This window comes from Ursus maritimus, unplaced genomic scaffold (genome assembly GCF_017311325.1).
Source record: "Ursus maritimus isolate PB19 unplaced genomic scaffold, ASM1731132v1 scaffold_6, whole genome shotgun sequence".
NCBI lineage: Eukaryota > Metazoa > Chordata > Mammalia > Carnivora > Ursidae > Ursus > Ursus maritimus.
Genome location: NW_024426774.1, coordinates 15,478,835 through 15,541,744, shown reverse-complemented (window position 1 = coordinate 15,541,744; position 62,910 = coordinate 15,478,835). Strand labels below are relative to the sequence as shown.

At 54.9% G+C, this 62,910-nt stretch overlaps 1 protein-coding gene across 1 annotated transcript; it reads left to right on the top strand.

Moving 5' to 3' along the window:
- The first annotated feature begins 10,557 nt into the window (after positions 1-10,557).
- On the top strand, positions 10,558-39,810 carry HS1BP3 (HCLS1 binding protein 3). The gene is made up of 7 exons (XM_040622933.1): positions 10,558-10,639; positions 15,284-15,449; positions 18,856-19,063; positions 21,085-21,304; positions 32,711-32,871; positions 33,710-33,824; positions 37,620-39,810. Exons 1-7 carry the CDS (start codon positions 10,608-10,610, stop codon positions 37,879-37,881), a joined length of 1,164 nt encoding a protein of 387 aa, XP_040478867.1. The 5' UTR covers positions 10,558-10,607; the 3' UTR covers positions 37,882-39,810.
- The last annotated feature ends 23,100 nt before the right edge of the window (positions 39,811-62,910 follow it).

Sequence of the window (62,910 nt, the reverse complement as noted above, 5' to 3'; positions counted from 1 at the left end):
CCCCCCCCCCCCCCCCCCCCGCTTGCTTGGGGCCTCCTCTTGGGGGCTGCGGGGAGCCTTTGGTAGGTGGGCCAGGCAGGAGGGAGCTACCACTCCCGGCCTGAGGACCTGGAAGTCGTGTTCTTCATGATGCTTTTCGAGGGAGTTTCATCTGTCCTCTGCGTTGCCCCAGAAGTCCCCGGGAAGCTGTGGATGAGGCCCTGAGGCCCGTGCAGGAAGTTCAGAGAGGGCTGCAGAAAACCGGGGACTTCTCACTTCCGTTCTTCATCAGTCTGTTGACCGCTCCCCAAGCCCCAGAACTCCAGACTCCAGCTGTTTCCATCTCCGAGAGAAGAGGTGAGACTGGCTGCAAGGGGGCAAGAGGGGTAAAAGCAGCCTGGGGGTGGGGTGGGTGTTCACTGACCGGGCTGGGCAGGAAGGGTCCCCACATTCTCACCTCCACACCCTTCCCGTGGAGAGCACCTTGCTGCTCCTCTGTTCCTTGCAGAAGCTGTCTGCTTTCTCAGAGCCCCAGGACTCTGGTTCAGGTCATAGAAACCCAGAACCTAAAGGAAGATCTTGAGTTATTTGGGCCAACGTTCCGAGCCATACCTGAATCGTGACAAGTTGGCCCCCAGGCTGTGCTTGTGGCCATCACAGGTGCAGTGTGAAGAACTTACAGAACTTGCTCCCGCTCAGAGCTCTCGGAAGGCTTTGTGACATAGGGGACAGGGGGCGTCCCAGCGCTATGGGCGTACCTGGACAACCTCTCTCGGAAGCACCTTTACCGACGGAGGTCATGTGTCACCTGGAGCACCAGCCTGCCATGCTGGGTTGATGCCTCGTAGGAAGTTACATTTGACCCTCGAACAAGGCAGGGGTTAGGCACCACCACCGCCACCCCCCCTGCCCCCGCGCAGTCAAAAGTCAAAAAATTCTGACTCCCTCACAACTTAACTACTAATAGCATGCTACGGACCAGGAGCCTTGCTGATAACATAAACAGTCGGGTTTTGTTATCACACACATTTTGTATTTTACGTGTTTTATGTACTGTATTCTAACAATAAACTAGAAAAAGCAAATGTTATTGAGCAAATCATAAGGAAGAGAAAACCCATTTACAGTATTGTCCTGTGTTTATTGAAGTAAATCCATGTATAAGTGGACCCGTGCAGTTCAAACCCTTGTGACTCAAGGGTCAGCTGTTGTCCGGGATTCCGCCAGCTAGAGCCACCTCGTAGTGACCTTCAAGCCCCAGGAATTGCACCGGCCCCAGCTGCAGCCCGCTCAGCCTCCAACGAGGTCTCCTGCCACACCAGACAGCCTGGGCCTCCCTGTCTGATGACAGGAGCGCGGGAGGTCCCTTAGAGATGGCCTGCTCCACGGCTTCTGCTGTCCACAAGGAAGCCAAGTCTCTGGGAAGGGAAGCGGTCCGCGCTCTGTTCCTTGGCCTTGAACCATCTGGGATGGTGGGTCCCTTCTGTGATCCTGTGCTGTTGCTGTCCATGCAGCTCGGCTGGTCTCATCCCAGCTGTGCCTCAGACGCCGTGGAGATGAGGCAGCTGAAGGCTCAGCCTCTGCCCTAGCCACCAGGCAAGCCAAGCAGTATTCTGGAAGGGTTCTGGGTCCCTGCAGCCAAGCAGTATTTTGGAAGATAAAATAGATGCCCCCTGGCTATGACTGGTTGATGCTTTTGAGAGTCTAGAGACAAGAATCCAAATCCAGCCCCCAACCTTGGGCTGCATGTCCCTCAGGCCTTCCTGGCAAATGCACAGTGAGGTTGACAATCAAATGGCCACCATGGGTCCAGCTGTGAGAGGCAGAGGGCATGTGAGGGTGGGGCCCACTGCCAGGGACCCAGCCAGGGGCCTTCCTCAGTCTGGACCCACCGTGGCCTCTAGCCTTTGCAGCTCAGAGCTGGAGAGAGGGTTAGGGGTGAGGAGGCAGGACCGGGGGTAAGCCTGGGGTTCTTCCCCTGAAGACAGTCTCCCTGGGATGGTGTGAAAGGAAGATGGTGACCAAGGCCCGAAGAGGGAGCCACCTACCATTGCATCCTGGGCTGCTGGCTCTGCAGCCGTCCTCTCCCCCAGAAAGACCTGGGCTGGGGCTGCCTGGGCTGCAGGTGGGGAAGATTCCAGCAAGGCTCTGGCCCAGCCCCATGTCTGATGCCCCAGCCTTCGTCAGGCTCCCAGGAATTTCCCATACTCAACCCAGGGCTGCTTCTCCGAAGGTTACCGGGCAACAGCTCTGGCATCCACACCAGATCGGCTGCAGCCTGTCCTAGGGACCACCTGCTCGACCTGCCCCCTGGCCCCCAGGCTGCTGAGTGGGGGAGGGGAGGGGACAGAGAAGAAAGGAGTGGGTGGCTTCTTTCCTGGAAGTTCCACAGGGGACCTCTCAGAGCCCTTCTTTCCCTTTGGGACAAGTGATGAAGGGCTGGTGGACACTGCCATCTGCTGGTCACTGGGTATAACAGCATCACAGTGTGGCAGAACTCCCGCCCACTCAGATTTGCAAAGACCAGGATGGCCCTGCCAGTCTGGGGAACCTGTAGTTGAACCAGGTTACCTGGAGCTGTAAGGCATCCTGGGAGATGAGGGGCAAGCACCACAGGCCTCCACGGAGGTCAGGAAAGAAACTACAGTATGGAGTCATGATAAAGACCTGGCTTGCAAACCACCTTTGCAGGGCACTGGCTTTATGACCTTGGTTAAGTTAGTTAACCTGTAGTTCTCCATCTGCTCATCTTTCAGTGGAGATCGGGATTCCCACCTGTCAGGGTGTGCCAAAGCGTAAAGGGCAGAAAGTAGGGACAGTCCTTACCACAGTGCCTGGCTCAATACAATAAATGGTGGCTTTTATTGTTTTCTGGGCAAGTCTCAGTTTAACCAGTTGGAAAGCTAGTCACTCTTACCTGTACATCCAGCATCCTCCGTATGGCCACTGTCTTTGAGACATTTCCCTTCTGTCAGCTTGCTATCTTATGAATATCAGTAGTCTGAGTGTTCTGGAGATTTTCTTGGAGACCTTTGTAGACACATAAGATTACAAAAAATAAAACTCCTTTTGGAATAAAAAACAGGTACTCTTAGAATAGTCAATGATTTTGAATGCCCAGTCCTTTAATCTTGGTCAAAGAGGAGCCCTGGCCTGGGTCAGGAGCAGAGTTGGAAGATCCATTTGTGTCCCCCAGTCTGGGATGGGAGACCTTGCACCTGCCCCCGAGGGTGAGAACATTGGGACCAAAAAGTGTCATGGTTCCCACAGCAGAGTGTCCCGTGGGAGCATCCTGGGGCTGACCTGGGAACCCAGGATCGTCAAGTTGGGTGGCCTCTCTCAGGTCTTCTGGCCCCATGTGGCAAAGGCATCTGTGAGATCTGTGTCTGCAAGGGGCAGTCTTGGAGGCTGCCCTCTTCAGGAAGGAGCTGGCTACAAAACTTGGAACGTGACCCCAGGCCATGGCCACCCCCCACCCCGTGCTCCCCACTTCCCCAGATAGCTTAAATAATACCTTAATAATACCTTAAATAATACCTTAATTTAGGGCAACACCCCAGCTGGGGTGCTGGGGAAGTCCTCCCAGACTTCCTTCCCGGTTGGATAAAGAGTTGGAGGGCTCTAATGAAAATGCTTATCTTGTTTGCTGGGGACACAAATCGGAGAGAGTTAGGAAAACACTGGGTGACAGAATCAAAATCCCAGAAGCCACCAGCCAATCATGGCAAATTAGAAGAACAGTGAGATGCCATTTTTTCTTTATCTCCCAGGTGAGTAAAGCCACAGAAGATAAAACCCATTATTGGTGAGCAGTGGACAAGCAGACATTCTGCAGATCCTTGGCAGGAATGAAAGTTCATAGATTTTCCAAGACAGCAGCAACATTTGAAAGAAAGAAGTGCTTTGACTTAGCACTCTTGTAGGAATTTGACTTATTATGGGGACACTCACGGAAGTAAAGATAAATATACAAGCATTTTTAAAACCGAGGAAATCATGAAAACTATAAGTTACCAAAATGGCTTTTGATAGGGTCATAATAAAGTAAGTTATGATACACCCTCACGTGGCTGGCTCTTGCCCTGTTATAAGACTGAGTTAGATTTCGGTGTGTGGCATGGGAAGATGCCTGCGATATATGGTACTGAAATGCCAGGTGGACAGAATAGAGGAAGAGGAAGGAGTTTCCAACCACACCAAAGGTTCAGGCTGGATGGATGTGTGTCTGCCCAACTGTCACATGTGGGTCACTGTCCCACCCACGCTCTGTACCCCAGCCCTCGTCTCTCCTCGGGGATCTCTCTCACTTCTTTCTCCTCCATCTAAAAACAGATGCACATTGTTTAGACCATAAAACAATCAATCTGCCTCGGAGAGCTTCATTATTAGGTATCAGTGTAAAGGAATTCCCGCGTAGCACTCGCAGCTGAATTGACCCATCAAGACATCAGAATAGCGAGTCCAGATCACAATGTCTGCAAATAATAGTGTCTGTGAGTATTTAGAACACAACGTGGTGACGATTCCAGTGGAAGAAAGGACAAATTGTTCAAAAAAACTTACCAATGAATGGTACTGGATACCTACCTAAGTATTTAGGGGGGAAAATGACCCTTATCTCATGCCATAAACCAAATTAATTCCCAGTGAATCAAAGAATTGGTTGTAGAAAATATATCTGAAGAAAATTTGTGACTGTTTATACAGTCTGGGGTAAGGAATACTTCTCTAAGTATCATTTCATTGCAAAAACCACCCAGAGGAATATCCGGGGTTGGGACTACATAAAAATCTTAAAACCTGCATGTAAAAAGTTCAAAAAACAGAACTGACCTTAGGAAAATGATCCAGCTCAACATCACCAATCATGGGAGACAATGGCATCACATGGCCCCTGATTGATCACCTGCGTCGAACCCCGAGAATTCAGTAGACAAATACCAGCCGAGGAGCGACGTGCAGAACTGGTGTGGACCCCTCGAAGATGTCAGCGTCACGGAGGACGGAAAAGCCTGGGCACCGTAGAATGAAGGGGACTAAATGCACAGGACAGTTAAATACAATGCATGACCCTCAATTCGATTCTTGACTGGGAGGAGAGGGGAGCAGTTGTACATAAAAACCATTATTGGTCAAGTGAACATGCTGGACTATGATCGTATGTTAGGTGAGAGTGAGGTGTCCGTGTCCCATTTCCTGAGTATGACCACTGCATTGTGGTGAAGAAGGACAAGGCTTCTAAGAAAGCGCACCCCAAAGTATTTGGAGTGAAGTGTCATGGCGTCTGCCAGGAACGCGTCAGTGTGTCAGGAAAAACGCAGAGAAAGAAAGGAGAAGGCAAATGGCAGTGTTAACAACTGTCCAGCTTCTTTGCCCCGTACGCTCTCCCTCTCTGGGGCTGAACGGCTCACCCCCTCGCTGCTGGGAGGATGGAGTCGCTGCTCAGTCCTCCCTGGGACTTGTGGTGACTGGAGAGAGCAGCCTCACCCAGGTCAGACCCCTCCTGCGGTGGCCCACAACCGGAGGCTGGTCTGGTCAACGGGAGGGTATCAAGTCCTGCCTCCTCCTCTCAATTCAGGGGGCCTCCAGAGGGTTATGTGAGCTCCCCCTGCCCAGATTGGGCCTCTGCTCTGACCCAGGCCCTCAGCCCCCGCTGTCCAGCCCTGCCTCCTCCCCTGGTCGTCTGTGGGTTCCATCTCGAAAACCCAGTGTGAGTCCAGGTGAAGGACGCACACCGGTGGTATGAACCGACCACTTCTCTGTGAGTTTGAAACTTTCTCAAAATAAAAACTTAGGGGAAAAAAGAAGTTAAAGACGAACGGGATAATACGTATCAGAAAAGGTTAGGATCTTTCGTTTATAAAGCATTCTTACCAATCAGTAAGAAAAACACGAACAGCCCAATTTTTAACACACGCAAAGGAAATAAACAGGAGCGTTAGAAAGAAACATTCTGAGACCAACACACTGGTGAAAATATGTTTAACCTCACTAGGAATCAAATACATGTCCTTCTAAAACAAGAAATACCACTTTTCCCTTAACAAATTCGAGAGGATTTAAGGAAATGAATCCAGGGCTGGAGCGGGTTTGGGGAGGAGCTCTGTGCCCAGCCTCCTGGGGAATGTCTGGTGGTGGTTATCAAAGCCACTGAAAATTTCGTGTCCCTGTGCGTGCACCCAAGTTCTCCAGACTTCGGCAGTCCCTTTCCTTTAGCATCCAAACAGCAAGGCTGGTTTTGCTGTGCCCCAGGCAGTGGGGAGTGTCCTGGAAGAGCATCACAGAGCGGAACGGATTCGCGGCTGCCCCGGAATGCCACCATCCCAGCAGCGTCCTTCTCCACCTGGCTGGGGTGCCCCCCGTCTCTCCCAGAGCTCAGAAGTTGCCGACAAGCAACTCCCCAAAATGTCCATTACTTTTTAATGCAAAAAGGTTAAGCTCTTGGTCTTACTGCTCTTCTCCCCATCTCCTGAGACCTTCCTTGACTCAACAAAGGACACAAAGACTCACCAAAGTGGTTTTTGACACATTAGCACTTTTCTCCCACACGGCCTCCTGGTGTATCTAGCACAAACAGCTAGGTAGCCTTGAAAAGATCACCCCTCACTCTCCAGCCACACACCCCACCTTTCCATCATGCATCCGTAGCTTAAGGCCTGGACAGGTAAGTTATCCTAGATCGGCACCTGGCGTCCTAAGTAAAGATTGAAAATGATGGTTCGGGAAGTAATTTAACATGGAAAAATGCTTACAGGGTGATACAGGAAAAAGCAAGTTACAAAACAGTACATCCAGTAAGATTTTGTATCGTTTAAAATAAATATATGGGTATAGAACAAATGTCAAGAGGGAGGAACAACAAAATGTTCACAGTTGTTGCGTCTGGTGTAGAACGAGTGGTGGATTCCATGTCATTTTTGTACTATCCACATTGTCTGTATTTGTTCTGCAGTGAGGGTTCTAGGGGATCCCCCACTTGCCTCCTCTCCTTCAGAATCTCGCTTCTGGTGAAGCACGCCTCACTCACAGCCCCACCTTGTCCGTTCCAGACTGAGGCCCACGCTGACTCCGGCCTCGGCTTCCTAGGACAGTATTGGTCATCACACCGCCGTCCCCATCCTGAAATACTCTTCCCTTTGTTCATTCTGGGAGCGCACTCACTTCTTCTTCAGGGTAAGTATAAACTCCTGGGTGTGGCACACAAGGCCCCACGTGGTGCCTGCAGCCTCCTGACCTAGCTACCCTTGGCACCCGTCCTCCAGAGCCCCGAGGACACTGTGCTGTCTGGAGGCACGCAGGCGTTGCACTGCTGGCTAGGATGCACTTTATGTCTTCTCTCCCCCCTCCTCCTCCGCCTCAAGCTCCCCTACCCCCTACTAATGGTTTTTAGTTCCAGCCTTATAAGTGCTTTACAGCGGTACCAACACGGAAGCCGTTGCAGAAAACCCCACTTAGAGTGGTCTAAGCACTTGTGCAAGAAGTCTTGACACATCTCAAGAAAGAGTCTAGGGCTTGTATGATAGTTCATGAGCCATCAGGCCCCCAGCCTCTTCCATCTTTAATGAGTGGGCCCCAAATTCATGCTGTGCTTCATAGCCACAAGATGGCTGCTGCCTCTCCAGCATCCCATCTCCTTTCCAGGCAGAAGACAGGCAAGAAACGAAGAGTTTTCTTCTAATGAGGTAAATCATCCTCAGGAACTTCTGGATGTGTGGCCGGAATTGTCACACGCGCCCTCCTAACTGCAAGGGAGGCTGGGGGGTGGGGGAGTGCTTTATCTTTCCAGCCTCCGTGGCAGTGAACGTTAAAGAGGCAGAGCTGTGAATGGCTCTGGGGTAGCTAACCTACGGTGCTTACCACACATTTCCTCTCATCCCAGTCATCTTTAATCTTAAGCAATGCTGTGAATTATGTGCATTTCATCAGTAAGAAAACCCGAAGCTCAGAGATAACATTCATGTCTTTCATGACCCAGGTCTGGCACCACCTCCTCCGGGAAGAGTTCCTTGTATGCCCCAGCCCCAGGAGGAGTTAGTTGTATGCCCTTCCCTGTGCATCTCGGGCCTGCATCTGTGTTGACAGATCTCCAGCCGTTCCTGATGATGTGTGAGCCCCACCGAGGAAGCCTGTGTCTGCTGCATCCTCACAGCCTGGCAGCGTCACAGGCTCAGAGCTGTGGCTGGGAGCGTTTGCTGAGTAACCGGGGAGGTGGCGGCCCTGCTCCACTTGGGATGCCTAGACCCTGAGAGTGCTGAAGCATCACTTCAGAGGACAGGGACAAATCAGCAGATCCCCGGGAGACCCACCCCACCAGGAACAAGGGCTGTTAGTGCACGATGCCGCCAGAGCTCAGATCGGATTCCCGGGCTGCGGGCTGCGCAGCCCTGGGGCCCAGTGACTTCCCCGGAGTAGGGGGAAACTGACGCCTGGAGCATTCCTCCAGGGTGCTGCGAAGGGAAATTATGAGCTCCTCCGCAATGTGGTTTCCATTACTGTCGCTTCAGCCATGGCAGGGGCTCCCTGAGTCAGGCAGGAAGCAGAAAATATCAGATTTAGATCCCACATTCCGTGCATTGTATACAATTATCCACTGGAGCCACGGAGGGGCAAGCAGGACCCACAGAGGCAGAAAATGGGATTGCTCTCAGGGATGGGGTGGCTCTGTCATGGGGAGCCAGTCGTGTTCTTGGCAGGCACCGGGAGCCCCAAGTGCCCTAGCACTTGCACTCAGGAGCCCTGGGGCCAGGGGTGAGTTTCACCTGCCTGCAAGGCATGGGTGACAGGCAAGCTACCAGTTGCGGCAACAAGGGGGAGTCCCGTTCTTCACAACCCCCCACCTGTGCTCTGGGGATATAAGTGCTTCCCTAGATCCTCCTGGGCTGTGTCCATGGGCTCAATGGAGGCTCGGCCCCAGGCGGCTTCAGCAGCTTCCAACCCAGGATCCTGACATCAGGGGCTCCAGGCCCACAGGGCTGAGTGTCCTGTTCACCGGGTAGCGTGAGCCGCCACAGGGCCCGGAACAAAGCCCCAGCTCAGTAGATATTATTGAATGAATGAATGAGTACATGCATGAATGCGTGAAAAGGCCATGAGAGAAAGCAGGGAGCAGCTTTGTGATGGAGTCTGACTAGCGGCAGAAGCCAAGCAGAATCTGTCTTTTTAGTTGCTAAACATTAGGGCAGACATATTAACTAAATGTCACTCTCTGCCTGCCCTGACCCAGCCTACAGGTGGTCACAGCTGGAGAGTTTGTTGAGAAGGACTGGGCGGTGGGGGTGGGGGAGGGAGGCTGGTTCTTTGGAAAATGCAGGGGAGCAGAAGCCTTGCCTCCTCTTCCCAGAGGGCGGGGAGCAGCGTGGGAGAGGGGTGTCATTAGGAAGGAACGGTACCTGGAGAGAGGGGTCTGCACACCGAGAAAGAGGGACAGTGTTAGCAGCTCTGTGAGAGGGAAACTTTGGGGCAACAAAGACTCTCTCCTTGACCAAACTTTAGGCTCCTCTGATCCTTCTTCTCCAATCAGCCTTGACCTTGACCCGACTCTCCCTCTGCAGCCTGCAGGGATGCCCCAGTCTTAGCAAGAATCCCATTAAGTCAGCTGAGAGACAATTGCCCCCCACTATCCCCCCCCCACCCCCAGGGGGAATCTGATCACCTTCCACATCTGATCAAGTTCTCCACCTGCACCTTTGATATCTAAGCCCTGGCCTCCTTCAGCAAGAATCCCGCTAGGTCGTTTGAGCAAGAACCCTCCCTCTGCTGTCTCCTCCAGACCCTTGGGCATCGATCCCCATGTGCCCTTGCTCTACTGAGCTGGGCCTGAGGCCCCTGCTGTGAGAGTCCGGGGTGGATTGCAGGAGTCTCAGGAAGTCTTCGTGGGGTTTTAAAAAGAGAACAATATCTCTTTAGCAGGGGAGAGGAAAGAACCTTTCAGAAGCTTTTGTTGAGAAGGCCCAGTTGGCCTCTTTCAGGAGAGCCACTAGAAGGCCCTGGAGTCGTCAGCTGCTGCTTCTTTGGACAACGCCCCACAAACGGGTCTAATTGATCTTGTTTGCTGGGTCATAGGTTACCTCATTTGACCCTCCTCTGAGCATCCCCAGGGCCATGACCACTGGCTGCCTTGTTTCCCAACACTCTCCCCAAGGCAGGGGAGCCAAGTAATTTACCGTCTGAACCGGGACACTGGGCACTCTCCTAAGAGGGAACCGGGCGCTGTCGCTGCCAGGACAACTGGCGCACACCAGGCCTTGCGGTTACCAGCAAGCCTCTTCCGTTTATCCTTGCGTGCCTCTGGCCGCTGGGTTGGCTCAGGACACTGGTCTGGGCCTGCGGCGGGGGGGCGGGGGGCGGCGGGCAGGCAGGGGGCAGGGGGCGTGGCCTAGCTGGACCCGGGCCTCCGACAGTGGAGCCGGCGCAGGGCAGTCGGTGCGTGGTCAGTGCGCAAAGTCCCAGAAAGGCCGGAAATTCACAGCGGCCGCTGGCTGAGGTCGGTGGCCACCAGGGGGCGGGCGGGGGCCGGGGCCGGAGCCGGAGCCGGAGCCGGGGCGGGCCGAGCGCGCGGGGCGGGGACGCGACGACGCCAGCGCCAGCGGGTCCCGTGACCGTGCGCCCCGCCCGGAGCCGCCGCAGTCATGCAGTCCCCGGCGGTGCTCGTCACCTCCAGGTGAGCCAGACCCCCGTGCCCGGCGCCGCGTTTCGGGCAGCGTAGACTCCGGGTGCGCGCGAACAAGCGGGATGCGCCCCAGTCGGAGGAGCAGGCGGAGGCGTCCGGCCTGGTGGGCCCGCGGCCCGGCCTCGCCACCGCCCTGGCGGGTTGTCTGGGGTCGGCCCGTCTACCGTCCTGCAGGAGAGGTGGGCGCACTGAGTGTCCCCGTTTTACAGATGGGGAAAACTGAGGCCCTTGAAAGGGTAACGAACTCGTCGCGTACCCAGTGGAAGCCGGGATTGGCTGGTCCCGCAGGCGGGCGGAGGGAGGGGGGTCTCCTCTCCCCTTTGCCGACGTGCGTTCATTTCTTCTTAGCCCGAAAATACAGTTTATGCCTCCTTTCAGTGCTCACTGTGTACCAGGCCCGGTGCATGGCACTGGGGACGGGGGTGAATCAGAAAAGGCTCAGCCCTGCAGGGCACACGGAATGAACACAGACCTGCGGGGGCCAGATCTTGGGGCAGGGGGCGGGTAGTAGGTTCAGGTTGCCATGGGAGCACAGTGCAACGGCGGAACCCGGCTTCTAGGAGTGGGCGAATGAGGCCGCGTCCCTCAGGAAGAGTAGGCGGGAGCCAGGTGAAGGGAGAGAAGAGGTGGAGCCGCTCACGGAGGTCGCGCATGGGCAGGACAAGTTACAGCAGAGGCCTGGGCGGCCGAAGGTGCAGTGTGAGCGCACCCTGACCCACTCCTGGAGGACCCAGGGCACATGGATCCTGGGAAGGATGGGAGGCACATGCTTTGACTCTTTCTAGAGTGACTCACTTAAGGTATTTTCACAGACACCACCCTCATTCCCCCTGCACAGAATCTTGGTCTAAGACGCCGGTTTATTGCATAAATGAACGCATATTTCCCAGCCCAGCTGTTTTGCCAGCTATAACCTGAACTCCCCTGTGACCTCACGTCTAGAAAAATGTGATATTGTAAGGAAACCCTGATGCCACAACCTACGTGCTATCCTCTGCATGACACAGTGAGGTCACAGGCTGTGTCTTCATGGGCACAAGAGGTGTACCTGGTGCTCCCCAAGTCACCCCTCCCTGAGCCTGTTTCCTGCTGTGCAGAAAGGTTTGAGGTTGGCAGGTATGAATAGCGCCAGCGGCAGACACCCCTCTCAGCCACAAGCAGATGGGCTGTGACTTTGGTGCCGGGTGTTTGGGAAGGGGTCGGTGGCTTCCCTCCCTGCCCCAGCCCGGCAGGGCCTGCTCGCAGTCCTGGGTGCTGGTGATGAAGGCCCGGTGGGTGGTGCTCGCCCCTTCCTGCTGGCAGGCACCGGCGAACCCAAGCAGCTGCCCACAGGGGGGGTCCCAGTGCTTGAGACCAGCCACGAGGGCAGGCTGTTCACAGTCGGGCCCCGTTCGGCTTTCCAGCTCAGCCGCCACCGCCTGTCACCGCATGCGTTCCTGCAGCAGCTACTGACCGGGAGCCTGCTCTGTGCCGAGGACCGGTTCAGAGTCTAGGGCACAGCAGTGAACAAAATGAAGGCCATGTCCTGGAGCTTTAGTGGGGACAGCTGGACAGTAGGGAAAGGGATGGTGTGTCAGGGATGGTAAACGGTGTGAAGGAAAATAAAACGGTAGGAGAAAAACAGATAGGAAGAGTGAGTGCTGTTTTGTCCAGGAGTGTCGTTCTGATAGAGTGGCAGTTGAGCAGATTCTGACAAGCTCCCTGAGGGAGAGAGCCGTGAGGATATCTTGAACAAGACCATACGAAGCAGAGAGGACAGCAGAGCCAATGTCCTGGGGCAGGGGCGGGGGTGGATGGTGCTTGGGTGCCAGCAAGGAGGCCAGCATGGCTGGAGTGGAGTGGGCCTGGGGGAGTGTTGGGGGAGGCAGTAAAGAGCTGTGGGTTTGGGAGCAGGGGGACAGTGGGAGGGTGAGGGCGGGGGAAGACTTGCAAAAGCATGCCTGAGGAGATGGCCACAAGTAGGAGCCAACCAGCATGTCCCCAGTGGTGGGGGAGGCTCAGGGGTTTCTCTGATTGCTGCCCTTCTCAGTGAAAAAAGAAACAGGGCTGTCGGGGAAGAACAGGCATTGGGGGTTTCTCGGGGGTTGTTGAGAGAGGCGGTGTTGACTCCGTGTCCTGCTGCTCAGCGGATGGTCCCAGGAGCCCCAGGGTGGCATCAGCATCACCTGGGAGCTGGCTGGAAATGCAGACTCTCAGGCCCCGCCCCGACCTGTGGAACCCACATCTGCATATTGACAGCTTGCTCAGGTGACTCGGGTGCACCTGAGGTTCGAGAAGCTTGGTGGAAGGCATAGCTGGCCAGACCAAGCTCGTGAGCCAAATCGTGCCCACTTCTTGCTTTTGTAAATAAGAGTTTACGTATCATCTATGGCCGCTGTCCTGCCGCATGGCTGAGTTGAGTCGTTGTGGCAGAGAGCGTATGTCCTGCAAAGCCTAAAATGTTTATTATCTGGCCTTTCGTGGCAGAAGTTTACGTGGGGTCCAGGGGCGTGGGAGAGTGAGTGAGTCAGGCTCAGGTGCTCAAGTGCATTGGTCAGCTGGAGGAGTTGTCAACATGAAGATAGTGGGGTACCCCCCACCCAGGGCTTCTGATTCAGTGGCCTGAATTTCCCAGGTGACACCAATGCGGCAGGGACCATACTTGGAGAGCCCGGGTCTAGACCAGGGGAGGGGTGCCAGGCCCCGGCTGCAGCTGGCAGGTTGTGGCCGTGAATTTCAGGCTGGCCCGGGGGCATGTCCGAGCGTTTGTCCCCATCCCAGGCAGCTGCTGGGCGCCGGTACAAAGGAGGCAGAGAACTGGAGGATTTGGGAGGGGGCGGGAGATCTGGGCCTGAAGCAGTGATTGCAGCAGTGGCACCCCAGGGCCTCCCAGCTGACGAGGCGTGACAGGAGGGACAGCGGAAGGCATTGGGATGGTGGACTGCAGGTCTCAGGTGGTCAGTGCGGGGTACTAAGGGAGAGGTGAGCCCAGCCATAGGAGGTGCCTGCCAGCGGGGAGGCCAGGGGCTCCTTCACACCTGCTTTTCGCGGCCAAGAGACCCCCTCCTCTGCACTTCTGCCCTCCTGTGCTGCATTGCCAGAATGATCCCAATCCCTACCTCCCTGCACCCTGGAAGAGGCAGCGCGGGCTCTGGGGCAACGGCCTGGGTGTGAACCCTCCGGCTCCAGCTCTGACCTGCGGAGACCCAGGCAGGTGACTCCCTTGTGCCTCTGTCCCTCTCTTTAAATGGGTCTCAGCCGTTGTGTCCCTCGTAGGACCGCGAGAGCCCGAGTGACTCAGGTGAGGTGCCGAGAGCCTGCAGCAGTGCCGGCCGCTGCCAGGCTGACCTTTAGTGGGCTCCGCGCTCCCGCGCTCGGCACAGAACACGCGCGCACTGTGCGCCAAGCCGGGAGCGGCACCAGCTCGCTCAGCATGAGGCCAAGCATGCTCATTCGGTTACTGGCCCAAGGAAGGGAGGGCTGATAGGTTAGTTGCGTCTTTCCATCTCACAGAGGTACATTCGGTGTCGCCTGGGCTTCCCTCAGTCATCGGTCCTTCTGACGGTGTGCCCTGCGTCCCATGAGGATGTCTGCGCGTGCGGAGGTCCGTAGGGCCAGTGCATGTGTGCACACTTGTCATGCAGGTGTATGGCTCTTGTCCCTGGTGGGTGACAGACGGCATCACCATGCGGACCATGTCGCATGCCTGGTATGGAGGTGGGAGAAATCCACGTGGAAGGAGTCCTGGTGGACGGCATGTCTTTGAGGGATTGGGACATGCGTCCAGAGAGGTTTCCAGGCCCTGCCCTGGTTCAGTTTTAGCCCAGAAGTGCCCTTCTCCTCAGAGCACCCCTTTGCCTGTGTTCTGGAAGTCCTGCCCAGCCTGTACCAGGTCTCGACCTTGGTGATGCGGGGTCCTGTGCTAGGTCTGTGTGACGTGTACTTGTACGCACGGGTCTGCATGGCCTCCTTACAGAGGATGAGGATGCAGTTACAATTTTTTTTATCACTTCAGAAAATACGTTTCATGACTTGTTTGCCCCCCATGCAATTCAGTATATTTGTGTAGCGTTGACAGATTTCCAAGAGCTGTGCTGTTTTGCTGAGCACCCTCTCAAAGCGTCATGCAGCAGCCTTGTCAGTGCCTTGTGGGGCCCTGAGGCTAATGAGGACCCTGCATCCAGGGCCCTTCCCATCCTACCCGCCCTGGGCAGGTTCCGTTGTAGCTCTGCTGCCCTCCGGTTCACTGAAGAGCTGAGTCTCCATCCAGGTTCCTGGCAACGTGTCACAGACTGCTTGTGCGCAAAGAGCCAGGCACTTTCCTTGGTGGGAATAGAGCTCCCAGATGCCATCCCTCTGAATCCTGCGGGGGCTCGAGTGTGGAACACACCTCTTTGTTAGGGATCTTCCACGAGCCCCGTCTCTTCTGTGCCCACTTGTTTTCCTGCTGGGGACGGCCCTTTGGGAGCAGCCCAGGGGCTGCTGTGTGGTGGGGCAGGTGGCCTGAAGCAGTGACCTCTGAGGACAGCCCGCAGAGTAGCCCCCCACCCAGACCTGCAGGGCCCCCCTGCCCCCCACTGAGGTCCTGTCTGCGTGTCGCTCGAAAAGCCTGCTGACTGGAACCTGAGCTTCCTTTGCCTTCTCTCCCTTTGGCAGGCGAGTTCAGAATGTCCACACGGGCCTCGACCTGACCGTGCCCCAGCACCAGGAGGTGCGGGGCAAGATGATGTCAGGCCACGTGGAGTACCAGATCCTGGTGGTTACCCGGCTGGCTGCATTCAAGTCGGCTAAGCACAGGCCCGAGGATGTCGTCCAGTTCTTGGTGAGCTGGGGGCTCTGTCAGGATGCTCCTGAGGGGGCCCAGGGACCAGAGGGCCAGGCTCACAGACACACCCGCCACTGGGGTATGAGCAGCACCAGGGAGCGGGCGCTTCTCTAGCCAGCACTCACTCAGGGCCTGAGAGTGCCAGAAGGTGTCGGAAGGGCACAAGGGTATCCCAGGCAGAGGGCACAGCCGAAGTGGAGGCTAGCCACGGGGTTGTGTGTGGGGAGCTGCGTGCAGTGGAGTATTACCCTGGAGGAGGCGGGAGACGAGGGGCAGAGTCCAGGTCGTGGGGGGCTTGTAGGGAGCCTGACTGTCTTGTAGCCAAGGAGGCATTTGAAGTAGGGGAGTGACTCACTGGCCTCTATGGTGGGGAGCGGAGTTGGACTGGAAAGAACCGGGCAAGGGCAGGGGGCCCCGTGACGAGGCCAGTGATGCCCCAGGGGAGGGCTGGAGGCAGGCCAGCAGTGCTTGGTGTGAGGGGGAGGCAGAGAGTTGTAAAATATCTCCAGGGTAACGTGCATATCGTCTGCTGACCGACTGTCTGCACCAGAAGTAAGGAGCGGAGGGGCAGGTCTCAGGGGACGTGTGGAGCGTGAAGTGTCTGCCTGATGGACACAGGAGGATGAATCCATGAGGCCGGAGCGAGGGACCGGTCAGGCCTAGGAGGCAGGTGTGGCAGGCGTCAGCTTGGAGGTGACGTTAAAAGTCTGGGAGTGAATGAGGTTGCCCAGAGAATGGACATGGAGGGCGGAGGGAAGGGCTTAGGAGGGAACCCCAGAGACCCAGCAGCCCAGGGACAGTCACGGAGAGGGAGGAGCCTCTGAGACCAAGGGAAGAGAAGGGGGCATCGTGGAGTCACCGGAGCTAAGGGAAGAGAGAGCTTCAAAATAAAGGTGAAAGGAGCAAGAGTCCTGTGGTATAGACGGAATCAGTAGCTACAGGTTTGCACATGGTTCATTCTGAATCTCCTGGCAGCCCAGGCAGAAAGGGAAACAGTGCGTGACCTCGCTCCGGTACCCCAGTAGCAGAGACGTCTCCTTCTCAGAGATAAAAATGCAGGCACGGGTCTTTCCTCGAGGGCGAGTTGACACGTGTGAAGCGTCCAAAAGCATGCTGTCTTTCCCGTGCTACGTCAGCTTTTGGTGAGAATCAAGGTCTGATGTTAGGTGATGGTTCTGGTCCTGCTCGGCTGTGAGTGGTGGTGGGGTTCGCAGCTCCTGATAATCTGGCCCGACCCCCAGTGGAGCCCAACACACCCAACACGTTGGGGACGGGCGCAGAAGAGCATATCTGAGGTCACGGCTCCAGGCATAACGGGGAGCCCTGAGGAGCGTCCAGGCGAGCCCGCTCGTCCCGTGCCAGGGCCCAGCCTCACGTGCGAGGCTGTGTGTGAAGACAACTTGACCCCTCCTCGCATCGCACCAGTGCCGCTTTCTCCTGACCAGTGGCGCCCACACCCTCTGAGGGGTGCGCCTGTGTGCCTAGGTGGCCATTCCTGCAGGTGCCTCTCAGACATCGTGAGCCACCTGTAAGGGCAGAGGCGAACGCATTTACCCCCCCCTTGAAATCTGGGGATGCAACCAAAAGCCTGGAAATACCTGAAGTACCACAATTTAGCTTTAAAAAAAGAAAAAAAAAAGCATTTTGCATTCTGTTCCTGGAAAGGATACACATTTTAATATAAAAATGAATTTAATTGCTCATCAGAAAGTAAAACCAGCCCCCAGAGAGGGGCACCGTGTCCGCTGGCCTTGTGGCAGGCTCCCGTGTGTGCTGCCGGCACAGGCACACACCCTTTCATCAGAGACGGGAGCGGTGCTGTCTGCCCTGCATGGACGCGCCAGACTCACGAGCTCCCGTGCTCTGCACTCCCTGCCTCTCTGTGAGCCTCCTCGTACTGCCGTTGAGGTAGCTACTTGAAAAACCCTGGCTTTGGAACACTGATGAATGTGGGTCCTGGATGGGGTGACACCCCTGACTTAAAACTTCCTGGCCCCTGGCACAGTCAGTGCTCTTGGAGACACAAAGCTTCCAGGACCCCCCAGTCCCAGCAAGTCCGCCGGCTGGGCCGGAGTGGAGCTGTCTGGCCCCGCGTGGCCAGCAGAGGGCGCTCAACCCTCAGGGTCAGTGCTTCCTGGATGGGGCCCAGTCCCTGCCTGGCTGGGTCACAAGGACCACAGAGGGTGGGGTTGGAGCCTGCACCACTTGTGTGAAGGGATCGCCTTACCTTTCCTTGGGGGCTGTTCTCAGGAAGGCTTCAGAGCCCGGCTCTTGTGTGGACAACTGCTGGCTGCAGTCCCCTGTCCCAGGTGACTCCCCAGTGTGTGTGGGGACAGGGGTGCTGGGGATCTAAATTCCACCCCCGCCACCTGCCGGCATCTGAAACCCTCACAGGCTGGGGGTTCTTGGGAGAGTTGCAGTTGGCCAGGGCTGTGTGCCCTGACACCGCTGTGCCCCGGGGTTCCCAGGTCTTGTCCGTCGGCCACAGCAGCATTTCCAGCATTGGCCTGGGAGTAGGAGAGGGACTGTGCGTGTCTGCGTGCTCCGTGCTCCCTCAGCAGAGTCGGGGAGACAGGTCTTGCATGCAGGGAGAGCACAGAGTCCAAGACAAGAGAGGACACTGGGCGGCTGGTGGGCTGTGTGGCTCAGCGCAGGGGACTCTCTGAGAGCCCGCCTTGTGTCACATGGTCTGCAACGACGCCTCCAGCCGCCATGCTTCAGCTGCTCACGCCACGTGAGGCCCGGGCCGTGTGGGGCTGCCCGTGCTGGGGCCTCAGACAGAGCGAACTCAGCTGGAGACAGCGTGCTGTCTCGGGGTGACTCAGATGGCCTGGGACCCCCTTCCGGCCTGCTTCCCCGAGGTCCCAGGGTGCGGGGAGTCGAGAAACAACCTTGCCATAGCTGGTTCTTCTCCACGTGAGCACAGTAAGGACCGTCCCCACTAGAGGGCTGCTGCTGCACACGGAGGAGTGACCCAGAGATCGTGCTGACAGGAGGTGACTCATGTTGTTGTAGGAAGATGACCTAACAGCCGGCCAGACCATGAGGTCACCCCACTAATATGCTACAGGCCCGGAATGGAGGCCGGCAGCCTCCAGGATCACCTGTGGGCCGCATGTCTCTACCTGGAGCTGTGGCAGTGCATGGAATCCTGTGACTGTATCTCCCCTTGGGCTGCTAAGACTTTCGTAATTCAGCCTAGCACGGGTTAGGGGGTGTTGGGAAGGGAGCCTAAGGCAGGGGGATGGGTGGAGGGTCAGAGGGAGCGAGGCACACCCACGACCCCTGTCTGTCCTGTGGCAGCTGTCCTGGGGAGGGGCTCTCCAAATAGCCCGGCCTCCGGGCTCTCTGGGCGGGGTGAGGGAGCCAGTACTCAGGAAGCCACATGTTCCTCTCCCTCCAGGTCTCCAAAAAGTACAGCGAGATCGAGGAGCTCTACCAGAAGCTGAGCAGCCGTTACCCCACGGCCACCCTTCCCCCGCTCCCCAAGAAGGTCCTGTTCGTTGGGGAGTCCGACATCCGGGAAAGAAGAGCCGTGTTCAACGAGATTCTGCGCTGTGTCTCCAAGGACGCCGAGTTGGCCGGAAGCCCAGAGCTGCTAGAATTCTTAGGTACCTGAGGCTCTGTCCCAAACCTCTGAGGTCTCCCTTGGCCCAGAGCTAGGCCTCACTCCCCTGGCTGGGCCGGAGCGGGCCCACAGCTGCTAGCAGGAGGAGGCTGACTGCCTGGGTGATGGACGGGGCTCACGCGGGGCCTTCTCTGTAGTCTGACCCCACCCATGCCCCTCCTGGCCATCCCCAGAGCCCCCCAACCCATACACACACACACCCCACTTTGCCTCCTGCCAGCCAGGCCTGCGGACCTGAGCCCTGGGGACACCTCCCTTGGCTTGCACCCACCGGCGATGGTGGTGGGTACGGCAGCAGGTGCAGGCTCAGCCCACACTGGTCCGGTACCGGGACCTCAAACCCTTGCAGGCTGTGTCCGCAGCCACCTCCCCCCCTTTCCGGTTTCCTCAGCTGTCAGACAGGAGGATGCCTGGCTGCCAGGTGGCGTGAGAACTCTCTCTCTCTGTGTACGACAGAGCCTGCTCTCTAGAAGGATGGCTGACATGTACCCCCTCACTCAGCACACCCCGGTGTGCAGGCCTGCACGGATTCCCAAGGCCCATGAAGCGCTTGTGCCCCGGGCGGGGAGGGGTTCCTCGGGAGGGGCTGGGCTCTCCCCCCTGACTTTCTCCCCTCTTTGGACTATTCTGTTTCACTTTTCTTCCCAATGACTGTGGTCTCTAAGCTTTGCAAGACAGACGGGAGTTTTTCAGACAGTAGCAACCAAGCCAAAGCAGTTTTTTTAAGGGGTGAAGAATAAAAAAGCCAAAGCTAGTGAACACACTGAGGCTGGGGCTGGTGTGGCTGCAGAGCCCCGGCCTCCTCTCTCCTTTTCCAGCCCCCCACATGCACCTGTGGGCCCCGAGTTTGCTACAAGATCACAACCTGCTTGCCCCCAGTGGGCTGTGTTGCCTGTGGTATGGGCGCCCCAGCTGATCCATAACTGGAAGAAACCAGATCTCCTGGCCCCTCTGTTACAGAGAAGCGGGATACGGTGGTCTGACTCTCCCAGCCTTTCTGCGCCTCCGTGTCCTTATCTATTAAGTGGAGGCATGAACAGGATCTCTCGTGTGGATTTTTACAGTAGTTCAGTGAGTCCATACCTGTAAAATGCTTTTTACATGATGCCTGTTAGATGAAACTGAAGGTTCATGAAATTTTGAGTGGTATTTTCACATTCGTTCTAATAAAAAGCATAAGGTAAGGCAGCATATCATTACTGCTTGGGTTCACGTGATGCAGTAACACTTATTACCTCGGTGTGCGTGTTAACATCCTGTATGCCAGGCATCCTGTAGCTTCTCTATCTAAGGGTGGTATTTTTTTTTTTTTTTAAAGGAACTGCTTTCAAAGGTCTGCTACTCTAACTAACTGGGTAGAGATGAAGAAGTCTGAACCCATGCTTCTCAATCCGTCCGTGGGAAAGGACTGGATTTGTATTCCCAATCTGTCACAGATAGTTCACAAATACAGAATCACATGTCTGGGTGTCGTGACAATGCCAAGCTGCTATGGAAGATTCCAGATGCTTGCTCTCCCTTTCTGTGCTTACCACATCATGGATATCCACCTGTGGACCATGCTTTGAGAAGCGCTCATATAAGCCAGTTTGTAATGGAGCCATTACATTTTGTTCTGGAATCTTCCATGAGCTCACTGTGCACCCATTGGGTTCAGAGTCTAAGTGCCCAGACCCTTGGAGCAGGTCTTCATTCGTGGTTGGATTGTCAGAACTCCCTGATATGCCCCACAAAGGTACACTGGCTGGCTTTTTCTGCCCTTAGCCCGCAGATGTAGACGTACTGTTGCTGTGCTGTCAGCATGTTCCAAGGCTCCCACCTATAACCACTCCACCAATCTAGGCTTTGCCGCAGGCTTCAGGCTTGGAGCCCTGGCTGCCCCCATCCCAGGACACTGCAGGAAGCCCCCAGCTCAGGTCCTGGCACAGGAGCTTGGGTGTGGGGCGACACCACCTCGTCCCCTGGCAGTGGGTGTCAGGTGCCCTCCTCCTTCTCCTTCCACAGGCACCAGGTCCCCAGGGGCTGCGGACCTCACCAGCAGAGATGTCTCTGTCCTGGATACACCCAACCAGGCCCGGGATGATGGGGAGGCTTTCGACTTCTTCAAGCAGCAGGACCGAGCAGAGCTTGAGGCTCCTCCCATCCCAGGCCGGGAGGGCGAGGATGCAGGAAAATCCTCCGAGGAGGAAGAGGAGGAGGCACTGGACCCTCTGGGCATCATGCGGTAGGTCTCCACGTCCTGGATGCGGCCTCCTTCTGGCTTGCTCCGGGCTCTCTGGTGAGGGCTCCTCTCTCCCTCTGTCCTGAGAGCCTGAGAAAACCTGTCTCCCTGGATCATCACTCCACGTGGCCTGGTGTGCTTGGGCTGGACTCAGATGTTACCTTCTCCCTGGCCACAGGGCAGGCCCTGGGTCCCCAGCTCTGTACTGAGTCCCAGCAGGGCTGCCCCCAGCTCATCACTGACAGCCTGGGGCTTGTGGCACGTGATTGGAGCCCCCCTGGGCCCTGTGTCACTGTTCTTACAGCACGGGTGTTTACCTGGGCCCTGCCTCCCCGCAGGCCAGTTGTAAGGCCCGTGAATACAGGGGTAGAGGGGACCAATAACCTGCAAGGTGCCAGCTATGTGTGGTGAAGAAGGTAGAGTGAGCCCCGGGGCCCCCGGCCAGTCAGCTGAGTTCCCTTTACTTGTGCGTACACGCACACAAGTGCGCGCACAGCTACACTGGGGAAGAAGAGGTAAGCCGGGTGCGGTCTCAGTGGTCCCTCTGTGTCCTGATGCTGTCATCTGCTGCCTTCTTTCCTGAGCCCCTCTCTTTGCCTACTCAGTGCACTCTTCCCGAGCCCCCACTGCGTGACCACCCTGTGCTGGGGGCAGGGGGTATGGGCAGGATGAGACCAGAGAGACATCTGCGGACGTCCCAGACAGACTCACCACCTCTTGGCCCAAACGTGCACGAAACAAGGTGGGAGCTAATGCTTCTGAGCACCTCGTACACGCTGAGCGGGTGCTCCGCCTTTCGTACACTGTGTCTCATTGACACCTGCCTGCAAGGAGATGCTGTCTGTCGTCCCATTTTACAGGTTAGAGAAACTGAAGCCTGCAGAGGCCGAGTGCCCTGCCCAAGGTCAGACAGCTGGTAAATAATGGTACTGGGATTCCAGTCTAGTTCAGGGTCCTGGACACTGCTTGGCCTTGATCCTGGCTCTGCCATTTACCAGCAGCATGTCCCTGGCAATGTACCCCTTGTCTTCAGTTTTCTGCGGTCAGTAGGGTAATGGTAGCACCTCTCTGTAGGGCTCTTGTGGAGACCGAGTTAACATGAATGCTAACACTCACTCTTCTCATGGCTGCAGCACCCCCTCCACCAACTCAGACCGTAGACCCAGGGTGACAGCCCCTCTGCCCTGATGAGAGATCGAAGTTCAGTCAACAGACGAGGGAAGCCTGTCTCGCAGGTCCTATTCCAGAAATGAGGGAGGGGCAAGTTCAGCATAAAGGACATGAACATCACAGTCCAGAAGGCTCTGCCCGCTATCCACCAGCCTGCCTTTCCCGGGGGTGTCGGGGGGATGTGAGGCTGGCGACACGCAGGAGGAGATGTGGCTGCAGGGCTGCCCTGTGACCAGCCTGGAAGGGACAAGAATTCACACTCAGGGAAGATCCAGCGCTGCAGGACACACAGGACCAGAGCCGGAAGTCGTGCAGCACCTTGATGCCCGGGAGTCGGGTCCCCCGGCCCTCCACAGTCCCCCTGACCTGCACGGGGTCAGCACCCCTGGGGGAGAGGCAGCGAGGTTCCGTGGGGAGAAGTCTATAATAGCCGCTTCTTATTGGCCTTATACGACCTGCAGGCCCTTCTTGGGCTTTATTTTGGTCAAGATGAGGCTTTGTTTGAACTGAGGCTCTCTGTTGTTCTGAGTAACCATCCGTAAAGCCAGACGGAGAAGGACTTCAGTGGTTTGCGCCAGCCTTTGGCTGAGGGTCACGCTTAGCAAAGCGGCTCCTTTTTTGGGTAGGAAAATGCTCTTTGGGGTTGGCAAGGGTTGCCTTGAATTTCCTACTTATTCCAGTAGCAGATTGTCGAGGGATGTGTCAGCCGTCTGGGACCACCTGCCCCCCAGCACCGTCGCCAGCTCCGGGGGCCTCATTCCCGAATCCTGGGAAAGCGTAGCACCTGAAAGGGATCCCAGAGGCTTAAGACCTTCTAGTTTCTCCTGTAGTGACTGGTGTGACAGCAGTCACTGCTGTGGCTCTCATCAGGGAGGATAGCACCTAAGGCTTTTTGAGAACTTACTGAACACCAGGAACTGATTCCCATTCCTGGGAAGAGACATTTCTCTTCTACTTCTGCTTTTTTTTTTTTTTTTTTTTTTTTAAGAGGTCATGACACACCACATTGCTCTCAGGACCTGTGTGGGTTTGATGTGGGAAATGGTGCTCTGGGAAGCCAGCACTGGCATCAGGCTCATTTGTGTGTGTGTGTGTGTGTGTGGAAGCTGAAGTCTGGAGACAGGTATAGCTCCTCCAAATTCATGCAGCCACAGATGGCAAGTCACGACTCGGTGGTGTCCCCTTGCACTGTCCCTTGATTCCAGTCATTCTGCAACGTGGGAGGTGGGCAGGGCCCTAGGATTATCCCCCTTTCACAGATGGGAAAGTCGAGGACAGTTGAGCAGGGACTTGGCTGAGCCTTGCATGTGACAGTGCCGCCGCCCCCCCCCCCGCCCCGTGGCCTCTCCTGGACTCCCAGGTGAGCCTGTTGACTGTTGAACAGGTTGCCCACCCTGCCTGTTAGTGGGGAGTGGGGAGCATTCTGGTTTTTGCAGGAGACTTGGGCATTGCACGCATATTCCCCCCCAACTCCCGGGCCTTTGGTTGCACCCCGCTCTCCCAGATGTGCGCCACCCCCCACCCGCAAGCCCCATCCGGGCCTGGCTTTCTGGAGCAGCGGCGTTTCCAGGTCCTTCCTGCTGTGGACCCTGCGGGGCGCTGTTGCTCCGCGGCAGGGCTGCTGGAAGGGGGGTCGTCAGCACAAAGCCGGCTGCAGGGACTGGCCTGGCTTTTCTTTGTCTCTTAAACCTGGTTTTGATTAGGGGAAAAGGCAGTCGCTGCACCAGTGCGGAGTGCTTCAGACAGACAGCCTTCGGCCGGCCCGGGCTGGCTCTGCTGCGCCCCTGCTCGCAGGGTTTTGAGCTTCCCTGTCCCGGCGTGGCCGCGGAGCAGCACGCATAGCACGCATGCCTCTTACCCTGTGCTGCTCTCGCCGCGTCCACACACAGCCCTTCCCCTGTCCCGCAGAGTCGTCAGGTTTTACTCTCTGTTTTAGCGACTTCACACGCCTGCGAAAGAGGAAATTCTACTATCATAGTCCCACCTTCTGCTGGAAATACCCTGTTAGGGACATCTTGAATTGTAACTTGGATAACCCACGACTGGTACAGAAAAATGGAAAACACAGTGAAAAGGCCTTTTGCCATGAAGGCTTATGGTTCTGGATGTACATTTCTCATACCCCAAAATGGGATTGGGTTGTGCGCACCCTTCCATGATTTGCTTATTTTCAGCTTATATACGGGGTTTTTCCAGATCAGTAAGTGGAGTTCTACGTTCTTAACTCTCTGGTAGTCCATCGGGTCCATGTGCTGTAAGTGGCATTGCCAGGTGCCTGCCTGGGGGCATTGTGATGTTTTCTGTAGGTTTTTGCTCTTACAGGCAGTGAGGAACTTTATTCTGTCTGGAGCTTTTCCTCCCAGATCACTGCCCTAGAGCCAGGTCCTGGAAGCTTCTGCCCCGGGGCCTTGTTGTGCCACTCCAGTGAAGCATTCTTTAGGGAATTAATCCCTCTCTTTTGAGAAGGCCTCTTTGCCCTTGCAAACCCTGCTCCCCCCGGGAGGCCACTGCCTCCCACCTCTTCCCGCGGTGCCCAGGGAGCACCTTCTCCAGCCCCAGCTCCCAGGGGACCCCTGGCACCCCGAGGGACAGGCTGGTTCCTGCATGGACATGCCTTCCCTCAAGGTCGGGTTTCCCGGCTCTCTGCTCACAGGAGGGGGGTCAGCGCCCAGTGTCCTGTGCATGGCCTCCAGCAGGGAAGCTGGACTTTTTTGGAGTGTGAATCATGTATTTTGTCACAATTGTTTATACAAATATTGCTTTATCTTCACAAGAGACTCATACGTGTTTTAGTATCACAATGTCTTAACTCCCTACATTTGGATGAAACCACTGCTCTGGGATGACCCTGTGGTTTTGGAACCCTCCCAGCACAGCACGCTGGCAGGTACCCCCAGACTTGCTCCCATTGGAGATTTACTTGTTTCTGCCCCAGCTTTATTGGGAATTAATCGGCACGTAACATCATGTGAGTTTAAGGTGTACAATGTGATATTTAATACGTGTATATATTGCAAAGTAGTGACCACAGTAAGGTTATTGCCACCTCCATCACCTCCCAAAACCACCGTTTCTGAGATTTGGAAGCAAGATGTCCCCCAGGTGGGCCATGGCGGGGTGTGCAGGGAGAGGCGCAGCGGCGACTTCTCAGCCGCCTCACTCGCGGGCTTGGGGTGCATTCGTGTTCTGGCCCCCGCCTAGGGTAGCAGGTCCCGCTGAGAATCCTGCGGCACCCTGGAGCTCGTGAGAAGAGCCCCGGAAACCAAAGTTGACGAAAGCCTTGGATGTGGCAGGAGGGAAATGAGGCAGGAGCAGCAGGTCCGCTGGCCACAGGGCTTCTGGGAGGGTGGGCTCGGGGGTCCTGGGGGGGCCCTCTGGCTCTTGGGCTTCCCTCCCCTCCCACCTGCCACCTGCCAGGGGGTGATTCTCCCGGTCACAGTGGGGCTGTGTCATGTACCGCTATGGACAGCACTGAGCCCTGGACTGGGACCAAAATCAATGAGGAATGCAGGGGGCACAGCGACAGCTGTCGTACTGGTCACAACCACATCCCCCACTGGGGCAGCAGCACGTGATCTACTGACCAGATCTCCCCGTCCATGCCAGCGCACGAAGTCTGGCCCGAATGAACGGCGTGATGGTGCTTTCTACTTTTTTTTTCTTTTTTAAGGTGATATTTTGAAGATTGATTTATTTGTTTGTTTGTCAGGCGGCCAGGAGAGAGCACGAGCAGAGGGAGCGGGAAAAGCAGGCTCCTGGCTGAGCAGGAGCCTGATGTGGGGGTCGACCCTGGGACTCTGGGATCATGGTCGGAGCCAAAGGCAGATGCTTAACCAGCTAAGCCACCCAGGCATCCACTTTCCCTTTTTTAATTCAGTAGCAAAAATTTCAGTTCTGGAGAAATCTTGTACAGAGCCCCAGTGTGTATCAAACAGCCTGAGGGAGAATTGGCCCGGTTGGAACAGGAGTAGAGACTGGATGTCTGCCCCCTTGGCCTCAGCTCACCTCTCCCTTGGCCCTGAGTGGCTCTGTGGAAGGCCCAGACCCCTTAGAGCATGGTTTGAAAGCCACTGGGAAAGCTGGGTGTGAGGTCAGTCCGGAGCAAAATTAGAGACAGGCAGTCCCAGGTTCAAATCCCAGTTCTGCCCCTTACCAGCCGGGGGACACTGGGCAGGTCATTGAACTTCTTAGTGCCTCTGTTTCTTTCTCTATAAATGAAAGACAAAGTCCAGCCCCGGTGGTAGAAGGATAAAGTGAGATGTATGTAGTGCAGGAAATTTCCTTTGTGTAATGTTATCACTACTTCAGATTAGCTTTGCTCTGAAGAAGCCCTGGGCTGTTTAACCTGAGCTAAAGGCAGCCCTCCCATTTCCTGTTGTATGATGCAACTCCCAGGACCCAGTACACCCTGTCAGACTGCTACAGCCAGGGGGCAGGGATTCCCTGCTTCCCCCCAGCCTTAGTCCCCAGCAGCTGGCTTGATTGGCTGTCCTTGATGGGACTGAATGGTCGCTTGACTCGCTGGGGGTGGAATCTTGGGAGGTCATGCCTGCCATTCCCCTGCCTCAGGCTGCCCCCAAGTAAGAGCATTAGAATGATGGAGCCTTGCACCTGGGGACTGGAGGGCAAATCCAGCATCTTTGCGGTTATTACTCAGGAACGTGTCCAAGATCACACAGTCACGCTCTGTGGAGCTCCCCACCGTGGAGCTCCGGGGAGGACTTTACCCCTTACCCCCAGGCTGAGACCCCACCTGTGCCAGGGTGCCAGCTTCCCGGCCCTCGTCCATGCGTTCTCCGTGTTAGGTGATGGGGGTGATGGGTTTTCTCAATCACAGGGACTGCCAGGCCCCCCCAGGTCACGTGAGCATTGGGAGTGTCATCCGGGATGTGGGAATAAACCAAGACAGCGCAGGCGAAGGCCTTGATTCAGAGCTGGCCATAGCAAGGGAGGGGTCAGCCACCAGACTGCATTTAGCAGAGACTCAGAAGCAGACTGGGAGTAGGAACGATTCCTAGTGGGAAAAGAGAAGGCTCGGGTGTGCCCCGACTGGAGGCTGTTGGTGAGGGAGGCTGGTGCCTGGAGGGGGGGCATCCTGCACGCTGTGCGGACCGTTGAGTGAGCATATTTGGCTTTCTTTGGCTGGGAAAAGGGAAGGGGGTAAAGACTAGGGTAGCTGGCAGTTATCGATCAAGCCCTGGCCGTCGGGGCCCTAGCTGCGGAGTTGTGGTTTGATTTCCTGGGCTGGTTGCTGCAGGGTGTGGGACAACATCTGCTCTGCCCATTGCCTATTTGTATATTCAGTCTCTTGGGGCACTTTGGGTGCGGCCAGAGCTGGGTCCTTGCTTTCCAGCAGTGGGGGGCAGAGCCCTTGCAGCCAGACCGGCCTGGCTCGGTGGTGGTGCAGGTGTGTGCTGGGCAAGGGGCAGGGTTTGGCCCCAGTGGAGAGAAGAAACGTCAGCATGCACAAGCTGAGAGGGCAGGGACATCGTGAGGGGCTGGTCAGTGAGCCCTCAGGTGGGGCTCAGTGGGCTGGGGAGTCAGGCCCCGGCTGTTGAGAAAGATCTTTGAGTGTGACCCTGGGGCTACAGCAGATGACAGGTGTTTACCAGGCAGGCCTTGTTTATTTGTTAGGGCCCAGAATGAAGTCGTGGGGCAGAAACATGATGTGAACCTAGTCGGCCTCAGGCTCCCGCTGTGCCCTGTGCCAGCCTGCCTGTGGGCTCCCTGTCACAGCTTCCAGAACATTCCTTACTGCCATGTAACAGCTAAGGGAACAGACCCAGAGAAGTGAAATGACTAGCCTGAGCTCATACATGGATTCCCTGGCATCCCCCTCCAGGGCTGCTCCCCGGGAACAGAAAGGCCACATTCTTCCCCAGGCCCTCACTTCCCCGACTCTCCTTCCCTGTGTGCCTGCTGCCGGGCTCTTGGCCACTTTGCATACACCAAGTGCTTCCCACTTTGGCATTTGCACAGGGCTGGTCTCTTCCTAGAACATCGCTTTCCCGACTCTGCTCAGCCCCCGTCCAGCGTTTCCCCGAAGCTCCCGTCCAGGGAGGCTAGCCTGGCTCATGGGGTGACTGCCTCTTCTCAGTGACCTGCACCACGCTGATGACCGGGTCATCGTGGAAGCCCCGAGGCCTGGTGCTGCTACAAACAGCATTGTCCCAGAATGAGTTTCACAGAAGTTCATTTATGGGCACTCACTCTGAGAATTTTCTCTCAGTGAAAAAGAGACTAAATTTAAAATTTAAAAATGAAAAATACTTTATTGGAAAGCAGGAACACTGTATGATTGGAAAGGAGGTCGATTTCTGTATCTGGTTAAGCATCACCCTGGCTTGGAAGGTAAGTCATGCTGTCCGTGAGTCTTGGCTTCAGAAGGTTCCACTGCCTTCTGTTCCGTCCAGGAGATACTCCCGCCACTCAGGTGACGCAGGTCCTGGGCAGCTGGTGCCCATGGGGAGGGGGGGGGCAGGTGCATCCAGGAGCACGGACACAGGCCCCCTGGGTGGCTGGAGGGGAAGCTGCTGTCATGTGTCAGTCACTGTCCCCACAGCTGCCTGAGCCCCATGAGCGGGGCTGCTTCTTGGGCTGCCGAAGCCGTCAGCCTCGGCCTCTGCCGCCTCCCTCACGTTGGCTCCACAGTCGCCTGCACAGTGGACCTGCTCTGGACATCTGTCTGCTGGCAGGCACACAGAGCAGGAGAGCTGGTGTCTGTCCGTGTGCACACCTGCGTGCTGCAGGAACTTGCTTCCACACGCCTGCACCCACCCGGGGAGCCCCCCACCCGCCTCCTGCCACCTGTGCCGTGCCGGAGCCTGCCCCGGTTCAGGCGACCTCCTTCATGCTCACCAGGAAGGCAGGAGCCATTTGGTCCCTCACCAGGAGGTCTGTCCATCGCTCACTTCTCTGTTCTGTGCCCCGTTGCCCCAGCCCTGGTGACAAGAGTCTAATCCTGTTGGCCCCCCTTTGGTGAAGGGAGAAGAGAGGCGTCCTTTATCGTGTTGGTGCACAGGGCGGGCTGGCGGACGGGCACCACAGAGTCGGGCGGTGCGTCCTGCAGGCAGCCAGGGGGACGCTGGTGGGGCAGGAGCACAGCAGGGGTGGTGGGGTGGGGGCAGGGCCTTAGTCCATGTATGCAGCCTGAGTCCGTGCTCTTGCAGTCTGTGAACGAGGGGAAGAAAGTGGGCTGGGGGACTCACCTCACATAGGATATACCTGACGTCTCCCTGAGGCCACATGCCCCTTCTGCTCACTGATCACTTCACAGTCCACATTTTCTAGGAGCTCTGTTGCCTTGTGGTGTTCCCCCTGACCCCGTCTCCCCGTCCCCCCGTTGTGCTGCCGTGCTCCCCCAGGCCAGGCCTTGGTTGTTTCTCCGTGGACCGTGAGCCAAGCTGCCCTGGGGACCCGGTTCCTGATCGTGCCCGAGCCATGCCCCTGGCAGACCCCCACAGACGAGGGGCTCACTTCCTCTGCCCGAGTCCGTGTCTGTTTCGCTTTGCCTCCTCCAGGAAGCCCTAGGGCTGGGTTGTATCCTTTCTCTGTGCTCCGTGTATTCCGGAACTATTGCTCTGTGGTCATGACAGGTTTATGTGCCTCTTGAGTCTCACCTGTGAGCTTCTGGGGACAGTGGCAGGTCTCCCTGCTCAGCCCGGGAGGTGCATGTGGGAGGGGCTTCGTGAGTGCTGGGTCACAGAGGGCATCGGCCGTGAACGCACGAGCTGCTTACAGAGTGGTTGAGGGCGGGTGAGGAGACCAGCTGACGTGACCGCCAGCTTCGGAGGAGCGAAGCCTTCCGGGTTCCGTCTCTGTCTCAGACTGGTGCTGGGAACCCTCTGTCTTCACACCCTTTCTGCTCTTCCTGGGGGAGCAGGTGGAAATAAGTCTGGATAAGAGATGCACTATCACCTGTGTCCTCTGTGTGTTCATTTGTCTGTCCTTCCTTTTCCCCTCCTTCCTTCCTTCCTTCCTCTCTTCTTTCCTTCCTTCCTTCCATCCATCAGTCCCTCTTTCATCCAGTACCCATCGAGCGTCTGCCTGGACCAGGCACACTGCTGCGGCCCAGAGACTCAAGTTTGGGGGCCAACCAGAGCAGGACCCTGGGGCTTTGAGCTGTCAGTGCGCCATATTTCCTGCCTGTTCTTTGTCTCCCCTGGAGACGGTCAGGGAGAGTTGGGGACGGAGGATGGCCTGGGTGGGTGGGGTAGAGTACAGACAGTGCCTGACGGAACAGCGTCACGTGCCATAGATGCGTTTTATGTCAGTTCAAGACGATGAAAGACCAGAAATGTCTCCAGGGAGAAAAACAAGATCATTCGTCCAGTTCGAGAGGTAAATTCACACAGCAGGAAAGTCAGGCCTAATTTGTGTTCTCAGCACCAGAAAGGTGTAAGAAGGGAAATCATTGAGATCTCTGCGAAACTTCTCCAGACAGAATTCAGCATGTGTGTTCTCTCACTTTCTTTGTTCTGCAGACAGTTCCCTTCTTTCTGGGCTTCCTCTGATTTCTGGTCCATGGGAAGCCTCTGGCCCCCCTGCTCCGGGGTCCTGGATCCAGGAGCAGGGCCACATGAGGGCTGCCTGTGGCTGATTGAGGGCAGCAGTGGGGCTGAGCCCATAGGCCCCAGGCTGGGCCAGTGGCTCCACACCTGGCTGGTCATCAGATTCCTCGGAGATTCCAACCCAGCTTCCTGGGCCGGCCCTGGGGCTCTGACTCAGTGGCTCTTGGCTAGAGCCGTCTCTGGCTGGCCTGCCTCAAGCGGCATGGCCTGTCTTTGGTATCCACTTTCCAGGGGTCATGAAGGCGAACTGGCTCTGCCAGATCTGTGAAACAAACAGCAGATGTCCCTGTTGGAGGAAGCAGGGACGGGGGTGCATGGGGCTTCCTGGCACAGCCCTACCACTGCATCTCTGCTCTCCATTTCGTCCTCGAAACATGCAGACCCGAGCCTGTTGTCCTCACCCCATCCTGGATCTCTTCCCTGCTACGGGGACACTTTGTAGGGACAAGAGCACAGGACCGTGAGCGGGGCCTCGGCCCTGAATGCGTAGGTGTGCTCCGTCCTGGGGCTGTGACCCTGTAGCAGGTGCACTTCCAGCTCCTGTGGCTTCTCCCATCTCAGCCAAGCCTGAGATTCTCCAGGAAGTCTGCAGCCAGACCGTGGGAATGGTCGCCCCTGAGCACCCTGCCCTCCAGCACCCAGGGCAGCCTGCTGCTCTGTCCCTCTGCCGCTGGTTGGTCTGTGCTATCGAGTAGGGCAGGGCTTCTGTGTGTGGTTTCCTGCACAGTGTTGCCAGCAGGAGCTCAGATGGTGACCTCTGTCCAGTGGAACTGCCCGCCAGGCAGACAGGCACACCAGAAATCCTGTTTCCAGTAAAAAGCATATTTTTCCTATTTGCGGGAACCTTATAATGGCTAATTTTGGCATCCACAGCAGGGATTGGATTCATGTTAAAGTAAAACCAAGTCTGTTTATTTATCTGCAGTGTGACTTATGTATGCAGATCTGCAGGGTTCGATTTCAAAAATGCCTGCATGAGCCCTGCGTCACCACCACCCAGGGCAGGAAATGAAGCAGTCCCGTGGCCCAGAAGCTTCCCTCGTGCCCTCTCCCACTTTCCCAGAGCAGCGTCTGGTCCAAGGTAGAACCTTGGCCAGTGGGAGAATGAGACGTAAAGGGACCTTGGTGGGGGTGACAGAGCCAGTGGGGCTCTGAGTGGCCAGAGAGGTTTCTTGAAGGAGGTGGGGTTTGCCCAGTGGGACTGAAGTGTTTGCTGGGATGACCAAGGTGTCACTTCTCAAGGCTGCTTTCTGCTGTTCCCTGGGTACCACCTGTCCGTAGCCTCAGACCGCATCCACCCCCCTTTCCAAGTGGCACTGATATGCCTCTGAGCCCGGCCCCTGGCAGGTGGCCCCCACAGCCCCCAGAAGGAGAGCAGCTTCTCTGCCCTGTGAGCAGGCAGGCAGGCAGGCCTGAGTCCTGGCCCGGCAGTCGTCCGGCTCCTTGACTTTCCCTTGCTCCTCCCGCACATCCTAACGTCAGTGCTTGCTGGGGCACAGGGCTCAGCCGCTTTTGCTACCAGGGTCTCACACCCCAGGGCACTGGAAAGTTCCTTCTTGACACAAGCTCAAGCTCACCTCGCCTGCGTGGCTCAGACCAGGCCACCTGCACCAGCCAGTCGGACTCTCGTGAAAAGTCCTGACCTTGAGCCGTTTCTGTGATTCCGTAGCTCCAAGAAGCCCAAGAAGCGCCCCGAAGTGGCGGTGAAGCCCAAACCCTCACCCCGACTCACCATTTTTGATGAAGAGGTGGACCCTGATGAGGGGCTCTTCGGCCCGGGCACGAAGCCCGCCCCCCAGCGCCCCGCAGAGGATGCGCCCCTCCAGGACCGTAAGTAGAGCCTCCTGGCATTCCCTTCACTCGGGGTGTCCGCGCCGTGACCCAGCCAGCCTCTGTAAGGGGTTTTGGACCGGCTCCACATGAGCAGACGGAAACGTCTCCTTGTCCCGTTTCAACATGTTACACACTCAGCATACAGAGATTTTCTGCTGGAGAAATCTAGTCTTGCACTTTGTGTCCCCAGAGCCTGGAACATTCCAGACTGTATGTTTGTTCTGATCGTCCCTTGGAAGAGGAGGGGCCATCTCTGTCATTCCAGTGGCCAGGTGTGGGCACTGTCTGGGGAGGAGATGCAGCCCCCCAGGTGTGCTGTGACGGTGTATGATTCGGGTTGGAATGAGAGATTTTGTGTGACCTGAAGAGGCCCCACTGGAGCGTCCTCTGCAGAGTTGGAAAGGGGAAAGCCAAGCGGCCTTGGGACTCCTATGCTTGTTCCTAGGTCTGACCTTTCGTCACCCCACCCGGGTCCTCATTCAGGAGGAACAAATGCTGTCACCCATTTATCCAGCCAGCTCTTGGTGACCACCCACTGAAGGCCAGGCTCTGTGCTGAGCCTGAGAGCACATCGATGAGAAAGACACAGTCCCAGCCTCGGGGCTCAGAGGACATGTCCCGACAATTACCGGGTCACTGTTGAGTGCTGTCCCTTGCCCTCGTCCTGTCCCCACCTGGGCCTGTTCCTCTGGTTCTCTGTGCTCTGCCTTGTTTCTTACTCACGGTCTCCTGGCTGGGCCGGCAGGCTGGCGAGGTTGTCTCCCCCCTGTACCCCCTCGCAGCTGAGGACGGGCCAGGCCGTCCTCTGACCACTCTGCTCCTGCCTTCTCCACAGCCCTGAAGTTGTTTGAGGATCCTGACCTCGGTGGTGCCGTCCCTCTGGGAGACCCCTTACTGCTGCCTGCCGCCCAGGAGAGTGGAGGGCGCGTGTCCCACGCAGAGCTGTTCAGGTACCGTCCGTCCCTCACGTGCTCCCCTGTCAGCCCTAAGAGTAGCCTGGACAGAGCCAGGGACCCGTCCCCGTGTGAGAGCGTCTCACCAGCTTCGGCCTCCAGTGGACGCCATCTCGGCCCATCAGAGGCAGGAGCCTGTGGGTGGGCGCTGACCAGGAGGCAGTGGTGGGGATTGGGGCAGGGGTGGGGGTGGGCCGCAGCCCAGGGCAGCTCAGCACGCTCCAGAAGGAGCTTCATGAATACAAGTTTTTGTCTTTGTTTTCATACTCACACTTTTCATAGTTTATGTGAAGAATAATTAAATTATATAATTGCAGGAGCAAGTATAACTGGCATAAATAGGTTTGGGAACAACTGAAATGGGTCCTTGGTAGCACGCAGCCCTCCCGGGGTGAGGGGGGCAAAGCGCAGGAGTGCCGGACAGCGTGGGTCCCGGCAGCAAGTTGTAGAGGGGAGCGTGAGGCAGAGTCCGTTACACGGAGATGGGGGGACAGACGCGTGCACAAGTGCCGGCTCCTGCCTCGGAGTGCTTGCCGTGGTCCGTGTGCTGGACTCCGCACATGGCCTCAGTTCATCCTCACAACGCCCCCACCCCCGAGCCATCTTCTCCGATTTAGAGAACAGAGTATGGGAAGATAACTGGTCCAAGGCCGCAGCTGCCACAGGACAGAGCCAGGATTGGGACCCGGTCCACCGGATCTGTGTCCTGTCCTCCCGGCTCCACCCAGGGTTCTCGAGGCACTTGCAGGAGAAGAGGCTGGGAGATCTGCCTCCCGCCCTGGGCCGGCCACGCTCCCCGGGTTTCTGCGTGTGCCAGCTGCGCTCTCCACGTACTTGGTACTATGCGTCTCCGTTGCATCATCCGTGCCCCCCAGAACATGGCTGTGCTCGGCGGTTTACAGGAGGCCAAGCTGTCTCTTTCCAGGAACTAGTTACGTGGTGCCGAGAGGCTGTCATGTGCACCCTCGTTAGCAGTCTTGGGCTGTTAGACAGCCCTGTCAGTGCCCAAGTCACAGCAAATGCATCTTGTCTTTACATCTCCCTGTGGCCCCTGGCATCTGTTCCCTATCATCTCGTGTTCTTGCCCCTGACCGCCCCGGCAGGCTGGGAGAAGCTGGGGTGGTGCTGTCTTGAGAGGAGAAACTGAGGTACGGGAAAGCAGACTAGTAGAGTCAGCCCTGGGAAGGGCGGCAGGGCCCCACTGAGTGTGCCCTGCCCGGGGAGGCTCTGCCCTCTCCCAGGACTCAGTGTGCCCTGGGGAGGCCATTCCACGGGGACTTTCCTGGCACAGTTTATTCTGAATCGTGACGCCAGCCCTTCCCGACCCACGTTCTTCAGAACTCTGGTGTCCCCTTCAAAGGGTTCTGTGGCCGAGTGGCTGGGGCAATACCCGTGTTCAGCAGGACTCTGTGGGCACAAGTGGGAAACAGTGTGGCGCATTGTACATTCCCGTTGGTCTCTGGGACCCTTTCCTTTGTCATGCCTCTTGGCATCCCCCAGAGCCCTCTGGGAATCCCTGGGGAATGGGTGTCTGTGGCCCTGCCTTCGCTCTGCCAGAAAGCTGGTGATAAAGACTTCACATTCTGAGAGCGGGAGCCAGGTTTTCTCCTTTGTGCTGGCTCTGTGACCGTCCAGGCAGCGATGGGGGTTCCTTGTGGTAAAAAGCTTCCTGACCCTCACTGATTCACTGAGGCTGTCACCCGTCGTTCATGCCATCATGGCCGTCAGCTAGCCTGAAGCCCACCTGGAGCGCAGTTCCTTCCTGCTCTCTGGCCAGGCCAGTGGGCAGCCTGTCCTCTGTGGGGACCAGGGGAGGGGAAGTGAGACTGGGGTCTTTGGAGCTCCCCGCAGCCTCTCCGTGGTTGACCTTGCACGGCAGGGCCTGGGAGAGAAGGGAGCCGGACCTTGCGTGAGTGGGACCCAGTTCCAGTGGTGACTCAGGGAGCCGGGGCAGAAATAGAGCCCGTAGAAAGGGGTGCCGCTGCCGCCACCTGAACCCCGAGTGTGACTGCTGTACCTGCCACCTCAGAGCAGCTTCTGGCTAGTTCCCAGCAGCGTCTGCCCCAGCTGTGTAAATCATGGACACTGACACGAGCAGTTAGCTGCTGCTTTATTTCCCCAAGGCCCCTGCGTGAGGATCATTCAGGCCCCGTGAGCTTTCCCGGGGCCCCAGCGCCAGCGGAGGCTGCAGGAGGAGCCGCACCTGCCGCGGGGAGCTCAGGGAGGAGCGGCTGCTTGCAGGGAGCTAGGCCGCAGCCGCGCTGAGGTTGCCGGGAGCAGCCTGTCCTGGGTCACGCTTCTGCAAATTGCCTCAAACCGAAGACGGCTACCTCTCTTCGAAGGCCTGGTTCGGGCTGGGCCCTCTCAGTCGGGACTGGAGGGACATCTCTGCCATCCACAGAGGCTCTGAGTTCTCCCTTTGGGGTCCCTGCCCCGCCGCAGGAGGGTGACCCGGGGAGCAGACAGCGTGACCCAGAGCTCCTCAGGCAGCTGGTACTTGGCAGGCAGGCCCTGCAGGGGAGGGTGGTGCTGGGCACTCCACGCTCAAACAGGCCGCTTCCTAGCCCTGCTGATGTCTGAGCTGGATCCCACTGGCAGATGGGGAGACTGAGGACCAGGGAGGGAGGGTATGAAGCGGACCCGAGGCCACTGGTGAAGGAGTAGCGGGAGAGAAGTGGAACTGTGCTCTGGGCACTGTGCTGTGCATCTGGGCCCACCTGTGCCCTCCCTCCCCTGTCCTCAGCATGGCGAATGCGGCCTCCTGAGATCCCCTTAGACACCTTGCCCGGGTGTGGGCAGCACCTGTCCGGATGTCTCTGCCAGTTGTTGGTTTAGGAAGCATGTAAAGGGCCAGGCATCCTCTTTCAGGAATTCAAAAGGTGGCCCTTGCATTTCAAAGGGAATTTTCCATGTGACTCTGTGAAAGCCCCCAAGATAGTGTTACCAGACTCCCCCTGCCCCGCCCCCCGCAGCCTGGGTCTCCTGCTGTCCCCTGGTTCCAGACCACATCGATTTCCTCCACCGGGAGCAGGCAGTAGGTGCTCCCTCAGGCGAAGATAGCAGAGCCAGGTGGTGGCCTGCTCTGCCTAACTGCCGTCCAGGACCCAGCGCGGGTCCTGCATGACCGTCCCACTGCCGCGGGCTTTAGTCCCACCCAGTGGTGGGCTGTCAGCTCCAGAACCATGGTGGCGCCAGCCCTCGGCAGGCTCTGTCTAGCATGGGTGGCCCACAGTGGGCACCGTGGACAGGCAGCCCCCCACGGTCGTCAGATCCCCTCATGTCATCTTTCTCAGGCTGAACTGGGTCCGGACGAGGGCTCAGCTTCTGAAGTCAGACTCAGACACCCTCATGCGCGGTCATCTCGCGGGTAGCTGGGCCTCCTGGGGCTTGAGCGTCCACATCTGCAGGGTGGAGACCAGCCGTACCCCCAGAGGGTTTGGGGATAAAGCGAGATACCGTGTCCAGGGTGCTTGGCACAGAGCAGGGCTCCGCAGCTGGCAGCTGTTACTTTCTTCTGGACTTTCTTCTGGAGGTTAGAGGACAAGTCCCCTAAGGGCCATTGTCTAGAGGGGACCAACCGAAAAGCAGAGCCCTCCAAAGGCTGCTGAGGGGCCGGTTCTGCTCCCCCTGTGCTGTGGGGCGAAGCCCGCCCCCCAGTTTCTCTGTGGGGCAGCTGGCAGAAAGGCCAGGTTGGGGCGGGGCCTGTCGCACTCCCGGAGTGGGGTGCCGTTGCCTCAGGGCCTTACTCCCTCCCGGGGGGTTATATTCAGAGCTTCCCCTCTGGTTCCCTAGAGTTGAAGAGGACTTGGACCAGATTCTGAACCTGGGGGCTGAGCCCACACCCAAGCCCCAGCCTAAGCCCAGACCGCCAGTGGCAGCTAAGCCAGCACTTCCCAGAAAGCCAGCTGTCCCCCCCAGAGCAGGCCTGTTGGAGGCCGAGGCAGGGCGGCGGAAGCAGCAGCAGCAGCAGATTGAAGCCATGGACGAAATGGACATCTTACAGTATATCCGGGACCACGATGCGCCTGGCCAGGCCGCCCCCAGCCTCTTCTGACCCTCCCACCCCTGGACTGGCCCTGGGCTGCCAGAGCCTCTCCGCTGGAGGGATCTGGGGTGACGTGGGCACTGTGCCCTGCAGGGCCAGGACCTCTGTTCCCAAGGGAGGGGGGTGGATGCACAGGTCATAGGACCCCTGTGCTACCTTGGTTTTTGTTTTGTTTTGTTTGCCTGTGGGGTCATAGAACCCTGAAGGGCATGGAGAGAGAGGTCACCATAGGAATTGGAGCTCAGATTGTCTCAGCCACATGGATATGAAGGGGAGAGCGTGGGGGCTGCCTTGCTAACCAGGACCTCAGCCCCCAGGATGAAATTGAGACTGGAGGGACTCCGGGATGCCCTACTCGGGGCAGGGGAACTTTGTGTCCAGTCGTGCCTACTGCGTAGGGGGGAGGGTCTGCCCAGCCTGGGAGGAGGGGTGGAGTCCCTGGGCAGTGTGGCTCCTGGGGGCCCACAGGCTCCGAGACGGATGCCGAGTGGCTGCCTGGGAGAGCCTGGTTGGGTGGAGTGTCCCTAGGCTGCCTCTGGTCATCAGGTGCTAAGCAGGGTACTTTCCCATGTGTCCAGCTTGAGGGAGACACGAAGCCCAACCCTGCCTCTCTCGCGTGTGGACGGCCTGACGAGCCCCTGGTCTTCCTTCCTCCTCCTTTCCCAGGGAATGCCTGGCCAGGCCTTGGCCTCTGTAGGCCTCTGGTCATATGGCCAGTGTCCACCCTTGCAGCTCCGAGCAGAGCGGTCGTGGTATCCTCCATCCGCTGCCTGGGCCTGCACTAGGGTGTCTCTCCTACTCACGGTGAGCCTGGGCGGGATGCTCTTGGCTGCTGCTTCGAGCACTCTGTCCAGCGGTGGGTGCTGCCAGGCCTTCCCTGTCCCCCAGATCTGGACGTGCTCACCGGCCTCTCAGCATGGGGACCGCCTCTCCAGGGAGAAGGAGCCCTGTGCCAGAGCAGGGCCAGTGCCTTAGACTTCCCCCCCGGGACCCCCCCATGCCCCGGCACACAGGTCGGGGCATGGCACAGCGCTCAGGAAATTCTCAGTGAACGATGTTTAATAGAGCAAAGGATATCTTTTTAAATATATTCTTCATGTTCAGAACTAGTTTTTAACGAAACACAGTTTTTAATGAAATGCAATCACGGTTGTCCCTTGGCTTCTCTTGCTTGACAGAAACCCTGGAAGGGGGTTTGGAAGTAGGACCCCCTGATGCTTTTCTGATCGGGGCCAGCAGCCCCCCCTGAGGGAGGCTCCCGACCAAGCTGGTTCTTGGCCACCATCAGAGTCTCTAATACCCTGCTCCTGCCCTGCGCCCGGACCTGTGGGCTGTGGGAGCACCCCCTCTGTCCTGCGTCTCAAGCACCCCGACACCCTCGTCAGCTGTCCAGTCTGAGGAGGCTGCCCTCCCGCAGCCTGGGCCAGAGGGACAGGACGTAGGCAGCTGTGGGATCTGAGAGCTGCACGCCTTCTTCTCTGCCTTCCCCGGGCTCCAGGGCTTCTCTCCCAGGGCGCCGCGCAGCCTCGGGGCTCCTCACGCCTGCCACTCCGCTTGCCTTTCACCGCCAGGCCTTCGTGCCCCACGCCGGAAGGCCTCGGAAGGAGCGAGTGCCGGGGGGAGGGCTGCCCCTGTTCTCCCTCCTGTGCCAGCTCCCCACCCGCCACCACCGCTCACCAGTTGTGACATAGGAGCAGAGGGCTCAGTTAGCAGGTGCCCGGAAGGGGTCACAGGCAGAACCTGCCATTCTGGTGTGGGTTTCAGCCACTGTGGGCTGGCCTCCTGCCTGGAGGCCTGGTGCTGCCTAGACACGGAGTGAAGATGTGCACGTCCCGGATAATGACGCTCAAACTGTGGCTGGCTCTCCGCCGCAGGTCTGTGACCTACTGGGGAGTCGGTGACACCCAGTGACCCAATAAAGTTCATGTCAGTGACTCATTCCAGCATTTGTTAATGGTGTTTTTTCTGCGCCTGGGCTGATGGGGAACACTGGGGAGGGCGGAGGGAGTACCTTGTTAACAGTGGGCTCAGCAAGGGGGAGCTGCCCTGGAAGGACCCTGGGGTCTGCCATGGCTCAACCCAGGCTCCCAGGCTGCTGCTTGGTAGGGTGGGTTGAGGCCAGAGGGAGGATTCCACTGTGTAAACTGAGGCAGAGGGGCCAGAGGCCCAGGCCCAGCAGGAATCACTGGGTCAGTAACTGACCAGCCAGGACCCTTGGAAACAGCCTGGAAAGCGGACCCTTCCCTTCTCCAGACTTACCGTCTCCATAGTGGGGACTGGCCTAGGCTTGAACTGGTCTTCGGCTCTTCAAGCTGTGACATCAGACAGCCCTTCCAAGTAAACCCATCCATCCATACCCACACCCCTGGCCTCCACCCCTCTGCTGGAGCTCAGATTCTGAGATGCCACTTTGTGCCTGGACCCCAGAGATCCTGGGCAGATGGCTCTGCAGACTGACAGGTGCTGGAGAATTAGAAACGGGTCCCCAGAAGCCTGCGAGGCCCTGAGCTGGGGTGGGCTGTGGGCCAACCCTGGCCTCCTCCCACCGCTTGGCTTTGGCTCTTGTAGCCAAGCTTGAATTGGGGTCTTGGCTCCCAAGGACAAACAGTTGGGCTCTTCTGAGGAGGACCCCACAGCCAAGAGCCTACAGCTGAGAGCTCACCATACAAAGAAAACCAAGAGTTGAAATTGGGGACAGCAGCCTTTGTCTTGAAGCCGCCGTGAGCTCCGTGGACAGGATGCGCCATCTGTGGCAGGGGCCGCCCTCCCTTCCAGAATCACTGCTCTCGGAAAGCCTCCAGTCCTGCTGAAAAGTCCCGATCCTAGCTCCTGTCCTGGCCAGGCTGTGCAGCGGGGCTCCCTGGGGAGTGCCCACCCTCTGAGCTCTGGTGTCCCATGTTCATATCCGTGCAGCTATCTGGAACTCCCCCTCTCCTCCACTAGCTCTGGGGGCTGCCCCAGCTCGAGTCCTCACACTGGATGCAGACAAGACAGCAAAAATCCAGCCGCTTTTCAGAGCCCTCTGGCCTCAGTGCCCAGCTGCCACCTTGGCACGGTGTTGATACACTCTGTGCAGAGATTAAACACCCAGCATTAGGCTTTGGTTGGCCTCCGCCCCTGGAATCTTCCAGGGAGGCCTGGTGTGGGAAATCATACTCAGTTGTCCAGCTCCCCGGCCGTCCGGCTGAGCATATCCTGGGGAAGAGGGAAGGGCCGTGGAGCTGCCGTCCCCCAGATGGTGGCCCTGAATGGGCAGCAGGCACCTCCCAGGGCTGCTGGGGCTTTGCGTAGGTTGATGGCTGCCCAGAGCAGGCATGGTCAACACCCAGAACCTTTTTTGAGTGGCTGACCTTTCAGTGTCAAGTTTTGGAGGGTACTATTCAGTGCGAACCCTGATCACTCCAAACCATTCCCCGTTGGCACCCTGAGGCCTCACAGTGGGGATCGTTGACTGAAGGACCCTTGGAGAAACCAGCCATCAGGCGCTGGGCATGGAAGGATCTAGGTTTCAGTCCAGCTGGGCTGTGCGACATCCTCTCACCCCACAGCCCGCAGTACCGAGTGAAGAGATTTCCCTGGGCTCTCTTGAAGGGGCTGGAAGGACTGTGACATCCTGTTCGTGCTGGTGGAGTTTCCATGGGCTGATCACTAGCGCATCACAGGGGGACCCCTGCCCGGGACGAGCTGAACGCTCCTGGGAAGTGGCAGGCTCAGCCCGCCCGGCGTCCAGCCCGGACTCTGAGCACTGATCGCCAGGTGCTGAGCGACGTACAACATGGTGAATGGGACGACGTGGTGAACACAACCAGGAGGGCCGATGCTAATCCCTCTCCTGGCTGACCTCGGTCTCTTGTTCTCCACGGCTCTGGCCACGGGTGAGAGCTGAGAGATTTCATTTCTCAAGTCACACTCGGGATAAAACCGCAGCTTCTGGAGTGGGGATTATGGGCTGAGCGCGTGGCCTCGGTGAGCGGGGATCCCTACTGACAACTTTCAGAGGTGCCAGTGATTCTTTGCCAACTCAGCAGAGAGCAGCGGCCTCTAAAGTGGGTTTTTAGTAAAGCTGAGTTAGCTCCCTCCAGCCCAACTGGCCAGTCATGCCATCGATCCAGGGCGAAGCAGAGGGAGGCCAGGACTAGGTAGGAGGCACAACTCTGGGGCTCAGGGGAAACGGAGCGAGAGATGCCATGAACATTTCCTGAGCACCTGCGGGCTACGGTACCTTTCCCAGGCACCACAGAGATTGCGAGGATGGAGAAGCGTGAGCCGGTAAAGCTGGATCTGGTATGAGCCGTGCTGAGCCCCCGTTTCAGTTCTGTTCTTCGGGCCTCCCGCCCAAACAGCAGACGCAGCTGAAGGAGGCACCCCTCCCGTGGGCCGCTCAGCCCATCTTCCCTCCCCTCTGACACCTGCCAGCGCACAGAGTGTTGCATGTGACCTGAGCCCGGCCTCCCGTCTGCTGTCACGAAGGACCACAAACTGGGTGACTTTAAACAACAGGAATTTATTCTCTCCCAGTTCTGGAGTCCAGAAATCCAAAATCAAGCTGTTGGCAGGGCCACACTCTCTCCTAAGGCTCTAGGGAGAACCCTTCCTTGCTTCGTCCTGCTTCCGAATGGTTGGTGACACTCCTTGGAGTCCCTTGGCTTGTAGCTGCGTCACCCCCGTCTCTGTCTTCATGGGGTCATCTCTTCTGTGTCTTTTCTGGGTTTGTGTCCAAATTCCCTCTTCTTGTAAGAACACCAGTCATTGGATTAGGACCCAGTATGATCTCATTTTACCTTAATTACATCTGCAAAGACCGGATTTCCCAAATAAGTTCCCACTCACGGGTCCGGGTGGACATGAATTTTGGGGGGACGCTGTTCCACCCAGTATAGTCACTAAGGGCCTGGGACCTTCCAGCAGGCTGACTTACTTGATAGCAGAAGCAATCATTTCTGCATCTCTAGTGGCTGCTCCAGGGCCTGGCAAAGACCTTCTCCGAAGGCCCGTTGGGTGCCATCTGGGACTTACCATATAAGGTTCGGGAGACGCTGGAATCAACCTGCCACTGAAAGCGGACCCAGCCTTTGTCATCACTCGTGACCAGAGGTTAGTGTGGGACTTGTGGAGCTCCAGGTACTTCCCCACGTGGCCCAGGAGTGGTCTGGCCCCCTCCCAGGCCATCGTGCCTCCTCTGCCCCAGGCAATGGCAGGCCATGAATGGGCCTCCATTACTTCCTGTCCTGAGCCATTGGCTTTTAGGAGTAAGACGAGGCAGGCAGTGTCCCATTCTGTCCTGTCACATCCTGTCCTCTGCACCATCCCTGTGGGCTCCGTGGGCATGGCAGCCGTCCCCTGTCTGTAGCGGGGAGGGAGCAGGGAGGGAAGTGTCTTTGTTGGCCACCCGCCCTGTGCCAGGGTCAGCGTTCTCTCATTGACAGCTGACACCAGAAATGTGGAAACCTCTTCGTCCAAAGTTGCATCTCTTCTATTCCTTATGTTCCACAAATGAGTGAAACTATATGATAATTGTCTTTCTCTGCTTGACTTATGTCACTCAGCATAATCTCCTCCAGTCCCGTCCATGTTGCTGCAAATGTGGGGTAATCGTTCTTTCTGATGGCTGAGTAATATTCCATTGTAGCAGGGAGATCGGTAGGGGAAGGAAGGGAAGAATGAAGGGGGGGTAATCAGAGGGGGAATGAACCACGAGAGACTAGGGACTCTGGGAAACAAACTGAGGGCTTCAGAGGGGAGGGGGGTGGGGGAATGGGATAGGCTGGTGATGGGTAGTAAGGAGGGCACGTATTGCATGGAGCACTGGGTGTTATATGCAAGTAATGAATCATGGAACTTTACATCAAAAACTAAGGATGTACTGTATGGTGACTAACATAATATAATAAAAAAATCTTTTTTAAGTTGCATCTCTTTATTGAATAGGGAAACTTCAAAACTTATTTTAAAAATGACTCTTTGGAGCAACCTGGGGCACATAACGGAGAGTCAGCCGTGGTCGGAGCAGTCTCAGCTCACGGGGCTGTGTCTCCCTTCCTAGAGGGGCGCACCGGGCCGGAGGAGGCCTTTCCCGGTGAGGCCACCGCACCTCCTGCTCAGAGTGATGGCTTTCCCAGGCTGCTGGCTGCCAGGGCTGCCCTCCTGCCGTCACCCCAGCTTCTCACTGGGTGTCTGAGGAAGCTGGAAAAGGCTCTGACAGGCCTGGCAGCAGGAAGCGGCCTGCAGAGCGTGAGAGCCGCTGGCCCAGTCTCCAGGCGCCCGAGGGGGCCTCCCCTGCTTTCTCCGGTGGCTTTTCTTCCTTGGCGAGATCTCTCAACTTCACATATGTGGTTCTGCTTTTCCTTTTGGCTTAATAACCACTTTGCTGATTTCCCCCCAGCAAGTGCTGCTGGTCCCAGAAGGGGATTCTTTTAAATTAGAACAGCTGACTTCTTGTCTCCCTGTTTCTCGGACCATCAGGAGCAGCAGAGAGGCTCTGCTTGACCTGTCGGGGGCCCGAGGGCCTCACTTTACTGCCCGATGGTCTGGGATTCTCATCAAGCTCGTCTGGTTTTATGGGTGGCCCTGGGACGGGAACCCTGGCCCCTGCCGACTATAAAATCCACGGGCACAGGAATGGAAAATGCTTCAGCACCTTGGTGAAAGTCTGGCAGTTTCTTCAAAGGTCAACATGAATTTACCATATGACACAGCAATTCCACTTCTGTGAAAATACCCAAAGAGAAAGGGAAACACACGTCCTCGCAAAGAGTTGTATACGAATGTTCCCAGCAGCTTGATTGACCACGGCCAAAAAGTGGAAACCACCGCCAAGCCACGAGCTGGTGAATGGATAAGCAAAATGTGGGCTAGCCACACCGTGGAATATCACTCAGCAATAAGAAAGAACGAAGTGCCGACGCCTACACCACATGGACCGATCTCAAAGACATCATGCCGTGCAAAAGATGCCAGACTCGCAAAGACCACAGAGTGTATGATCCTATTCCCATGACGTTTCCGACAAGCGGCAACTGCAGAGACCGAAAGTAGATGAGTTGTTGCCTCGGGCTGGAGGTCGAAACAGTGACTGCAGATGGACAGAAAGGATCTTTTGAGGGGTTTGTTGTAATGACTGTACCGTTCTGTACATTTACTGAAATTCTTTTGCTGCACATTTAAAACGGGTGAATTTTAAATTAAATTATACCGTCAAATTATACCTCAGTAAAAGTGTTTTACAAATTAATGACTGGCAAACGAAACACGCAAACCGCCCCCTGGGCAGCAGAGTGTGGTGGCTGAAGGCATGGGTCAGCTCTCCGCTCTCCCACTGGCTCGCTGTGTGGCCCTGGGCCAGTTACCTACCCTCCCTGTGCCTCAGCGTCCTCACCTATAAAATAGGGATCATGATCTGCTTCATTAGGGTAGTTATAAGGAGAAAATGAGTTGATATTTGTGAAGTGCTTCGATCAGTACCTGATGCCTAGTACGCATTCTACGTGAAGGACTAGAACCCCGCTGCATTCTGTCTCAGTTGTTTGTCGCACTACGAGCAACTCTAGGGTTCAAATCCTCCTTCTCTTCATCTGAGAGCGAGAGCCAGACCTTTGGGAAGAAAGGGGAAGCCGATGGGGCTTGCTATATGAGGGTGGCCAGAGTGAGAGGCAGTGTCGTTCTATGCCACCGTCTGCCCATCCGTCACACAGGGCAACACAGCCTGCTCGGCCACCTCACATGGGGTGGGGGTCGTGGGAGACAGCATATGGGGCAGATGCGCCATCTGAGGTCCACAAAGGGGCCTGGTGGCTGGGGGCTCTGGGATGTGACCAGCGTCCTAGATCTGGGTGGGCCATGGAGGGTGACCAGAGGGAGGGTGGATGGAACATGCTGGAAACTAGCCTCTGGAGAAGACGTCATTCTGATGAGAATTACTAGTAACACCTGCAGGGCCATGGCAGCAGGGAGCTCGTCCCAGCATACCCCACACCCCAAACCAAGTACAGCTTTCCCAGCACCATGGAGACAAGGAAATAAACACATTGCTTCCCTCTTCTGGCCCCTGACCTTTTGTACAGAGGCGCTGGCCAGGCAGGGCTGGGGAGGGAAAGTGGGGTGGAAAGAGGTTTCTGGCAGTCCTGGCTGCTTGTGACCTGCCCGGACTGTGAAGAGGGCCTGGATGTGATGCCCCTTCCTCTTTATGCCTCTAGCTTCCTCCAAATTCCTCATCTCCCAGGCCCGGGGGTGGGTTCCTGCATTCCCCCTTTGGAAAGAAGCCACACCCACAAAGACATATGCAAGGGTTCGTAGCACCATGATTCAGAACACACTGAACCAAAGGAAGGAACCCGCGTATCCACGAGCTGGTCAACAGATAAACTGTCAACAAGGACACCCATACAGTGCAAAGGGGCTCAGCAAAGAAAAGGAAAATGCTAATGACGACACGGTGGGTCTCAGAAACAGACTACGTGAAAAAAGCTAGACCCCAAAAAGTGCACACTGTGTGATTCCATTTTTATGGAATTCTAGAAAAGGTGGAAACTATGGTGACAGAAAGCAGATCAGTCGTTGCCAGGGGCTGGGGCTGGGCAGGGGTGCCTGAGGAAGCTTAAACTTTCTGAGGTGACAGAAACACTCGAAAATTTAAGCATGACTATAAACAAAACTCATCAAATTGTACACTTCAAAAAGGGGGATTTTATTGTGTGTAAATTATACGGCCATAAAGCTGTTGAAAAAGGAACCATAGTACAAAACGAAACATACTCTTATCCCTTCAATCCAGCAATCGTGCTCCTCAGTATTTACCCAAATGAGTCGAAAACTTAACGTCCACGCAAAACCCTGCGCACCAATGTTTACAGCAGCTTTATTCACAATTTCCAAAACTTGGAAGTATCCAAGTAACCAAGATGTCCTTCAGTAAGTGGGTAGATAAACAAACGGTGATATATCCAGACAATGGAATATTACTCAGCACAAAAATGAAATGAATCATCGAGGTATGAAAAGACCTTCCTTCCATTGGAGGAACCTGAAATGCAAGTGAAAAAAGCCGATCTCAAAAAGGCTCCACACCCTGTGATCCCAACCATAGGACATTCTGCAGGAGGCACAACAATGTGACCCCTAATGTAGACCCCGGGCTTCGGTGAGATGATGCGTCTCTGCAGGCTCCTCATTCGAAACAAACGTCCTACTCTGGCGGGGAGTGGTGAGCATGGGAGGGGCTGTGTGCGGGCAGCGGGGACATAGGAACTCTCTGTACTTCCTATTTAATTTTGCTGTGAACTAAAAATTGCACTAAAATATAAAGTCTACTTTTAAAAAGAAAGGAACCGCAAGTTGAGGCTCATGAGCCCAGAAGAGGCCTGCCGCTCCCAGAAGTCAGCCCTGCTGCCCCAGACCTTGCCCCACCTTCCGTGACGCCTCCCACAGCCTCCAGGGAGCCCTGGGCTCCAGCCTGAGGCTCACGAACATTTGGTTGATGGTGGTAGGGTTCCTGGTCCAGCAGACGGGCAAACCTGAGGGAAGGAGCCAGAGGGCCCCTATGAAGGGGAGTACCCGCCCCTGAGGCCCCTGGGGGAAATGAGGGGTCTAAACCCCATCAGCCTGGAAGCCTCGGGCACTGACTGGCCGTGGTTCTTTGAAAGCTTCTCTGTCTTCTGTATGATTTCCATCTTTCCCTTTTCCTCCCTGTAGTTGTCCTGGACAGGCAGATGGAGAGGATTTATTGCCGGACGGCGCCGCACCGGTCAGAGGTGGGGGAGCTCACCTGAGCAAATCCTGAAGCAGCTCGGCCAGGTTTTCCTTCTTCTGCCTCCTCTCGTGGAGTGAAGCCAAGGGACCTCAGTACGAGGAAAGCATGCTAGGGGCTATCCCAAAGGCCTCATCAAGCTCCAGGGGCTTGGACTCCATGGGCCCTCAAGAGAATGAGCCTTGGGGCACCTGGGGGGCTCAGTTGGTTGGGCGTCTGCCTTTGGCTTAGGCCATGATCCTGGGGTCCCTGCTTGGTCGGAGGGCTGCTTCTCCTTCTGCCCCTCGCCGTGCTCGTGCTCTCTTTCTCTCTCTCTCTCTCAAATAAATAAAATCTTTAAAAAAGAGAGAGAGAGAGAATGAGCCTTCCTGGGAGGAAACTCAGTGGTCCACCAGGACCCCAGGAGCTGGCTTTGAAATCTCAGTCCTGACAAAGGCCTCCACCAGCTCTCCCTTTGGATTGAAAAGTACATGGACCTTTGCTTGTGTCCTGTTGTGCGGCGCTCAAGGCCCTACAGCAAGTAGGAATGCGGATGTGGGGCAGGGCGGGCCTCTGCCTCCCAGGAGAGTCTCATCCTGCTGTGGCATCGGACAGAGAGGTGTTTTGTTTTGTCCCATGGTCACCTACGAGCAGGCACGCCACATGGCTACGTTCGAGGAGGTTTCCATGGGGGTACGTCATTTCCCTTTAATGTAAGCCGAAGGTGTTATTTTTGCTAATAAGTGAGAGGCAGCCCCTGCTGATGTCCCTGCCTGTTCCTGTAGGAATTTTTCTCTTGGCATTGGTGTCTTTGGGCTCAGCTTGAAGAAGATCCCGTAGACCTGAGGCTCAAGGGGCCCAAGTTTAAACAGAAGAGAGGAGGGAGCCCAGAGCCTGAATCCAAGAACTGGTCCCCAGGCTCACTTGGCGATGAGAACAGACATGCTGTAAAGACGATGCAGTGTCTGGGCAGGCTCTCCAGCCCGCCCCCAGGCCTGCCCCCCCCCTCCTCGAGCTGGGCCCTCATCCCCACCTGCCACCCACCTCTGAAATGTCCTGCTTTCTTGGACGGGCTTAGCTCATTGTAATCATTCTGGTTCTTCTGTGAACATGAATTTGCTCATGTTTTTCTAACTCTTTTCAAGTTAAATTTTTCTAGAAAAATCATTTGATGATCATTTAAATTTTTCTAGAAAATTGTCCCAATGTCAAATACATATCATGTTCTTTTATAACTTTAAACATTGTCTTCATATTGGTGGCCTAGAAATTTCCATTTCTAGGGTTTTTTTGATCCTCTTTTTATAATTGTTTTTTTTTTGTCAGAAATTTATTCTATTCATCTTTTCAAAGAACCAGTTTTTGGTTTTAAGGATCTGTTTTACTTCTTTTCCGTCTAATTCATTAACTTCCACTTTAACTTGATCCATTTCTCCTTTTCATTTGGTTTGGGGTTTTTTTAAGTTCTTTTTTTTTTTTTAGAGTCACATTTTTAATTTACTTTCCCTTTTTTGTTGTTAACTTTTAAAAATATGGAAGGCTACAGAATTTTCTCTGGCACAGTTTGGGTCACCTCCCACAGATTTCATAATCTTCTCATTTTCATTAATTTTTTAGGAGTCTAAATTGGAAGTTTTTATTTCCTGTTTAAAAGTGAGGAGCTATTTTAAATACTAGAAGTATTGATGCGTTTGTGCTTTTGCTTCCAAGGTTTTATCACTATTATTATTCTCATCCCTCTGTGATTCATTTCTAGTCTTACTGCATTACAGTCTGGGAACGGGGATCCGTATGATTTCTACTTTCTATAATTTAAAATTTTTTCTTTACAGCCTAGTATGTAACAAACTTTTATAAATGTTCAATGGGTATTTTTAAATATATATTCTGCTTGTAGAATGTATGGAATTTTTAAGTTATTAAGTAGGTTTCTCAAAATTCTATATTCTTATTTACTCTGGGTCCACCTGACCCATCATTTCTGAGGGGGCATACCACCGTCATGATGGCTTTGTCCAATTCTTCTGGGAGTTATTGGTGCCAGTCCTGGCCGAGGATCCCCAGAAGACTCTGGCCTGGTCTCAGAGAGGTGCTGAGGGCTCCCACGAGGTTATGACCCCACATCATGGTCCTAGACTCATCTGGCTTCTGTCTGGATGCTCCCAGCTTGCCTTTTCTGTGGCTCAAACCATTGTCTTCATAGAGGTGCCTGGCTTCAGGGGCCTGGGCGTCACTGTGGGCACTTACAGAATTTCCCTCCAGCTAAGAGAGAAGGGAGCAAGAGGCCCTGCCCACAAACAGAAGTTTCTCTGCCAAGTCAGCAGCCTCCACCTGCCACGGAGCCAGGTGCCCTGGAACACCTGTGTCTCTTGGATGGCCCTCAGTTCTCTCTGGGAACCTGCCGATCAGACCAGCAAGAACTGGTGATATGTTTTTCCTCTGGCCAGGCAGGCCCAGACGTAGCCATAAAATTCATATCAAATTGCAAGGAACCCTGAATAGCTAAAACAATTTTGTGAAAGAATAACACTGGGGGATTCACGCTTCCTGATTTAAAAAAACTTGCTACAAAGCTACAGTTATCAAAATAGTATGGTGGGAACGCAAACTGGTACAACCACTCTGGAGGACAGTTTGGAGGTTCCTCAAAAAGCTAAATATAGACCTACCCTAGGACCCAGCAACTGCACTACTAGGTATTTTTTACCTGAAGGATACAAAAATACTGATCCAAAGGGGCACATGCACCCCGATGTTCACAGCAACATTGCCAACAACAGCCAAACTATGGAAAGAGCCCAAATGTCCACCGACTGATAATGGATCAAGAAGAGGTGGTATATATATGCGATGGAATATTACTCAGCCATCAGAAAGAATGAAATCTTGCCATTTGCAATGATGTGGATGGAGCTAGAGTGTATTATGCTAAGCAGAATAAGTCAGAGAAAGATAAATACTACATAATTTCACTCATATGTGGAATTTAAGAAACAAAACAGATGAACATGGGGCAGGGGATAAAGAAAAGAGGGTGAGACTCTTACCTGTAGACAACAAACTGAGGTTTGCTGGAGGGGAGGTGGGGAGGGTATGGGCTAGATGGGGGGTAGGGATTAAGGAGGACACTTGTTTTGAAGAGCACTGGGTGTTGTATGTAAGTGATGAATCACTGAATTCTACTCTTCAAACCAATATTATGCCAGATGTTAGCTAACTGGAATTTAAATTAAAAATTGAAAAAAAATATATACCAGACTTTACATAAAATAATGTGGTACCAGTACAAGGACAGACATATAGATCCATGGAACGGACCGAGAGTCCAGAAATAAATCCATACATCTATAATCAATTGATTTTTGACAAAGGTGCCAAGAGCATTCAATGCAGAAAGAATAGTCTTTTCAACAAATGGTGTCAAGAGAGGATATCTACATGCAAATGAATGCACTTGGACCCTACCTCACGTCGTGTGCAAAAATTCTCTCAAAATGGATTAAAGACCTAAATTAATATAGAAGCTAAGTCTATAAAATCCTTAGGAAAAAAACCATAGGGGTAGATTTTCATGACCTTGGATTTGGCAATGGATTCTTGGATATGCCCCCAAAAGCCCAAGCAGCAAAAGAAAAAAATAAATGTAATTTCATCAAAGTTAAAGGAGGTTGTGCTTCAAAGGACACCACCGAGAGAGTGGAACATCTACTCAGAGGATGGGAGAAAGTATCTGTAAACCGTATATGTGATAATGATCGAGTACCCAGAATGCATAATGAGCTCTTACAACTCAACAATAAAATAATTTTAAATAATTTTAAAATGCCCAGAGGACTCTGACAGGCATTTCTCCAAAGAAGATACACAAATGGCACATGAGAAGATGCTCAACACCAGTAATCATCAGGAAAATGCAAATCCGAACCACAATGAGATACCATTTCACACTCACTAGGACGGCTTTAATTTTTAAAAATTGGAAAAATTGCAAGTTTGTGAGGCTATAGAGAAATGGGAGCGCTCATACACTGCTGGTGGGAATGTAAAACGGTACAGCTGCCCTGGAAAAAATGGGTGGTTCCTCAGAAAGTTCAACAAAAAATTACCCTAAGATCCAGCAATTCCGCTCATGGGTATATGCCCCGAAGAACTGAAAACAGGTGTTCAAACAAACTTGCACGGAATATTCATGGTAGCACCGTTCACAACGTCACTCGCAGATAGGGACAGCTGAAGTGTCCATCAGCCGATGGATGAATAAATAGAACGTGGTATATCCGCATGGGGGAATCTTATTCACCCGGAGCACATCCGCCCAGGAAGTCCTGATATGTGCTCCAACATGGAGGAACCTGGGAGACATTAAGCCGAGCAGAGGAAACCAAACGCTAGAGGCCACATGGTGTATGAAACCATTTATATGAAATGTCCAGAATGGGAAAATCCATAGAGACAGAAAGTGGATTCTTGGTTGCCAGGGGCTGGGGGCTGGAGAAATGGGGAGCGCCCGTCTAATGACTATGGGCTCTCCTTTTGGGGTGTTGAAATGTCAGAGGTAGACAGTCGTAATGGGCGTACAACGTTGTGAATGTACCAGCCCACTAAATTGTACGCTGTGAAATGGCTAAAATGGTAAATCTTACATCAAGTGTACTTTACCACACACAAAAGTGAACTTCAGGCATGCTGGGAAGCAAGCCCAGCGAGGAAGTTGGCCTTGCCTGCTGGGCCAAGAGGCCACGGAGTCACGAGATGATGGAGAGCAGGGGGGTGGCAGGGAACCTGGGGGGCCGTGGAGGATGGAAGGCGTGAGGCAGATGGAGGAAGGGGGGCAACATGTTTCTACAGCTGATGTTGGGCGCCTGGTGGGAGAGGCCGCTGGAGTGCAGGCCTCCCAGGTTTGAGAAGCCCGTGTGTGTTTGCGCGTCTCCTGGGAATGATATGGGCTGGGATTTGTCTTTCTTGGCTGCTTCTAAACCAAAGACAAGCTCTCCCCTGGTTTGGCAGGAAACCTGTGAAGTTATTGCCAGACATCTGTTTCATTTTCCTTGGCAACAAAAGACATCCTGAGAGATAGACTCAAGGCTTAGAATTGGGGACGTCCACAATGCTTTCTCCTTGTCTCCCATGGGAGTTGAAACCCAAGCTCCGAAGTTCAAGTGGAGAGAGGGCCAGACCTGGGCTGGGGGGAATGGAGCACCTGGTGGAAGAAATGAGTGAGGTAAGGAGGGAGGGGGATGGGAGGGCAGCAGCACAGCCAGGCCAGGCCCAAGCAAACTCTGGAAATCGGGAGTCTGGAGCAGAGTCCCTCGTGGGGGTTGGGAGTGGAGGTGACTCCTCTCCCCTGTGACCTGCTTGACTTCTGAAATGGAGAAACTGGGACACCAGTCCAGGAGAAAGAGCATGGGCTTTGACATCAAACAGGCTGCGTTTGACTCCCAGCTTGCTGACTCTCCAAGTGACCTTGGGCAAGTCTCTGCTCTCATCTGTAGAAGGGAAAATAACATCTACCTGACAGATTTGTTGCTGGGATTGAACCTTGAGTGGGGCGGAGCGGTGCACACTAAAGGGGGCCCGTGAATGTATCTAAATCCTCCAGAGAACTAGGCTGAGGAGGCCACTGTGGCCGGGCCTGCCCATCTCTGGGCCTCTGTCCCCTCATCTGAACGGCAGGGGGCCTCGCACTGACTGTCTATAATTTTATTACTAAGAACTCCAGACCCAGGCTGTTCCTGGGGATTGTTAAAAAGTAGGGCAGCTTATGGGATGCCTGGGTGGCTCAGTCAGTTTAGCATCTGCCTTCAGCTCAGGTCATGATCTCAGGGTCCTGGGATCGAGTCCCCACATCGCTTTGGGCTCCCTGCTCAGTGAGGAGTCTGCTTCTCCCTCTCCCTCTGCCCCTCCCCCCCATGTCCCTCTCTCTCAAATAAATAAATAAAATCTTAAAAAAAAAAAAAGGCAGCTTATATAGGGCCTGAGAGACACACAAGCTGTAGACAGAAAAGCTCCTCATTCCTCAGCTAAGTTCAGGCAATGAAATGACCATTGACGGCAGACAGCCACCTCTCAGACCATCCCAGGCCCACAGTGGGCCAGGCTCCCTGGGGAACAGGGGTGGAAAAAGTGGCCCCGGCTATATACTCCTGCCTTCACTGTGCTCCTGCCTTCCAGCACCTTCTCTGAGTTTCTCAGACCTGTAAAGTCTGATGAACTGTTAAACATTAACAGGGCCAATGACAGTCCATTCCCATAAAGAGAGTCTGCAAGTCCCAGTCATTTAGGAAGGTTGGGGGTGGGGGGCTTTGGAGGGCCGTCTGGAGAGCAGCAGGGTCTGTCCCTACTGAGTGCCGGCACTCTCAGGCCCAGCATGAGCCCACCATGCATCTAATATCACTGTCTCTATTTTAGGGAGGTGAAGGGACTTGCGTGAGAAGGTTACCCAGCAGGGAAGTGGCTAAGCTGGAGTTTAAACCCATCTCTGCTGCCATGTAGACCTGGCTTGCCAAGAACACTCAGTCTACTGAGTGGGCCAAGCATGGCGACATCCCAGGATTTTTTAACAAGCTTTGTTGAGATATAATCCACATACCATACAATTCTCCCACTCAAAATGTACAGTTCAACGGTTCTTATTCTATTCACAGAGTTGCACAACCACCCACACAATCAATTTCAGAACATTTTGCATCACCTAAGAGACCCCACACTCTTCAGCTACCACATGCCGACCTCCCCAGCCGCCCTAGCCCTAAACATTCAGTCTATTTTCTGTCTTCTGTATATTTGCCCATTCTGGACATTTCATATAAGTGAAATGATCAAATATATGGCTTTTTGTTCCTTGGTTCTAGCACAATATTTTCAGGGTTCCTCCATGTTCTAGCATGTGTCAGCATTTCATTCTTTTTATGGCCAAATAATATTCCCTTTATGGCTAGACCACACTTTGGTTATCCGTTTATTAACTGATGGACGCTTGGGTTGTTTCTACATTTGACTATTATGAATAACGTTGCTCTGAATATTCACGCACAAGCTTTTGTGTAGATGCATATTTTCATTTCTCTTGGATTTACACCTAGAACTGCTGAATCATATGGTAAATCCATGTTTAACTTTTTGAGGAACTGCCAGACCGTTTTCCAAAGTAGACGCAACACTTCACATTCCCAGCAGTGCTGGATGAAGGCTTGGATTTTTCTACATCGTCCCCAACACTTGTTACTATCTGTCCTTTCATTATAGCCGTTCTCATGAATGTGAAGCGGTATCTCGTTGTGCTTTGGGTTTATATTTCCCACTAATAATACTGAGCGTCTTTTCATGTGCTTATTAACCATTCCTCTGTCTTCTTTGGAGAAAGGTCTATTCAGATTCTCTCCCCATTTTGTAAATGGATTGTTTGACTTCTTATTATTGAGTTGTAAGTGGTCCTTATATACTCTGGATAAAGTCCGCTATCAGATCTATGATGTGCAAATATTTTTTTCCCATGCTGTGGGCCACCTTTTCACTTTTTCGGTAGTGTCCTTTGAAGCACAGAGGTTTTAATTTGTTATGAAGTCCAATGTATTTTGTTTTTCTTCGGTAATTTATACTTTTGGTGTCGTAGACTTCCCTGTTTTTTTAAAGCAATATTTAACATAGAGAAATAGGCCCACACCGAAATAGCAAAAGCCATTGATTCTCTTGTTGTTTCAAGCTGAGACTTTTAAAGAATTTTTTTAATGATACTACACTTTGGTCCAAACATAATTTGATGCTACTTGTGAAAATTCAAATAAGAAGGATAGGATACATAAGGAATTCTAGGCAAAACGGAAGTATGCATCTGACAGGGAATGAAGGGTAAAGTCAGTGTGTAGAATTACATACACAGGGCTTCCTAGTGGCCAAGGCAAAGAGGAAAATGCAATGAGCTATAAGATTCACAGGCCGATGGGACAAAAGTCTATCTACAGCTTAGGGGATGCCTCCCTTTTCCTGGCGCAGAGGCCAGAAAGAAGTTTCTCCTATGGCTCCTCCTAAGGGGAGAACGTGTTTGGGCTCAGCAGCTAGAAGAGAACACGCGTATAATGTCCCCAATAACCTGTTTATCCACAGCTGAATTCCCTTCCCTTCGTGTTTCCAGACCACACTCTCTTCCTCCCAACCATTTTGCCCCACGTGAAATTGTCCTTGTAGTCATCTTTTTAAAACACAATATGAGTACCTCACTGCCCTTCTTGGAATTCTGGGATAGCTCCCAGTTGCCCTCAGGATAAAGTCCAAGCTCTTTAACTTGACTTACGCGAAGCTACGTGATTTGACCCGAGCCTACAGGAGCCGGTAACTTCGGACATGTCCCCGACTCTGGAGCTCAGCTTGTCAAGGCCTCCACTTTGAGGCCTCACTCTGCTCTCTGTTCTCTTAATTCACTCACGCTTTTAACAAGGACGCTAGCTTCATCTTTGTCCAAGGCGATAGCAGGATGCTTATACTGCCAGATCCCCAGCAGAGGGACAGACTGGAAAATTACAAAGAAACAGGTCTAGATACTCAGTAGGTTGGATAATCCGAGGCCATTCATTCACCGCAGGTACAAACACTCTGCTCATCCAATAGGCCCTGCAGATGAGCCTATTAACGTAATACGGCGGAATTTGGACCCTTCACGGTGATAAAGCTAACGATAAATTCTTTTCATTGCACTGTGGTAAGAAGGCATGAGGAGACGCAGTATTGGTTAGAATAATTTCCTTATATACTGGCTGATGCAAAATTTAAAAAGCAATTTGTTCTTGAATTAATATTACATTATAAATATTAAAATATAAATATTCTTTATAAGAAAACTTGACCCTCCAAGTCAATGCCCTTTCATGAATTTTATTAACTGAAGTTTGGTTACAGAGGGAAAGGATGACCACCCTCTAATTCTCTGTACCAATGTTTAAGAAAATAAAAGTTTTTAGAAATACAAGAGAAATCAGTATATGTTCATTATAAAAAAAAAATACAGATAAACCAAAAGAAAAAAATGACACTTTCCAAAGATAATCACTGGCAACATTTTAAGACATTTTCTTCTGTATTTTTACTGTGTGTACATATATGTATGTAAATGATCTATATATATATATGTGTGTGTGTGTGATTTTTTTTTAATGTCCTCCCACGGAGAGTTTGTAACCTGTTTCTGCGTACTGTGAGGACTTCAGCGCCATAACCCCCGGGCTGCGGTTTGGCCACACTAGGCTTTATGTAACCGTCTATTGCACATTTGGGTGTTTCTCGTGTTTCTCCTCCTCCTCTGGTTGTGGGCTCAGGGTGACTTGGAGGCTGGTGCTGGAACCATTGTCTTTGGCGTACTGGGCTCTCTGTGACTTGAAAACATGGTCCCTCTCCTGGTAGGGCCATTGCGACTTGTAATAATGGCGCTTTGTGGCTGAATGAGAACAGGGCTCTATTAATCCCTCTTTGTCTGACCTCAGCCAACCTCGCTCTCAGTGAAAGCAGGATTCTTAGGCCCTTGGGACCCTATTGAGCTGTTGTCATAGCGATTGGTGCCGGGGGCAGGGTCACTGGGCCAATGTCCCTAACCAGACCATCTCTGTCTTAATGACACACACAGGTCATGGCTGTTCAATCGCAAACTCGGAGAGGAACATGACTAACCCTGCTGTTATGCCAGTGTTTATCCTGACTGCCCTGAAGCTGGGGTCCCCTGAAGGCTGTCTGAGGCCTGGCAGACTCTCCCCAGGAGGGGCAGCTCGGCTCACCTGCCCAGGAAGCCCCCGGGGTGCTCTGCTGTCCCCCATGGCCCTGGGACCACGCCCAAGCCTCTGCAGGCTTGCACCTCAGAGGACACAGCATCTGACGTGAACCCTCCCCACCGGGGTGGCCCGGAGAAAGCCAGACAGACAGGTCGTTTGCTGCTTCACACAGTGAAGCTTCTTGTTACCTGATGTCAGGGCTGGAAGGACCTTGGAGACTATCGGGTCCACCTCCCTGTTGTACAGATGGAGAAACTGAGGCCCAAGGAGCCAGATCTGATTCCAAACCACTTGGCAAGTCAGGAGAACATTCTGAACCAGTCAATCCTGACCCCCATCTCTAAAAAGAAACATGTTTGTAAGACAGTTGATATTTTTACAGTAAGTTCGTTAAGGTTTTTTCAAATTATTATTATTACCGATGTAGTCCAAGAATACATTTTCCTTGCGGGGGAGGAGAACATTGCAGAGAAGGTTCAAAGTTCCTTTGGCCTCTGTCCTCAATCCCAGTACTCTCCCCTGAGACAGACTCCCAGTTTGGAATATATACGAGTCTGACTTTTAAAGTGCCCACATCTCACTGGCTTGACCTGGGTGCCCAGGATGATCGGGGTAATGCAGGCTCATGTCCCCAACTGGGCATGAATCCTGGTGGCTCACTGTGGCTGGGAGCATTGCCCACATGAGAGGCATTTCCCTGGCCCCTGGGGTGGCAGGGAGTGTGGGACATGCCGGCGCGGCTGTGTCCTCGCTCAGCCCTGGGCTGTGACAGCTCTTCCATCTTCTTGCCCCAGTTCCTGTTCTGGAATCCCAACAGCCCCTGCTACTGGCCTGGATTGGATGCCGGGAGCCTGAGCAGAAAAACAGAAACTTTTCCAGCAGAGTTTAGTAATCTCTCCAATAGGCCACGGCCCCAGGGGAAGCTGCTCACTCAGGCTTCAGGTCCCTGTGCCCCTCTTGGTTTCCACACACCCTCACCCTGTTCCAGCCGCTCCCCACCCCCCACCTACCTCCCCAGCACCTGTCCACTCCGTCCCATATGCCAAGGAGAAGCTCCGCTGACCATCCCTGGAACTCATGGAGAAGGAGGAGGGAGGTTTCAAAGAAAAATTTAAAGAGCATAACAATGTATCCGAAGTCCTCAGTCTTAATGGAGCGAAATGCCGACACTGAAGGCAAGAGACAGGGAGGAAAGAGGCTTTCCAGGCACCCCTGCCTTGTAATGTTGTTAACACCGCAGAGGTTTGGGCTGGGAAACAGGAAGCAGCTCTTTTTCCCTTGAATTTCTCTCAGTCCCAATCTTTGAGAACCTCCTAGAATTTCAGGATACACCGCTTAGATTTCTAAATGCATAGAAATCATATCTAGTCATTTTCAGGGTTGGGGTTTTTTTTAATTAGTTATCATCTTTATTTTTTTCTCAAGCAAAAAATCTTACCCAGAGCTTTAACATGTCTGACTTAAAAAAAAAAATCAATGCGTTTTCTCCAGGCAAAGTAGTTTGCTTGGCAAAAGTCCTCTTACGTCTGTAGAATCCTAAGGTTTCTTCAGCCCGGTTTTGATGACCTCTCACCAAAATCAGCCTCCACCTCTTGCAGCGGAGAAAACGGAAGCAGGAGGCTCAGGGGTTTGCAGAATAAGTCAGCGGCAGGTCTTACACCACCCGGGGCACCTGGAGATCTGGCCGGGGCTCAAACACTGGCACAAGACCTTCCTTAGCCTGAAACTGTAAATATGGACAAAATCAGAGCTTGTGAGGACACTTGGCTAGTCTGAGGCTGCTGGGGGAGAGGGGAAGGGAGGGGATCATGCTGCCATGGTTACCCTGGCCCAGGAAGTGACCTTTTGCTCCAGAGTCCTGGAACAGATGCCTCTTTCCCGCTGGGCTGGGGGTGGTGGGGCATGGCCGAAGCTAAGGTGGCTAAGCCTTTACAAGGCTTATAAACCCCCGAGCTCCAAGGCCACACCATAAACATGGAGGGAGCCCAGGGTCCCTCCCTCCTCTGGGCGTCCCTCTTCATGTGGAAATCAGCAATGATGTGTGCGTGTGGCCATGAGGGGTGGCCCTGAGCTGGACCTCCAAGTACAGTCAAGTAGCCCAGATCCCACCTAGAGTCCAGGGAGCCAAGGGCCCTGTGGCTGCCTCGGGTCTGCACGGAGCAGTCACCTATGTGGGGCAGATAGGTTCCCAGCCCAGGGAATGCAGGAGGTGAAGAGACACCAGACTCCAAAGAAGATGAGACACTTGTGGGGACAAACAGGGAAACAGGCACTTCAAACACAGTAGAAGGAATACTTTGATGTTGGGGGAATAAAGTATAGAGAGAGGAAGAAAAGGCCACTTTGTCTCCATATGTGAGTGGCTGCTGGAGGGAGATCAAGGTAAGCTTCTCTGACAAAGTGGTATCCTAGCTGGGGTCTTGAAGGATGAGTAGGAGTTTTCCAGGAGAAAAAATGGGAGGGATGGAGGAAGAAAGGGAGAGATATTAGCATTCAGGATGACAAAGCAGATAGTGTCAAAACCCGTGAGGGCCTGGACAGGAACAGGGAGTACCTGGTGTGGCCACAGGTGGGGCTGCAGAAGTGTTGGGCAAACAGAAGGGAAAGTTACCAAGAGATGTAAACATTGGGGTCACATCTTGTGGGTCAGTAGTTTTCAAACTACTCGTGGCCCAAGAAGTGTGTCAGGAGGGCCCCCAAACAGTGGGTAGGGAGTAAGCTCCTGGTCACTCCTTCCTCCATCTTATATTCTGGGGCTCCACACAGGAAAACCATTGAATTAAGTTCCCAGTGGTATAAAAAAGAAAAAAAAATGTGAAAAATCCAGCGAATCTTGTTGATTCACGTCAAACTCTGGCCCCTGGCTACCCTCTCTTCTTGGCCGCTCAGGGACCTTGGGGCCCTGAAAAGGCCTCCTCCTGGGGGAGCCCAGGCGGGCACTGAGGGACAGGTCGGCCCAGCTTCCCGGCCCAGCAGGGTCTCTTGGGGACAGCTCCCTCCGCAGGCTTGCTTGGCTTTGAAGTTGTTGTGCTTGTTGTCTCATTTGCATTTATGTCACCGAAGAGTCAGCAGGAACCAAAATATAGAACTAGGAAAGAAAACAGCTGTGCTGGGAAAGGCAGCAGCGCAGAGCCGGCCGCAGCCCCTCCGGGGAAGTCAGTGGTCCAGACTCTCGGGCTGTGGCTGTCATCGTGGCTACAGGCCCCGCGGGGCCCAGCTCAGACCCTCCCTCCTCCATGACGCCTTCCTGGTGCCACGTGGAATGACTCCCTCCTTCTGGGTCGACCTGCCTCATTTCGAGCCTGAAAAATTGTGACCATGAAGCTAGCGGTTCAGCAGGATCCGGAACCCCAGGGCTACCACTAGGCCACAGGGCACCTTCGAGCGCAGTAGGAAACAGTGGTCCATCTTCTAGGTGGGCACAGCTCTGCCCCAGGGCACGGAGCTCCCACTCACCCAGCCGGCCCTTGCCTTTCTGCCTCACCTGGAAGGTCAAGAGCTGGTGTGATTCCTACCTCACAGGTGGGAAACTAAGGCTCATTCATGTTGGGCCAGCTCCCCCTAGGCAGCCAAGGCATCCCTGCTGATCCAGCTGCTCTGGCTGTAAAGTCTTCCCAGCATTCCCAGGAGGGGTGCGCGGGGCTCCGTGTCTCCTGAGGAGTCCTCACTTCGGGCAGCTGAGGAGGGCGCTGGGCCAGGCCCAGCCGGGGCCTCGGCCGTGTGGGTCCAAGCCCCAGGCCAGAAGCCAGCCTCTGCCGGCAAACACCACAGCTGCGCCAGAGTCCGAGGGCCGTGCTGGGCTCTCGGCTCACTGTCCTGTGGCCTCCACCCCAGCCTAGAAAAGGAGCAGTGTCTTCACCGGGTCATCGAGGGGTTCCCGGGCAGCAGCTCACACTAGCTGCCTCAGAGTCACCAGCTGAGTTAAGCAAGGACTTCCGGTGCCACGCAGGCGTCCACAGACCCGTGTAGATGTGTAGCCCGAAGCGCCATCACAGATCCCCTCACCGAGCCTTCCCACACTGTGGCGCCCACTCTCCTCCCCTGTCCCCATGGCAGACATCACTCACTGACCACGGTGCTTCTTGTAACCCTGGACTGAACCTCAGAATCCTTCTCAACTCTGCTCCAGGCAGCCACAGCGGAGCTCTTTGGGTCACTATATAAGAAGAATCCTATTTAAGCTATCCCTCATGTGTTTGAGAGCCCGGATTTAGAGATGAGGAAGCGGAAGGCCAGCGACAGCTGTGAGGGGAAAGCCAGTGTCCTGGCTACCTCCAGGCCCAGGGCTCTCTCTTCTGGGCCAACATCCACCTCTTCTCAAGTGGAGACTCTGGGGGTTAGGGATTTTCAACCAAATGTAGGGGTCGTATTTTGGGGGAGTCCCCCCACAGTTAGCCCTGCCCATGTGTGTTCCTTTAATGCCCACCCTGGAGGCCTTCATCCCATGATTTAGGCATCAGAAGGACCTGCCCCCACCCTGCAGCCCTCCCCCATGGCAGCTCTGGAGGGGCACAAGGGCAGCAGGGCCCGCCTATCCTCCCACCCTGGTCCCTGGGCACACGTGTCTGAATGTGACCAGGGCAAGAATCAGCCGGGTGGGAGTAAGAAGGGCCAGGGAAGATGCAGGGCCTGAGGCTGACTTGGTTTAGGCTCAGGGAGTGTCTGCAGAACCAACGACCCCCTTCTAGACTTACACTTGATAAGGAGGATGCTCACAGGTTGACCTAGGGGCCCTCGGAGTCCAGGTTGTCCCAGGAATTCAGAGAAGTGGGGTAAGCAAATCTGGGAACTCAGAACTCAGCCTGAGCAGAGGCCTGTCCATTCACTCATTCCTTCATTCATTCATTCACGAATTCATGCGTTCCACCAAGGCTGCCCGGCCCCAGGCATCCAGCTGCGGGGACACAGCAGTGAGCAGAACTGGCAGAAGCAGCCCTGCCTCCTAGGGGAGGGCAGACAGCACACAAGATAAAGGAGGAAAATGCATGTGTGTTCAGCGTGGTAAGCGCTGGGGGAAGACACAGCAGGAGACCGATAGGAGCCGCGTGCAGCTCTGGGAAGGACCATGGCGCAGCTCTCCCAGGCAGCGGGACCCGCGCCCGCGGAGCCCAGGCCCGAGCGCACCTGGCATGCTAGAGAAACGGCAGCGACCCTGGGCCAGAGTGGGGGGGGGCATGAGGGGACAGCGGTGGGCTGAGGTCTGGGGGCTATGAGGTGGGAGGTGCAGAGGTTGGGTAGTGTAGGCCCCGGCCCGTGTAGACCTGCGATGTGTAATGTAATGACCTGTCATGGGTTGAATTGTGGTTCCCCCCAAAAGATATGTCTACATTCTATCCCCCAGAACCCGTGAGTGTGACCTTATTTGGAAAAGGTGGGTTTTGTAGATGTAATTAAATTAAGGATTGTGAGATGAGATCATCCAGGGACAAGGGTCCTTACAAGAGATGCTCAGAGGACGGACAGAGAGCAGAGGAGAAGGCCAGACAATGGAGGGACGCAACTCCAAGCCCAGGAAGGCCTGGGCCGCAGAAGCTGGACAAGGCCCGGAAGGATCCCCCCCCC

Coding starts and splice junctions, on each gene's coding strand:
- HS1BP3 (XM_040622933.1), top strand. CDS start 10,608: ATGCAGTCCCCGGCGGTGCTCGTCACCTCCAG. Junction 10,640..15,283: donor GCGGTGCTCGTCACCTCCAG/GTGAGCCAGACC, acceptor TCCCTTTGGCAG/GCGAGTTCAGAATGTCCACA. Junction 33,825..37,619: donor TCCCACGCAGAGCTGTTCAG/GTACCGTCCGTC, acceptor CTGGTTCCCTAG/AGTTGAAGAGGACTTGGACC.